This window comes from Somniosus microcephalus, chromosome 7 (assembly GCF_052327205.1).
Source record: "Somniosus microcephalus isolate GS21.2 chromosome 7, FLI_Smic_1.0, whole genome shotgun sequence".
Classification (NCBI taxonomy): domain Eukaryota; kingdom Metazoa; phylum Chordata; class Chondrichthyes; order Squaliformes; family Somniosidae; genus Somniosus; species Somniosus microcephalus.
This window is the reverse complement of record NC_140993.1, coordinates 78,274,400-78,346,488: the sequence shown is the minus strand read 5'-3', so window position 1 is coordinate 78,346,488 and position 72,089 is coordinate 78,274,400. Positions and strand designations below refer to the sequence as shown.

The 72,089-nt window shown below is 44.7% G+C and overlaps 2 protein-coding genes across 2 annotated transcripts; both read right to left on the bottom strand.

The window, feature by feature from the left end:
- Positions 1–17,889: 17,889 nt before the first annotated feature.
- Positions 17,890–21,198, bottom strand: LOC147114752 (uncharacterized). The gene is made up of 2 exons (XM_085992653.1): positions 20,363–21,198; positions 17,890–18,528 (listed from the first exon to the last, which is right to left on the bottom strand). Exons 1-2 carry the CDS (start codon positions 21,049–21,051, stop codon positions 17,976–17,978), a joined length of 1,242 nt encoding a protein of 413 aa, XP_085848779.1. The 5' UTR covers positions 21,052–21,198; the 3' UTR covers positions 17,890–17,975.
- Positions 21,199–41,021: 19,823 nt separating this feature from the next.
- Positions 41,022–65,248, bottom strand: fsbp (fibrinogen silencer binding protein). The gene is made up of 2 exons (XM_085992654.1): positions 64,697–65,248; positions 41,022–41,639 (listed from the first exon to the last, which is right to left on the bottom strand). Exons 1-2 carry the CDS (start codon positions 65,095–65,097, stop codon positions 41,066–41,068), a joined length of 975 nt encoding a protein of 324 aa, XP_085848780.1. The 5' UTR covers positions 65,098–65,248; the 3' UTR covers positions 41,022–41,065.
- Positions 65,249–72,089: the final 6,841 nt, after the last annotated feature.

Genomic DNA, 72,089 nt, shown 5'->3' with positions numbered 1-72,089 from the left:
GGTGGTGGTGTTCCCATGTGCCTGCTGCCCTTGTCCTTCTAGATGGAAGAGGTCACGGGTTTGGGAGGTGCTGCCGAAGAAGCCTTGGCGACTTGCTGCAGTGCATCTTGTAGATGGTACACACTACAGCCACTGTACACCGGTGGTGGAGGGAGTGAATGTTTAAGGTGGCGGATGGGGTGCCAATCAAGCGGGCTGCTTTGTCCTGGATGGTGTCTAACTTCTTGAGTGTTGTTGGAGCTGCCCTCACCCAGGCAAGTGGAGAGTATTCCATCATACTCCTGACTTGTGCCTTGTAGATGGTAGGAAGGCTTTGGGGAGTCAGGAGGTGAGACACTCACCACAGAATACCTAGCTTCTGACCTGCTCTTGTTGCCACAGTATTTATGTGGCTGGTCCAGTTAAGTTTCTGGTCAATGGTGACCCCCAGGATGTTGATGGTGAGGGATTCGGCGATGGCAATGCCGTTGAATGTCATGGGGCGGTGGTTAGACTCTCGCTTGTTGGAGATAGACATTGCCTGGCATTGTGAGGCGCGAATGTTACCTGCCACTTATCAGCCCAAACCTGAACATCGTCCAGGTCTTGTTGCATGCGGGCATGGACTGCTTCATTATCTGAGGAGTTGTGAAGGGCGCTGAACACTGCAGTCATCAGCGAACATCCCCATTTCTGGCCTTATGGTGGAGGGAAGGTCATTGATGAAGCAGCAGAAGATGGTTGGGCCTAGGACACTGCCCTGAGGAACTCCTGCAGCCATGTCCTGGGGCTGTGATGATTGACCTTCAACCACAACCATCTTCCTTTGTGCTAGGTATGACTCCAGCCAGTGGAGAGTTATCCCCCTGATTCCCATTGACTTCAATTTTACTAGGGCTCCTTGATGCCACACCCAGTCAAATGCTGCCTTGATGTCAAGGGCAGTCACTCTCACCTCACCTCTGGAATTCAGCTCCTTTGTCCAGGTTTGGACCAAGGCTGTAGTGAGGTTGGGAGCCGAGTGGTCTTGGCGGAACCCAAACTGGGCATCAGTGAGCAGGTTATTGGTGACTAAGTGCCGCTTGATAGCACTGTTGATGACACCTTCCATCACTTTGCTGATGATTGAGAGTAGACTGATGGGGCAGTAATTGGCCAGATTGAATTTGTCCTGCTTTTTGTGGACAGGACATACAGGAAACTTTGAGTTATCCGGAGGCGAACCGTCCGGCAAGCTCGAGCCACCGGCAAAAATCAGGAGCCGTTTTTTATTCTATTCGTTTCTTTTCTTTTCTTTTTTTGAACAGTCAAACTCTGCAAGGTCTGTAGCTAAGCAACAGCTTCAGCTAGAGACGCTACAGAGACGCTTGCCAACTGTTTAGAGGCAACAGGATTTGTTGATTCATACGGAGTCATCTCCGTATGTTTCAACATTAACTCTGGAGTGTCCGGCAGTTTTGAGGGAACGACAGCAGCTCGGTCCTGTCGGTGCCGGATAGCACAAAGTTTCCTGTACCTGGGCAGTTTTCCACATTGTCAGATAGATGCCAGTGTTGTAGCTGTACTGGAACAGCTTGGCTAGAGGCGCGGCTAGTTCTGGAGCACAAGCCTTAAGCACGATAGCTGGGATGTTGTCGGGGCCTATAACACATTCTCCAACAACACATTACAAGATCGAGATAATTTCCATCCTGGGCAGGAATTTAACCACATGTACTCTTGTGGAGTATTTGCTTTTTGGGGATTGTAGATGTACACCACCTAAAATTAATAACAAATGTCGGTGGTAACCTCATTGACACTGTTTCTGTGCCCTTCTTAATGGTGTGCCATAAATTATATACATGACTGCAGAACAAAATCTAAAATAAATTGTAGCACAAAATGAGATGCAAATGCATTGTTTTTGCTGTAGTGTAAAATGGAAAGAACTTAATCACCTTTCTCAAAATACTGTCTGGTAATCACACTAAAATAATGCATTAACGAGGGCTAGGTTATCCAGGAAGCATATCTGATAATTGCTGTCCTCTTGGGACATCCATAAACAGCAAAGGTGAAAGTGTATCAGAATGTAACATACGCATTTTTAGAATTAGGAAGTATTTCAGAAGATGCTATTAGGCAGAAGAAGTTTTTTTTACCCCCACACAGCCTCACCTACCTGTTCTCACCAAAACACACAATCTAATTGCATCTCCACAGAAGCACAACAATAAATCAGAATTCTTCAGTAGCAATGCTAGATCTGAATATTAAAAAGGCAGTGAATGAAAGTGGTATATCTATCCCATGCCAGTCTACCATTGTTTTGAAATTAATTCTAAGCCCATTACAGTACCTCAGAGTGGGGAGCTCTAAAGAACTGAAAATATCAAAGGTTTACACATACAGAAACAGGGGGTCACTTAAGTTCAACTTAATCTATCTCTGCCTCTCTTCAGAAATGCATTCAATTATCTTGAACTCATGTATAATGTCTACTTCAACAATCTTCCTAGGTACAATAGCAAAATACTGCGGATGCTGGAAATCTAATTTACTTCACAAGGCTACATAGGCTCGCACTCTTGGTGTGCACTTACATTACAACTGCAGCATCAGTGCAAAGCAGTTTCACTTCACACTAACACTGCACTTAGTATAAGGATGCCCCGAATCAAGAGTCAGGGGCTGATTAAGAGTTTCGCTCTGCTTTACTTCAGAGTTAGTTTGGGCCAAGGTAATCAAGTTATGCTACATGAGGTTAGTGGTGGTGAGAAGTCAAAGCTGCTTTGTGCCAACAACAAACTTGCAGTGTAAAGTCAGCCTTAGAGCAAACGGCAAGTTTTGCATCCCTGAGTAACTAAATATAGAAAATAAATGATCAATTAAGGGATTAGAGTAATATAAAATCAAAAATTATGAACATTTAAATCGAATTGCCTGGAATTTGTGTTTGAAATGACTGCGTAACTGTTGGCGTGCTCCATCATTACTCTAAAACTGACAAGTTCTGGAGTCTGCACATGTGCATTTAAACGTGGATTTCCTGAAGTTGCTGTCAGTGATTCCCCGCTCCTCCACACAAGGTGCATTGTTGAAGTCCTTGCAGAGGGAAATCTTACAAATCACTTAAATTGACATGAACTTCCATGTTTTACCCTCTAATCTGGCTGTAAAAACATCCAAAAAAGTTAAGCTTTGTTGAATGAGGTGTAACTGGGTATTTTACAACGTACTAAGTCATAATTTCTGCTGAACAACTTCTCTGACCCTGAAAAACTAACTTTATATTTGCGGAATGTCAGATTTCTTAACGATAAAAAATTCTTGGATTTTTAAAATAATAAAAATTATATATATTTTTTAAAGGTTGCTTATGACATTTCAGTTTCTATCTTCCTATGTGTATGTCCCAATCTTTATTTCGCTCTCTGTAAAATGATTAAAAAGTGAAGGATAATCAGTGCTTTTTACTTCCTGGTTTGCTGTCTGTGAGAATTCTTCAATGTGGTTGGCTGCTTAGCCTACTTCATGACATCACTGTTGCTAGACGCTGGAGATCCCCTATAGGTGACGCCAGAATGAAATTAACGTTGGAAAGGTGAAATCCACGCCAAAGAAATCACAAAATCTTTGTGGGCAGCTTTCTTTGCTGCTGGACGCAAAATCCGGGCCAATGTTTTTGGTTGTTACCCCACATATTACCATCACAAATTACAAAAGTACATCATAATTTGGTGATGCCACCAAATACACTCTACAGCCATTATCAATATAATTCAGATTCAAAGTTAGTATTTACTAGGCAACGTATCTTACTGGAGCAGCAAAGTTCAATTACCATCTGTTGAGTTTCCATTCTTAGTTGCACTGTTGGAGAAAAGGAAAGTGGGGGGCGGGGGGGAATCAAGAGAGGAATTTAAACCATATCATCATCGCATGCCTCCTCGAGGCTGGTTAAAACAGAATCACAGAAACCCCACAGTGCAGATAGAGGCCATTTCGGCCCATCGAGCCTGCACCGACACATATCCCACCCGATCCCCGTAACCCCTACACCAACACATATCCCACCCTATCCCCGTAACCCCACGTATTTAATCCCCCTAACACTAAGGGTCAATTTATCATAGCCAATCAACCTAACTCGCACATCTTTGGACTGTGGGAGGAAACCGGAGCACCCGGAGGAAACCCACGCAAACACGGGGAGAATGTGCAAACTCCACACAGACAGTCACCCGAGGCCGGATTCGAACCCGGGTCCCTGGCGCTGTGAGGCAACAGTGCTAACCACTATGCCACCGTGCTGCCCTGTAATAGAAGTGTCCTACAAGCAGGTTGCCCTATCCTTTTGAATAAGGAGGAATGTGCCCAAAGGGGATGAGGGCAACAGAGGAAATAGGGGTAAGAAGTGAGCACATTCCTTAACAGATGAGTGGTAGGATCCTAGGAAGTACAGAGGGTCAGAGGGACCTTGGTGTACATGTACATAGATCCCTGAAGGCAGCGGAACAGGTAGATAAGGTGGTTAAAAAGGCATATGGGATACTTGCCTTCATTAGCCGAGGCATAGAATATAAGAGCAGGGAGGTTATGATGGAGCTGTACAAAACGCTGGTGAGGCCACAGCTGGAGTACTGTGTGCAGTTCTGGTCGCCTCACTATAGGAAGGATGTGATTGCTTTGGAGAGGGTGCAGAGAAGATTCACCAGGATGTTACCTGGGATGGAGCGCCTCAGCTATGAAGAGAGGCTGGACAGGCTGGGGTTGTTTTCCTTGGAGCAAAGAAGGCTGAGGGGGGAACCTGATTGAGGTGTACAAAATGATGAGGGGCATAGATAGGGTAGATAAAGAGGAACTTTTCCCCTTAGTAGGGGGGTCAATAACAAGGGGGCATAGATTCAGGGTAAGGGGCAGGAGATTTAGAGGGGATTTGAGGAGGAACTTTTTCACCCAGAGGGTGGTTGGAATGTGGAACTCAATGCCTGAAAGGGTGGTAGAGGCAGGAACCCTCACAACATTCAAGAAGCATTTGGATGAGCACTTGAAATGCCATTGCATACAAGGCTATGGACCAAATGCTGGAAAATGGGATTAGACTGGACAGGGATGGATGGGCGGCGCAGACACGATGGGCCGAAGGGCCTCTTTCTGTGCTGTAAAACTCTATGACTCTATGAGATGGCAGCTGTCCTGAAATTTAAAAAAATTAAAATGGTAACATTTAAATCTAATGAATTCAATGTGACCCAACATGAATATAAACAGAATAGATGTTGAAAAGGGATTGTATCTGCTTTCAGCAGCCCGCAAGATAGAAATTATATCCAATTCGCCTCTATACATGTAATTAGTTGGTAAACAACAGAAACACATTTAAATAAATGAATGATTATCTTTACATTGAAAGTGTAGGATATTTAGAACTCTTGCTCTCCTACTTTAATCACTTTAAAGTATAAAGGAAGTTCTATGATATGATAATAAAAACACTCAATTGTTATTTTGCACTCTCCACCCATTTTCATTCCCTCTCCCAACTTAAAGTCTGTTTCATTCAAGGTACTTTAGGCAGTTGAGTAACCATCAAGCATGCAGATCAAATCCAGTCGTCACACCATGAGAAAGCATCTTTCAGCAACAGTATCAGATCTCCTCAGACAGTTTAAGCCCTCCCCTAACAACCAAATGAAGCCCACCAAACATCCCAGCCCCTCCCCCAAAAATACTTCAATGTAATGGCAGTCAACACACACTTTCCTCTTAAATTGTACTTCAAATTCTAAATACCTGCATTCGTCTACATGATTCACTCTACATCAGAAACATGAATCTGAGTAACAGGTTTTATTGCAGACCACAGTATCTCATATCCAGAAATTACCCTTTCCAGCCCCTGTACAATCCGCTTACTTAACCAGTGATATCTGCATGGTTAATCAACAACCATAAGTTATTATTTCCTTATATTCACAGAAGCACAACAATAAATCAGAATTCTTTAGTACAAATGGTTGAACTGAATGTTAAAAAGGTACTAGAAAGAAAGTGGTAAATCTATCCTGTTTCAATCTGCCACTGTTCTGAGATTAATTCAAAGCCCTTTACGGTACCTCAGCGTGAGGAGCTCTAAAAGTACTGAAAACATTAAAGGTTTATACATACACAAGCAGGAGGTCACTGAAGTTCAACTTAATTTCAAGTTGCCCTTTGCTGTTCCCGTCCACAGACAAGCTACTAAAAACAAAGTGAGTGTGGAAAATGCGGTCTTTCATGGGGCGGTGAAAAATGAGGCCCAAATTGCTATGTAGCCTTGGTGACAAAGCCAGTCTGTAAAGTTCCATGGTTTTCAAGCCGTAGTGATTAACAAAATTTTACTTGAAAAGAACCAAAAGTTTCTGGAGAGGGACAGGATTGACAAGCCCCTGTGTAAAAATCCTACGGTTTACAAACTTTTTGCAAAGTGGTTAAAACTGATGCAGACTTTGCTTCAGTTTTTGACATTAGACACCAGGAAATGTAGACAGACAAACTCGAATCGTTCTAAATGCAGGCTAGTGTCTTAAGAGCAGTCCTAAGTTAACTATTTACATCATAAACCAACCTGCATCAGTAAACATTCCATTAACTCGATTTATCCAGGTGACCTACTGATGACCCAAGTATCAGGGAGATAAGGAGAAAAATGTAAACAAGATGATGTCAAGGTTCAGGCAATAAATAGGTCAAAGGTTAGTAAAATTATAAGGCAAAGACTTGCAAATGCACGGTATCCTGTGCAGATCTTTACAGTAAAGAAGCAAAAAAGGGTTTCTCATAGCTACTGTAGAATATAGAAATACAACTTCTTAAAATTCAGAACTAGAGTATCTGTGTGCTCAGCGTGGTTCACAAATAATCAAAGTTAAGGAACTTAAAAGTTAATCTGAATGAATCAGGTTCACTCCCTCCACCGTGTCTGTAGTATGTCTGCAGCAACTCGCCAAGGCTTCTCCGACAGCACTTTTCAAACCGACGACCTCTGCCACCTAGAAGGACAAGGGCAGCAGGCGCATGGGAACACCATCACCTGCAAGTCCCCCTCCAAGTCACACATCATCCTGACTTGGCAATATCGCCGCTTCGTCATCATCACTGGATTAAAATAGGAACTCCCTACCTAACAGTACTGTGAGAGTACCATCACCTCACGGACTGTAGCGGTTCAAGACGGCGGCTCACCACCACCTTCTCGAAGGCAATTAGGGGTGGGCAATAAATGCTGGCCCTGCCAACGACGTCCACATCCCAGGAAATAATTTTTTAAAACTCCAACAGGCACGTTATAACAGGCACGTTATAGCGAAGGGCAAGCAGCATCCACCCATGTTCTGGAGGGAAGAGAACATTCTCAGCAAGCACTCTGATGAAGTCAAAGTACCGCTCGCAACTGTTGGACCAATAACCTAGCACTAAGTTGTGCTGTGTCTGATAAATTCATGCCAGAATTCCAAACTTTGGTGAAAGAGAAAGACTGCAAAGCTTTGCACTGAATTGTGATAGACGATTGCTAAATAAAAATACAAATGAACTACATTTACCTGCATTGTCCATGAGGTGTTTTTTTCTTACTAAAATTAATGCATCTGGCTAAGACAGTGTTGTCGTAGCCACACTTGTGGCTAGCGGGCGATTTCTATTGGACAACACTGGGCTATACTGCTGGATCTTTCCAGTAAATGGGTTAATCCGATAAAGAAATGATTAGTGTTACATTTTTGGGTCTTTTTAAGCTTCTTACCATAAATTATTTTGGCTCTTGCATCTAAGATCACTCTCACGGGTGAATCCCAAATCCCCATACCTTCAAGAAGCTATCCCTGCATTGAGATCTTGGTGAGCTTTCAGTAACGAGCTTCAGATAACAAAACAGGTTATTGTTTTTAATGACTGAACTTACACCTTCATAATAACTGACTCTGGCCTTCCAAAGTGGTAGTGCATCAAATTAGACCTCATTTTAAGTTTAGAATATTAAGAGAATTTATTCTACAAAAGATGAACAAGTACATAAGTCAGTCATATAATATAGTTATATATTTACAGTGGAAATTATTCCACCTAACTCAAGTAGACAAAATACAAAGATTGCAACACTAAGAACTATGCTAACTCTTTTAAATAATAGTGATTCCCCCCTCCCCACCTTGAATTTCTTATTACTGTGGACCTAATTAATACAGTGCTTCTTGGAAATTCAAACAGATTTTTCACTTTCTCTAGAGCTTCAAACTGATCAGTTCTTTGCAAACTGTCTCCATAAACAGGCTCTTTTATCTTAAATGTGAGAATGACCAACAAGAATTAATTACAAAATAAGAAAATACAACTCTATGCTAATCAAGTCAGGTAACGGTATAAAGGACTTTAAAATACAAAGATGGGAAACCTGCATTGTTTAGCTCTTTTTACTTATGGAAATGTTAAATAACCTAAAATTAATGTTCTGTTCTGTGCCCAGCCCGGGCACCTTAGTGTGTCTAGGTATACATAATTGCAAAACACAATTCAGACATTGGATGCAGTACTTCTGGCCCGCTGCTACGCTCGCTGAGGCTTACTCTAATTAGGAAACCAGAAAATTTTCACACAAGATAGCAACGGCAAGATCGGCACACAAAACAGCAAGATTTACGGCATACCTCGCCGATCTTACCGTTGCAGGAAATTCTGGGCCATTAATGCTAGATAAGGGTCTTTTTAAGAAGACCAAGTTCCACAGTTCAAGAAAACCTTGTCTGCTGACTCAAAATGCTGCCACATTTGATGCTGAAGAAAGTTTGTTCTTTAGCAGATACTGTATCTGCTACTATACATACTTCTGCAATGTTTGCCATTCTTACCCCCAACCCCCAGCTCTCTCTGCTTTTTCAGTCTCTCTCTTCAGAAGGCAGTAACTCTTGGTTTATATATAGGTCTACAGGGATTGGTAGATTGCTGGTACTTCATCATTCTTCACATGTGGGACTAGATAATGACTTTCAGCAGGCTATTCAACTGTAAAATCATCATTGCTGATCTTGTTCGTGGCAGTTTAATTTTCTTTGCCAGCGCAATGTTTAACACGTTTATGTAAAATTCCTTTGCGTGCAACTAAATGCAGATTTTAATTTGCTTAAACTAAAAGGGTTAACTACTGAGTTAACAAAGAACTCTCTAAGTTGATACCAAACTAGGATGGACTTCAACAACAGGGAGATCAAAAAACCTTATCACTTGGGAAGCTGGGCTGACAAGTGGCAGATGTTATTCAATGTGAACAAATGCAAAGTCATGGGAAGGGATAATAAACAGTGGCAATATAAGCTAAATGGCATTATTCTACAGGAGACAACAAAGGAAAGCTATTTTGGGTTACTGATGGCTAGTTCGCTGAAGCTATCAGCCCAGTGTGTGGCAACAGTAATGACAGCAAATAAGATCTTGGGCTTTATCACCAAAGGAATAGAGGAAGTGATTCAGAGTTTTTATGGAGTACTGGTTAGGATTCACCAGGAGTACTGTGTATAATTCTGGTCACAATATTATGAGGAAGAGATCCAGACCTTAGAAAGTGCAGTGAAGGGCAACTAAATTGATAGCTGGGAATAGGCACCCAAGTTGTAAAGAGAGGATACAGAATCTGGGAATGTTTACACTGGAGAGGAGAAGGTGCAGGGGGGTTTTTCAGAACAATTTAAGATCCTAAAAAGGCATAGACAAGATATAAGTAAATGGGGGAGAAATTCAGTATAGCCCTGTTTGGGGCGCTAACTTCGCTGGGGCACTAAAAGTAGCCCTGGAAAAATTAGCGCCCAAGCGCCGGAAATTGATCGGTTGCGTCCCAAAGGGAAGCGGGGCGCTACTGGAGGCACCCTGCCTCCCTCTTGGGGTGCTGCGAGTGAATATTGTGGCGCTACGTGCCGCAGCGGCACATCGCGCTGCGGTATTGCAGGCGTTCCTCCCCTTCTTAAAGGGGAGGGGTCTTGTGCAGCGCGATCTGGGGCCCAGCTGGGCCCCCGGGGATCGGGAGTGCAGGCAAAAGAGCCCGGCACCCAAGAGAAGTGCCGGGCTCTTGGAGCGCAGCCGGCACTCCGCGGGGGGTGGTGGTTCCGGAGGCCGGGGACGGGAGCGCAGGCAGGCGGCCAACAACAAAAATGGCCGCCCCACACCTCGCCTTTAATTTGCGCCTCCCCAGCCACAGGTACGCCACTCTGACCCTGTCGGACATAGCGCCCGGCGGTAAATCAGGGGGCGCTCCCGAAGATCGCGGCCAGGGCGTCAGCGGGGCGCTGCCCACACCGATGACGTCATCGCCAGCGGCGCAGCGCTAACGGTTAGCGCCACCACTAACCTCCCGCTGAATTTCGCGGGAGGCGTGGGCAGTGCCGCGCCCGGGCGCCAGTTGGTTTGCGCCCCACTTAGCGTCCTCTTAAGGAGCTACTGGGTGGCGCAACCAACTGAATTTTTCCCCCTTTGTGTCTTAATGCGAGGAGCATTCGTAATAAGGTGGATGAATTAGCTGCGCAAATAGATGTAAATGGATATGATTGGGATGACCAAGGCTGGGAACTCAACATCCAGGGGTATTCAATATTCAGGAAAGACAGGCAAAACGGAAAAAGGAGGTTGGGTAGCATTGCTGGTTAAAGATGAGGTTAACACAATTGTAAGGAAGGATATTAGCTCTGATGATGTGGAATCTGTATGGATAAAGCTGAGAAATACCATGGGGCAGAAAACATTAGTGGGAGTTGTATACAGGCCCCCAAACAGTAATGCAGAGGTTGGGGATGGCATTAAACGGGAAATTAGAGACGCGTGCAATAAGGGCACAGCAGTTATCATGGGTGACTTTAATCTACATATAGATTGGGCTAACCAAATTAGTAACAATACTGTGGAGGAGGAATTCCTGGAGTGTATACAGGATGGTTTCCTGGACCAATATGTCGAGGAACCAACTTGAGATCAGGCCATCTTAGACTGGGTATTATGTAATGAGAAAGGAATAATTAGCAATTTTGTTATGCGAGGCCCCTTGGGGCGGAGCGATCATAATATGATAGAATTCTTCATTAAGATGGAGAGTGAAGTAGTTGACTCAGAGACTAGGGTCCTGAATTTAAATAAAGGAAAGTACAATGGTATGAGGCGCGAGTTGGGTAAGATTGATTGGGGAATGTTACTTAAAGGGTTGACGGTGGATAGGTAATGGCAAACATTTAAAGGTCGCATGGATGAACTACATAATTTGTTAATCCCTGTTTGGCATAAAAATAAAACAAAAAAGGTGACTCAACCGTGGTTAACAAGGGAAATTAGGGATAGCATAAGCATTATGCGGGATTTTAACTATCATATTAACTGGACAAATCAAATTGGGCAGGGCAGCCTTGAGGATGAGTTCATTGAGTGTATTAGGGATGGGTTTCTTGAGCAGTAGGTAACTAAACCGACCAGGGGGCAAGCAACCTTAGATTTGGCCCTGTGTAATGAGACAGGATTAATTAAAAATGTCCTAGTAAAGGATCCCCTTGGAATGAGTGACCATAACATGGTTGAATTCCATATTCAATTCGAGGGTGAGAAGACTGGATCTCAAACAAGCGTGCTGAGCTTGAATAAAGGAGACTATGAAGGTATGAGAGAGGAATTGATTAGACTGGACTGGGAAAATAGATTAAAGGGTAAGACGGTGCATGATCAGTGGTGTACATTTAAGGAGTTATTTTACAACTTCCAAAAAATATATATTCCACTGAGGAAAAAAGGGTGTAAAAGAAAAGATAGCCATCCGTGGCTAAGTAAAGTAATTAAGGATAGTATCCGACTAAAAACAAAGGCATATAAGGTAGCCAAATCTAGTGGGAGGATAGAAGATTGGGAAGTCTTTAAAAGACAGCAAAAAATAACTAAAAGATTGATTAAGAAAGGGAAGATAGATTATGAAAGTAAATTAGCAAAAAATATAAAAACAGATAGCAAAAGTTTCTATAGTTATATAAAAAGAAAAAGGGTGGCTAAAGTAAATGTTGGTCACTTAGAGGATGAGACCGGGAAATTAATCGTGGGAAACATGGAGATGGCAAAAACGCTGAACAAATATTTTGTATCAGTCTTTACGGTAGAGCATACTAAGAATATCCCAACACTGGATAAACAGGGGGCTCTAGGGGGTGGGGGGAGGAGCTAAATACGATTAAAATCACTAAGGAAGTGGTACTTGGTAAAATAATGGGACTCAAGGCGGATAAATCCCCTGGAACTGATGGCTTACATCCTAGGGTCTTGAGGGAAGTGGCGGTAGGGATTGTGGATGCATTGGTAATAATTTTCCAAAACTCCCTGGACTCAGCAAAGGTCCCGGCAGATTGGAAAACTGCTAATGTAACACCCTTATTTAAAAAGGGTAGTAGGCAGAAGGCTGGAAACTATGGACCTGTTAGCCTAACATCTGTGGTTGGTAAAATTTTAAGAGTCCATTATTAAGGAGACAGTAACGGGACATTCGGATAAACGTAATTTAATAGGACAAACTCAGCATGGTTTCATGAAGGGGAAGTCATGTTTGACAAATTTGCTTGAGTTCTTTGAGGAAGTAACATACAGGGTGGATAAAGGGGAACCAATGGACGTAGTGTATTTAGACTTCCAAAAGGCATTTGACAAGGTGCCACACAAAAGATTATTGCTCAAGATAAAAAATCACGGGATTCGGGGTAATATTCTGGCGTGGGTGGAGGATTGGCTCTCTAACAGAAAGCAGAGAGTTGGGATAAATGGTTCATTCTCAGACTGGCAATCAGTAACTAGTGGTGTTCCGCAGGGGTCAGTGCTGGGTCCCCAACTCTTTACAATCTATATTAACGATTTGGAGGAGGGGACCGAGTGTAACATATCAAAGTTTGCAGATGATACAAAGATGGGAGGGAAAGTAGTGAGTGAGGAGGACATAAAAAACCTGCAAAAGGACATAGACAGGCTAAGTAAGTGGGCAGAGATTTGGCAGATGGAATACAATACTGGAAAGTGTGAGGTTATGCACTTTGGCAGGAAAAATCGTAGAGCAAGTTATTATCTTAATGGCAAGAAACTGGAAAGTACTGAAGTACAAAGGGATCTGGGGGTCCTGGTGCACGAAACTCAAAAGGTTAGTATGCAGGTGCAGCAAGTGATTAAGAAGGCCAATGGAATGTTGGCTTTCATTGCTAGGGGGATAGAATATAAAAACAGGGAGGTATTGCTGCAGTTGTACAAGGTATTGGTGAGACCGCACCTGGAATACTGCATACAGTTTTGGTGTCCATACTTAAGAAAAGACATACTTGCTCTCGAGTCAGTACAAAGAAGGTTCACTCGGTTAATCCCGGGGATGAGGGGATGGACATATGAGGAGAGGTTAAGTAGATTGGGACTCTACTCATTGCAGTTCAGAAGAATGAGAGGCGATCTTATTGAAACGTATAAGATTGTGAAGGGGCTTGATCGGGTGGATGCGGTGAGGATGTTCCCAATGATGGGTGAAACTAGAACTAGGGGGCATAATCTTAGAATAAGGGGCTGCTCCTTCAAAACTGAGATGAGGAGAAACTTCTTCACTCAGAGGGTGGTAGGTTTGTGGAATTTGCTGCCCCAGAAAGCTGTGGAAGCTACATCATTAAATAAATTTAAAACAGAAATAGATAGCTTCCTAGAAGTAAAGGGAATTAAGGGTTATGGGGAGCGGGCAGGAAATTGGACATGAGTCTAGATTCGGAATGGTCGTGGCCCTGTGGGTAGTGGAGCGGGCCCAGGGGCCGTGTAGCCTGGTTCTGCTCCTACTTCTTGTGTTCTAATTCCATTAGATTTCAGGAGATGGTTTTATTGCTGTTCCTGGCTGGGGTGGAGATCGCCTTTACAGAAGGTAAGTACTGTAGAAAATATAGGGACAGAGTGATCTCCTGGACGAGTTTTGATCGCCTAGATGGGTCGGAGAGTAACTTCCCAGATTTTTTCTCCCAAATTAGCCATTGGTTTTTTTTTTTAATCTGGTTTTTCGCCTCTCCCGGGAGATCACATGGGTTCGGGTGGGATGGAGAGTGATAGTATATTTGAGGTTAGGATCAGATCAGCCATGATCTTATTGAATGGTGGAGCAGGCTCGAGGGGCCGATTGGCCTACTCCTGCTCCTATTTCTTATGTTCTTATCCAAGGAGAGGACATATAAATTGGCCAGAAAACACAGAAAACCTGAGGATTGGGAGCAGTTTAGGAATCAGCAAAGGAGGACAAAGGGATTAATTAAGAGGGGGAAAATAGAGTGTGAGAGTAATCTTGCAGGGAACATAAAAACTGACTGTAAAAGCTTCTATAGATATGTGAAGAGAAAAAGATTGGTGAAGTCAAGCGTAGGTCCTTTGCAGTCAGAATCAGGGGAATTTATAATGGGGAACAAAGAAATGGCAGGCCAATTAAATACATAGTCTGGTTCTGTCTTCACATAGGAGGACACAAATAACCTCGCAGAGATGTCGGGGAACATGGGGTCTAATGAGAGGGAGGAACTGAATGAAATCAGTATTTATAGGGAAATGGTGTTAGGGAAATTGATGGGATTGAAGGGCGATAAATCCCCAGGGCCTGATACTCTACATCCTAGGGTACTTAAGGAAGTGGCCCTAGAAATAGTAGATGCATTGCTGGTCATCTTCCAAAATTCTATAGACTCTGGAACAGTTCCCATGGATTGGACGGTAGCTAATGTTAACCCACTATTCAAAAAAGGTGGTAGAGAGAAAACGGGGAATTTTAGACCAGTAAGCCGGACATCGGTAGTGGGGAAAATGCTAGAGTCCATTATAAAAGATGTAATAGCAAAGCACTTGGAAAACAGTGACAGCATCGGACAAAGTCAACATGGATTTACAAAAGGTAAATCATGCTTGACTAATCTACTGGAATTTTTTGAGGATGTAACTGGTAGAATAGATAAGGGAGAACCAGTGGATGTGGTGTATTTGGACTTTTAGAAGGCTTTAGATAAGGTCCCGCATAAGAGATTAGCGTGTAAAGTTAAGGCACATGGGATTGGGGCAAGGTACTGACCTGGATAGAGAGCTGGTTGGCAGACAGGAAGCAAAGAGTTGGAATAAACGGGTCTTTTTCCGAGTGGCAGGCAGTGACTAGTGAGGTACCGCAGGGATCGGTCCTAGGACCCCAGCTATTCACAATATATATTAATGATCTAGACGAGGGAACTAGATGTAATATCTCCAAGTTTGCAGACGACACAATGCTGGGTGGGCGTGTGTGCTGTGAGGAGGATGCCGAGAAACTCCAGTATGATTTGGACAGGTTGGGTGATTGGGCAGATGCAGTATAATGTGGATAAATGCGAGGTTATCCACTTTGGTGGCAAAAGCAGGAAGGCAGATTATTATCTGAACGGCAATAGATTGGGAGAAGGGGAAGTGCAACGAGACCTGGGTGTCCTTGTGCACCAGTCGCTGAAGGTAAGCATGCAGGTGTAGCAGGCGGTAAAGAAGGCAAATGGTATGTAGGCCTTCGTAGCGAGAGGGTTTGAGTACAGGAACAAGGATGTCTTGCTGCAGTTGTACAGGGCCTTGGTGAGACCACACCTTGAGTATTGTGTGCAGTTTTGGTCGCCTTATCTGAGGAAGGATGTTCTTGCCATGGAGGGAGTGCAGCGAAGATTCACCAGACTGATACCTGGGATGGCAGGAATGACGTATAAGGAGAGATTGGGTCGATTGGGTTTATACTCGCTGGAGTTTAGAAGAATGAGAGGGGATCTCATTGAAACTTATAAAATTCTAACAGGACTAGACAGACTAGATGCAGGAAGGATGTTCCCAACGGCGGGGGAGTCCAGACCCAGGGGTCACAGTCTAAGGATAAGGGGTAAGCCATTTAGGACAGAGATGAGGAGGAATTTCTTCACCCAGAAAGTGGTGAACCTGTGGAATTCTCTACCACAGAAGGCAGTTGAGGCCAATTCATTAAATATATTCAAGAAGGAGTTAGATATATTTCTTAAGGCTAAAAGGATCAAGGGATATGGGGAGAAGGCAGCGACAGGGTACTGAGTTTGGATGATCAGCCATGATCTCATTGAATGGCGGAGTAGGCTCAAGGGGCCGAATGGCGTACTCCTGCTCCTATCTTCTATGTTTCTATTTCCTATACACCAGCCGATAGACTATAATGGTCTTTTACTAACCTGCATTATGTTTAGAATAGGAATTTTATTAAAATGTGTTCAACTACCAGAGTTAATTAAACACCTAAAGTAAAAACAGGAAACACTGCAGTTACTCAGCAGGTCAGGCAGCATCTGTGAAAAGAGAAACAGTTAACGTTTCAGGTCGATGACCTTTCGTCAGAACTGGAAAATAGCAGGAAATGAAACGCATTTTTAAGCAAGTGTAGGAGCTGGGAAAGGGGGGGGAAGGGATGAAAGAACAAAAGGGAAGGTCTGTGGTAGGATAGAAGGCAAGAGAGGTTAAGAGACATTAAGAGATATTCAAGGCACAAGGAGATGGTAATGGGACAGGTTAAGAAACAAAAGATGGCTCTAGATGAAGTGTGAAATGCGCTGGCAGAATGAAAGACAGCTGCCATGTGGGAGAGAAAAAAAGAAAACACAAACAAAAAAAGTGTGGGAAAAAAATATATATGATAGGGGCCGATGTTATGATCTGAAATTGTTGAACTCGATGTTGAATCCAGAAGGCTGTAAAGTGCCTAATCGAAAGATGAGGTGCTGTTCCTCGAGCTTATGTTGAGCTTCATCCCCTCCCCCCTTTCCCAGCTCCTACACTTGCTTAAAAATCAGTTTCATTTCCTGCTATTTTCCAGTTCTGACGAAAGGTCATCGACCTGAAACGTTAACTGTTTCTCTCTTCACAGATGCTGCCTGACCTGCTGAGTAACTCCAGCATTTTCTGTTTTTAGTTTAGGTGTTTAATTAACTCTGGTAGTTGAACACATTTTAATAAAATTCCTATTCTAACTCTTAGAAACATAATGTAGGATAGTAAAAGACCATTATAATCTGTCGGCTGGTGTCTAGGAAATATCATATCCTATGATACCTGCAGTAACCACTCTCTAATTTTTTGATACAATCAGCCCCCACTGCCTGCCTTGACAGTCCATTCCATACATTCACCATCCTCTTGTGTAAAGTAGTAACATTTAAACTGTCTTTTCACCTTACTGCTTATGCCCTCTTGTAGAATTTATGACTGTGTCAAACATATTGACTGAGTGGGAGTGGAGCGGAGAATTAAAGTGACAGGCGACCAGAAGCTCGGGGTTCCCCTTACGGGCTGAACGGAGGTGTTCCACAAAGCGGTCACTCAATCTGCGTTTGGTCTCCCCAATGTAGAGGAGACTGCATCGTGAGCAATGAATACAGTATACTAAATTGCAAGAAGTACAAGTAAATCACTGTTTCGCCTGGAAGGGGTGTTTGGGGCCCTGGAAGGGGGGAGGTATAAGGGTAACACCTAATGTCCACACAAGTGGTTTCTAGCAGAGTGACTATATGGTGGTCATGAAAGGGAACCGTAGTCAATTTTTTCCCCTCCCAAGCCCAAGGACATTGCCTCCACAACTTACATCAATTAACTCAGCGCAGACAGAGATCAAACTTGGGACAGTCCATCTGTTTGGCTCAGTATTACATACCATGCTGCATTTATCCACTGAACCATCGGCAGAGCCCAGTTCCTAAATTTAGATTCAATGTTACTCTCATATACCCCTCTGTGTACAATCGTAGTAAAATGTCTTGATAAACAATTTGGGGATGAATTTCCACAGGGGTTTCCGCAGCTCTTCCGGTGAAGTGACAGCAGACAAACGGGAGAACCGCTGTGGAAATTCATGCTCTTTGTATCAATAATGCCCCTTTAGTGATGGTAAAAAGCCACTGTGGGGATCAAACACTGAACTCAATTGGAAAACATTAATGGTTCTACACTTAGGGGTCCTTAAACACGGACAATCCTCGTAGTCGTAATGCTTTTAACTGTTCAACTTCGATTTTTGCCCTGAGCAGTTCTTCCTCCAGTGCGTGTAATCTTTTTAGGCTTTCCCTTTTCTCATCAAGATATAACCCAAACTTTCTTTGGTTTTCCAGGATAAGCTCTTGCTCTTCTGAGGAGACTGCTGGTATTTCCTTCTCATGCCTGGTCCCATAGCGTGGGATGCCCGCCTGGTGCTGCTGCAGAAATAAAAGGTCATCCCTTGTAACAGGTCTAGGAGATGGTGTGGAGGGTATTCTAGCACAAGGTGGAGAAAGAGACACATCTGTAATTTGATGAGTCTCTGCCTTGTCCAGTCCTTCAAAGCTGTTACTCGCCTGTGGCTGAGCAGTTAACTGAGATTTCCCTTCATGCTTTCGTCCTACCTCTGGGGCTACCCACCTAGGAAATGCATAGGACTGGTAGCCTGAGGTTCCAGGCTGTGAATAAGAACTGCTAGGCATTTCCACACAGATCTCTCTTCTTGAAGCAGGACTCCTCCCATAGGACCTGTATAAAAATAACATTTTAAAAGTTAAACGAAGTAAATAATCAGTTCCATAATTTCCCCAACCTTTTATTGCAAAAAATTAGTGTTCAAAAATATGAATGTTCTGACATAACTTCAGCATCCCTCCTGGTTAAGATTAGGAATTCACCATGTGTAAAACCACAGCCAATGTTTCGCTGTTTATAAACAAGTGTGCTCACCATTTTTTTAACATTGCAACTGTATAGCTGCTTTTGATTACAAGCAGACAAAATGGTTTTTCCGATGGCTATTCAAATTTAAGCAGCAAATAGTGGAGCCATACTAAACAGGGAAGTTCAATTCCCCAACTTTATCTGAATTATTTTATCCAGGGCCAAGGTAAGCAAGTTACAACGGACTTCAATGCCCAGAGAGGAAATAATCACTGAGATTTGCACTCCTGATTGCCGCTAACGACCCCTGCTGGACGCGCATCCAGGATGTCAATAAGGCCCGGATTGGGCTTGACTTTTGTGGTTAAGTAGCCTACGAACATTTACCGTCAAGGCTCAAAATCGTCACTTGGAAAATATACCAGAGGGTGACTGGCACCCATGGAACCATTCCCAAGCAAGGCAGTTGCACCCTCAGGAGAGGTGGCGAGGAGAAAAAAAAATGGAGGCAAAATTCTATAAAAGGAAAGAACAAGACATAATCTTGCTTATGTGTAATGGAGTCTCAGCTTGGCTCTTGCATCGGAGTCAGTTAAGTGTGTGTTCATCCGCCTTCCATGACTTGAGCGCATGACACAGACTATCACTTCAATACAATAATGCGGGAGTTGTAAGTGTTGTAATCCATTGTTATAAGTGCCATCTTTCAAATGGGATGCTAAACTGAGGCCCTGTCTCCATCAGGTGGATTTTGGCATTACTTGATGGAATGGAGCTCTCTTGGTGTCTTGGCCAACATTCCTCTTTCAACCAGCATCACCAAAAACAGATTACCTGATCATTCATCTATTTGCTGTTTGTGGGATCTTGCTGTGCACAAAATGGCTACCACATTTGCCTACATAATAAGTCAGTGTTCGTCAATTTAATTCATGGCATGTGATATTTCTTAGTGATGTGATGAGGTGCTATATTACAATTGGCTTCAGTGTCCTTGAACTAGGAGAAAGAAAGAATAAGAATTCAAAGTTCTGACTCTTGATGGTGTGTTGCTGAAGGGAAGAAAGAAGAAATAATTTACAACTACATAGTACCTTATCACACTCAATGTCCCAAAGCATTTCACAGCTAGCTGGTTACTTTTGAAGTATTATGACAGTTGTGATGTAGGCAAACATGGCAGCCAATTTCCACACGGCAAGATTTCAGAAACAGCAAATGAATGAGCAGATAATCTGTTTTTGGTGGTGTTGGCTGAGAGAGGATTGCTGATCAGGATAGCAGGGGAGATTTCCTACTTACTTACAAATAGTGCCATTGGAACTTTTACATCCATCTGAGAAGACAGACAGGGCCTCAATTTAATGGTTCATCCAGAAGATGGCATTTTTAACAATGCAGCACTCCTTCAGTATTGCATGAAGTGCTAGCCCAGATTATGCACTTAAATCAGCAGGATTTGAATCTGCAACCTTCTCAGAGGCAAGCGTGCAATCAACTGAGCCAAGCTGACAATACATCTTTAAACCTAAATCTCAGCAGCAACCAGGTATAATGAACAGTTTAATTCTCATGAGAACCAAAAAAGGAAAACCTGTAATTTAATACAAAGTCTCTGTTTGAACAACGTTTTCCTTAATTTTCAGTGAATTAATTAAAAGTAGTCTATTAAAAAAAAGTGAAAAGTGGTTAAACTTACATGTTATATTGGTTCGATGAAGATGCTAGTTGGCCATTACTTCCTCTTGCCATCTTAAAAACAGGCATAGATTTCTCTTCCTCAACATCAATATCTTCTGACTTTGTAATCGCTTTCATGTTGTTTCCTGGTTCTTGATCAGCTATATCCCAAACACATACCTTAATAGCAGCTTGCTCCACATACTGGTGAAATTCCTCTTCAGTCATTCCTTCCGGTGGCACAACCTCTTGTGGTGCACTGCCCACTGACTGACCTGTGCCATCGCTTTCTCCATGCGCTTGTTGCAAAAAGGCACTGTGACGAGCTTTCCACCTGTTGATCCAGCCAACAGTTGGAACAAAATTCCTGATCTGCATAGCATCCGCTATGCCCTTGGCCTTCGCAGCCAAGACTTCATCTGAGACGAGTACATGTTGTGCTCTGGCAATCTGGAACCACTGTAAGAGGGCTGTATCCACGTCAGTATCCCTCCCTTCCCTTTTGCGTTTGCGATCTGGATTGCTGTTATTGTGCCATTCCATCAGGACTTTTTCCTTGTTCTTGATTAGTCTGGAGATGACGGGCTGTGTAACCCCAAAACGTTTTGCAAGTTCCATTTGGGAGATCTTTTGCCTCTGAAGCAATTCAAGAACTTGAATCTTCTCAGATAAAGTAAGTTCCTTCTGTTTTTTTCTTGTGGATTCCATGGTGTAACTGAACTGTTCAGTTACTAAACTTTGCACTGAATAATCTAGAGCTCTGACTTGCTCTTTTAAATCAGACTACCTCCAAAGGCCAGCCCCCACTTCAGAAACACACCCAAAACCTGCTTTCTTAGGTAATGATGTGCAAAAGGGCCCATTCAGCTTGAATATTCAGAGTAATGAGGTGCTGAATGTCTCTATTGTGTAGTATAAAACCCTGAGTCTTGCATAATGCTAAACCAGGGGTCAAGGAAGGTCAGACTAATCCCTCAATGACTGTGTAAGAAACGCCCAGCTAATCCATTGAAGCTGTTAAGTGTATAATGGCAAGCTGTCAATGGCCATTATTATTCTACATATCTAAGTATAAACTTATTTCCTATAAACTTAGTTGATCTGAAATGTATGCAGCTGCAGAGCAATATTTGAGTTTTGAAAATTTTTATGCTGAAATAAAATATACACTTAAACTGCAGACCCACATATCCCTTTTCTATTTTTAAAGCTCTTTAACATTGCCTACTTACCAAATATGCTGCAAAACCAGATCAATTATAGAGATTTTTGAAAAAAATTTCTTACACATCAAACCCTGCCATCACGTGTTTTGTATACAAATAGCACTGACCTCTACTCTTCACCCCTAGTTCCTGCCAACCACCGAGACAGGAACTAGGCTGCAAGGGGGAGGGGAGAGAGATTACTATATAGTGCAATACAAAACATGAAGTTGGTGTTTAATGCAGACAAGGAAAATTATTTACAAAGTCCTTAAAGCTGAACTGGGTTAACAACAGAAATTCTTTCAACATTCAAAACAGAATTGCATCTCCTCCCTCTCTAATTATGATCCTGAAGGCACCGACTCAAGCTCGGGTATATTTACACATGTGCCTGCTGCCCTACAGCACCCTTGCTCAAGTAGCCATTCTTCACGTGTGAGGTTCGTCTGGGGCAAATGCAGTTGAATGTCTTCTCACCCCATGCTTACACACAGGCACTTTCCAAAGCGGTCACTGCAATCACGATTGGGATGATATTCACCCCACTCTGCTCAGGGAAGCTAAAGCCACTTCAACACTGAACTCTGGTCGAGATCTGCCAACTAAGCGCAGAAACTGAAACTGGGTTTTTACTAGCTTGTATAACTCAGTACCACACCAGGCAGTCCATTTATGTATGGGGCAAATCTGGGAAGCCTAGGTCACTGTTGTTTTATGTGCAATAACCAGATATGACCACTTTGTCTTGTGCAACACTAATACCCTGTTTAATAATAGGGAAAGTGGTCGGTTATATGAACTAGTTTTAGCTACCGAATTTGCCCTGCTTATAATATGAAGCGGATTCAGAAACATCGGAATTGGGCGTGCATAGTTGCTACAAAGTCGTATTCATGATTATCATTCTGGCTATAGATTATTGTTATTATCAGGGGGTGGCCTGCAAAGAGGCAGGCTGAGCTCTCAGCCTATCCGGGCCTGGATCTATCCATTGCCCAATGGCAACCGTGATTGCTATTTATCTCTTTACTGCCATTGGCACTTTGCCTCCAGGGGCAAGTTGAGAAACCTTTTCCTTCAGGTGATTCCCCTGGAAGCACATGAACCATGCCATTTACACAATAAAAGTGCCTCTGATAGTGCAGTTGTAATTGGAGGCAAGCCTTAAAGGTGAAAGGGGAATAAAAGTAGCATCACTACTTGAAAGGGCAAGACAAGACACTTTGTTTGTTTATAAATGCAAAAGGAAAATGCAGCATCATGTCACCTGCATAATATTTTAGTAAAGCAAATTAAGTATTTCATTTAAAAACATGAAAAAAACGACATTGAAACAGTTTCTGCTGGCATAGCATCTCTTGCAATGTGCACCATTTGTGTGTAGCAGCAGCAGGATTAATTTTTGGAGTATCTGAAAGCTCCCAAGTAAAGTGACACCATACAGCGACCTTTAACTGTTTTAATAATCAGGGAGCCAAAGTACAGTAACAGTCACGCAATGTCACCCTTTTGCTGCAGTGCCTCAAACAGTGAAAATAAATCACTGAATAATCAAAAACAAACCCACAGTCTTATCAAGTACAACTAGAGAGCTATGCATAAAATTTGCACAGTACACAGTGTTCTGTGAATTCAATTCCTTTTCTTTATCTGGTACACACGCAGAAACATTGAATGCTTTAAGTCACGGGATAATGAATTTGCATCTTAACGATATACACAATCTACACAGTACTACTGTATTTACAAAGCATGTCATTGCTATTCCGTACACATCCACTTCAGAAATCCAGCCAGGATGATTCCCCGCAGTTTCCCTGCAGAAAACCATTGAGTGTCACAAAGAAAGGATCACCACTTCGTACTGCTATGCTTGTCAGTTAATTAGTGAGAATTCCACAAGAATACACTTTAACTGCAACACTGTCTGCCGTAATGGAACACAGCACTCAAAGGAATCTGGCTTGCTAACCTTTAAACCTTTTGATTTTACTGTCAATAAATCATTCAATTTGTGAAATTAGGAATCAACAAACATTCTTACACGTATGATATTTAATAACTAACTGCGACACCTAGTAGGCCAAGCAAGCAAATAAAATCTAGTCTATAGGACCTCTTAATGCAGCATGACATTTGTTGAAATGATGTTTATAATTATAAATCCAAGAGACAAATTTTTGACTGACGTTTACATTTTTTGCTAGGTTAAATTTTTTACATATTACTTAATCTGCACAACAAAGAATGTTTGAAACAAAAATGTTAATTTCTGTTTGAACATGGAAAAGGAGCGGGACTTTCTCAAAGTGATGATAGCACAGTCCCAAGCTCTCCTTTCAATTTGTTTCAGCTCCTGGTGGTCTGGAGTCCAGCAAATTTACACTGCATCACATTTCAGAGCACTAGCCCAACACAAAAACAACTGCACATTCATAGCCATTTAAATGTTGCAGTTGGCATTTCAGTTTTCTGGTCATGGATCTGATGTTGGAGGAAGCACTGCACAGGTCAGCAATGATAAAAAACAGATGGTGACCCACGGCTGGTAATATTTGCTGCTGGCAAAACCAGTGAAAAAGACACCTCCTGTGATGGGTTGCCATGTTACCATATATTACAGCACTGCTGCTAGTGCAGCGTCTGCCTCAGTTGGCAGTGACGTAATATAAATCCAGTATTAAGGAAGGTAAATAGGCCATGTATATAAAGAGCTATGTTCCAATCTGCTGATCATAGCCACATCCATTCACGCAAAATGCTGTTGAGATTCTATCACCTTACTTTCTGAATTCTTCTTTGAAGCACCACATCAACCCCCTCCAGCTCCCCACCAATTAATGTAGCAACACTAATTTGTATTAGTATGGCTCCTTTATCAGAGAAACATATCCCAATTTACTTCACAGAGGCAAGAGGAAAAAAAACAGCAAGCCTAAGGAGTAGAAATTAGAATAAGGGATCTAAAGCTTAGTCAAAGAGGTGGGTTTTAAGGACGATCTTAAAAGGAGCAGAGGGAGGTGCAGAGGCAGAGGTGTTTAGGTAGGCAATTCCTGAGAGTGGGCCCTTGACGACTGAAGGCGCAGCTACCAATGGTGAGAGGCCGGAGTAGGAGGAATGGGGAGTTTGAGGGACCAGGGTTTGTGGGGCTGGAGGAAGTTACTGAGATAGAGAGGGGCAAAGCCATGTTGGGATTTAAACACAAGGATGTGAATTTTAAATTTAAGGCATTGGAGGACCAAGACCTAATGTAGGTCAGCAAGGATGTTTGTGATGGGCAAGCGGGACTTGGTGCAGGATAGGATATGGACAGCAATGTTTTGGATGAGCTGAAGTTTGTGGAGGATGGACGATGGAGGAAGGCCAGGAGAACACTGGAATAATCCAGCCTGGAGGCTTCATGTCCAGACCACAAATCTGCTAAAAACATAAAAAGAAAATGGAGGAACACTCTCAAGAAGGCTAAAATAAAGTTATGGGTTATTTATTGAAAAATGGTTTTCACTTTTTTTTTTTTAATTTGAGCCTCTTTTTCCCCAATCTTTGCTCTATATCCACACCCATGCCAACACATAAAAGTTTCTGTGCACATCTGTGGAGTGCGAAAACAATTGAAAATAATGCAAGAAGACGTAGGGGTACTGGATAAGTAATCCATGCTCTTCAAACACTATTGCAGAGTTGAGTATTAACTTAAAATAATTTTTATTTTAACAATGTGCTTCTGTTTATATCTTGACAGTGTATTCCTTTAAATATGTTTTTAATGGGTCAGATTTTGCTGTAGAAATAACAGTGAAGCTAACCATGCTCACTGTTATTTACATGGAAATCAAACAGCAACTTCCGGTGACCGTACATGCGCAGTTAAATGCGGAAATCCGGAAGTCGCTGTCCGAGAGGTCTTGCTCCTCCAAAAGCTGCGCTATAATGGCATCTCACCAACTGGCTCACCATTCAAATACACTGGACGGTGTGAAGTTCCTGTACTTAACTCAGAGATAGGAACTAAGCTCACCAGAAAATGTGAGGACTTGCCCATTCCAGTGTAAATGCCCTTTTAACGGTGTGGTAAGTCTTAATTACTGCCAAAACAGCCACTGGCACTGAAAATGAACTTTTACATGTTTGGAGTCTCATTCCTTCAGATTTTAAATACTGTTGGAGATTTTTTTTTAAATTTAAATTAATTTTTTTTTTCCCCTCTTATCTCACTCTCTTTCCCTTTCTGTAGCTAATTTGATGTTGAATTTGAAATATTTTATACTTCGTGGTTCAGACTCTGCGCTGCTCATTAACAGTTCTTCAATCTGATTGGTTATGGAAATACACAGTTGCTTGCCCTGTTCACACAGATCCCAGATCCCCTGTAGAGGGCACCGTGCCATTTTGGCTTTCTAATTTACAGTATGTTCCAGTACAAAAATCCATAGAAAGTCTGTGGGCAAGTGCAAGTTTAATGAACAACTCGCGCCATTCGTTCGCCGTCGAGAGCAAAATCTGGCCCAATATATTAGTGGATCTCCCATAGCACTGCTCACCAACTCAGAAAATATGATGTTTTAGAAGGACTGAAGCCTTATACTATGTAACACACGATTATTCTGTTGCTAAGAGGGAGTCATGTGTAACTGACTTACTTTAAGGACACAAAATCTAATTGCTGCAAGTAGGTACATATACTCAGGTGAATTAGAAGGCATTTTCTGTAGTAAGGCAGGCTTCTCTGAAACCTGTTTTTCTTTATTTAAATACTTTTTAAATTGCGACAATTTTTAAAATAAAATAGCTTATCATTTGACATAACACGATACATCAATGGGAGATTTGATTGTAAATTTTAATGTATTTATTTACTACCAAGAAATTTGACGCGTTCAAAACGGACCCAAAGTCAGTGGAGCAAAGACTCCTTTACATGCTGGCCTGAGGCTGAAGCCACATTTGGCTAGGGACCTCATTTAAATGCCGCCAGGCAAGCTGCAGGTGCGAAATGAGCAGCCTGGAGCAGTCCCCTTAAGGAGCGCATGTTAGCCCGCTCAAAGGCTGGCACAATTAGCGCAAGCTCCGCCTATTTGTACCTAAATTTCATATATGGGGTCCTACAATCAATTTGTTTATTTAAGAAGCTTAACGCCCGTTTCAGATGGGTGTTCTGGATGACTAAAAGTCACCCACGCCAATATGGCCTCCTGTGCAATTTCGGCATAGTTCGGGCATGGCAGATCATACCATAAATTTTTGTTATTCATTCACGGGATGTGGGCATCGCTGGCAAGGCCAACATTTATTGCCCATCCCTAAATGCCCTTGAGAAGGTGGCGGTGAGCCGCTTTCTTGAACCGCTGCAGTCCGTGTGGTGAAGGTAGGGAGTTCCAGGATTTTGACCCAGCGATGATGAAGGATCGGCGATATATTTCCAAGTCAGGATGGTATGTGACTTGGAGGGGAACTTGAAGTGGTGGCATTCCCATGCGCCTGCTGCCCTTGTCCTTCTAGGTGGTAGAGGTCGCGGGTTTGGGAGGAGATGCTGCTTTAGAGGTCTAATGCCAATTTTATGCTGGAAAAATGCGCAATCGTGATTTGAATTTCTTCCCCTATATTTTGAGGGAAAAAACTGAGTAAATTTATCTACAACTTTAGCTCCAACAATTTTCTGACCCTCTTTCATCACCATCACAACATGCCCAGCTGGGCTTCAACATCCTGGGCTCCTTCCCCATACTTTACAATTGCCACCCATACAATTTACTCTTCATGTTCACAATCAAAGTACTTCAGGGAAGCCACAATAGGCAGTGCACAGCTCGACTTGGTAATTGCAAGTGATGCAAACAACTTATAGGAAATGGAAGTTATGGCATCCATGGTGTTGTGGCGAAAATAAAATTAATTAAATCCGCACACTAGCCTGTAAATGGTGACAAGTCGAGCAGTTTATTTAAAACACAAAATTGTTCAACAGTACAATTTAAAACACAAAATTGTTTAACAGTACAATACAAACAGTCCGCGGAGATATCTAACGGTTGATCAGGGAGAACATCTAGAGCTCCGGTAGCTCGCCCCTGGCTGTCTCTCTGAATGCTTACAAATCTCAGTATTTATGACTCCAAACCACAATGATTCATACTTTCGCATGACCTTTCTTCAAATTACATCAAAGTTTATACAATGGAGCCACCAGGTGCTCATCTTGTCATACTTTCGCATGACCTTTCTTTAAATTACATCAAAGTTTATACAATGGAGCCACCAGGTGCTCATCTTGTGACTTCCCTTATCTCCTAACGGCCAGTATCAATCAAGTGAGCCCTTTGACCTGTTATTGTTCAATCATCTGTGAAACCGCAGAGGTCACATGTCACCACTTCCACATAATTCAATCATCGGACCTTTTTGCAGTTGTTTTTCTTAAGCACAGCAATTTCGCACTGACCCTGTTAACCCCCTTCACATGGGAATAGCAACCACAGAATGATCAAGTTCAACATAATCTGGGATTTAGAAATACCAAGTACCAGAAGCCAAGTATATAATTTTAGAAAAGCTAACTTCAAAAGGAAATTACGGAAAAGCTCAAGCAAACTGATTTGTTCAACCAGACTTCAGTAGAGAACAAGTTGAACACCTTTAAATGCTAATTTAAAGGCATAATGCTAAAACATGAATCATAGAATGGTTACAGCACGGAAGGTGGTCATTCGGCCCGTCAAGCCCATGCCGGCTCTCTGCAAGAGCAATTCAAGCTAGTCCCACTCCCCCACCCTATCCCTGTAGCCCTGCAAAAATTTTTCCTTCAGATACTTATCCAACTCCCTTTTGAAAGCCATGATCTTCTGGCCTTCCTCCCATACAGCAGGGCGGGTATCACTGCTGCTCTGTAGACCATGAGTTTAGTGCCGGGTTTGAGGTCCTGGTCTTCACTCTCTTCCTCAGGCGACCGAAGGCTGCACTGGCACATTGAAGGCGGTGTTGGACTTAGTCATCGACATCTGCCCTTGTTGACAGTAGGCTGGACTACGTCATCCTCCGAGCGAGGGACCGCAAGGACGTCCACATCTCCTGCGCTATGACAGGAGCCGACGACTGCTGGACAGACCACCGCCTAATCCGCTCTGTCATCTCCATCAATGTAGCCCCAAAACAGCGGCAGCAACAGAAACAATGCCGCAGGAAAATCAACGCTGGAGTGCTCCTTCCAGCGGGCACTGGCTGCCTCTCTGTCCTTGAAGAGAACCTCTCCGTTCTTGGTCCGCAGTGGGATAGAACCTTGGGTGCTTGGGCCGTAGATGGTCTTGACTGCGCAAAAGAATCCACACACGTCGTGGTTGTCAGCTAGCTGCTGGATCACCTGCGCTCTCTCAGAAGTATATTCAACATGCTTAATAAAGACAAGGAGAATCACATGGTGGTACAGTGACGAGGCTTCTCTGTTCAATGGTACGATAGCAAAATACTGCAGATGCTGGAAATCCGAAACAACAACAGAAAATGCTGGAAAAACTGAGCAGGCCAGGCAGCATCCGTGGAGAGAAATTAGAGTTGACGTTTCGGGTCGAAACCCTTTTTCAAAACTGGAAAGGAAATAAAATAGATCGAAGGCAGGGCTGCGATAGAGCAAAAGAAGTAAAAGAGGCATTAAGAGGTATTCAAAACCAGACGAGATGGTAATAGGACAAGTGGAGACAAGAGACGGCTGAGGTTAGGTGTGAAGTGTACCGGCAGGATGAGACAGAGCTGCCATGTGGGAGAGAGAGAGAAAAAAAAGGGGGGGGGGGGGAGGGAAGACCCAAAACAAAGGGGTGGGAAAAAAATAAGTAAAAATGTAATAGGGGCCGAGGTTATGATCTGAAATTGTTGAACTCGATATTGAGTCCGGAAGGCTGCAAAGTGCCTAATCGGAGGATGAGGTGCTGTTCCTCGAGTTTACGTTGAGCTTCCGTGGAACAATGCAAGAGGCCAAGGACGGTGAGGTCCGAGTGGGAATGGAGCGGTGAATTAAAATGACAGGCGACCGGAAGCTCAGGGTCACCCTTACGGACTGAACGCAGACCAAACGCAGATTGGGTGACCGCTTTGCGGAACACCTCCGTTCAGTCCGTAAGGGTGACCCCGAGCTTCCAGTCGCCTGTCATTTTAATTCACCGCTCCATTCCCACTCGGACCTCACCGTCCTTGGCCTCTGGCATTGTTCCACGGAAGCTCAACGTAAACTCGAGGAACAGCACCTCATCTTCCGATTAGGCACTTTGCAGCCTTCCGGACTCAATATCGAGTTCAACAATTTCAGATCATAACCTCGGCCCCTATTACATTTTTACTTATATTTTTCCCACCCCTTTGTTTTGGGTCTTCCCTTTCCACCCCCCCCCCCTTCCTTTTTTACCTCTCTCTCCCACATGGCAGCTCTGCCTCATCCTGCCGGTACACTTCACACCTAACCTCAGCCGTCTTTTGTCTCCACTTGTCCTATTACCACCTCGTCTGGTTTTGAATACCTCTTAATGTCTCTTTTACTTCTTTTGCTCTATCGCAGCCCTGCCTTCGATCTATTTTATTTCCTTTCCAGTTTTGAAAAAGGGTTTCAACCCAAAACGTCAACTCTAATTTCTCTCCACGGATGTTGCCTGGCCTGCTCAGCTTTTCCAGCATTTTCTGTTGTTACTTCTCTGTTCAATCCCTGGTTCTTGCTATTGTTTACTTTGATATCAGGCAAGTAAAAGATCATAGGGGACGCAGTGTCTGTTTACGATTGGTTGGCGAATCAGAACCCAAGTAAAATAGCTAGCCTTAAACCTAAAAATGTAACAGGTGTGGTCTACCTAGACTTTCAAACAGCAATTCATAAAGTTCTGCCAGAAAGACTACTTCGTTACACTCAAAGCAGTAGGGATTCATGGTAGAGTTAGATAAGAAATTGGCTGAAGGGTAGAAAACAGCGCAGCTTATTAGAGGAATTATGTCAGGGTGGGGGTATCTATTCGTCATTTTTCATTTACTGACCAAAAATGTAATTAGCCACACCTGGATTTCCAATCAGACACGTAGCTAGTGGTTAATATTGGACAATGCTGTACTAGCAGAACATGGTGTTATTCATGGTGTCTTGAAGATATTCTGTTTTATGCTACACAGTATATATTTTCAGGATCACAGATTTTTATGATTGTAATAAAATGAAGTTTTACCTATTCAAAGTATTATAGGGGATTCTGCAGTATTTTCAGGTTCAACTGATGTGATTATGTCCATATCTTCATGGAAATTGTAAATCAGTCACCACTACTTACAGTGTCCACGCTCATCGTGGGCAGCCACCTATATCTGACAAATAGCACGAACCAGTTTCCAATGTCAATTACAGAGGTGACGTTTAAAACATATTTAACATGCCGGCAACGTCTCATCCAAAAGACAGCACCTCCGACAGTGCAACACTCCCTCAGTACTGCACTGGTTATCAGCCTAGAGTTTTGTGCCCAAGTCTCTGGAGTGGGACTTGAACCCACAACTTTCTGACTCAGAGGCAAGGGTGCTACCAACTGAGCCACAGCTGACAAGACATGAATAATGAATTGGAGATTGGTTTTACCATCCACTGCTTCTAGTGGGTAAATAGTGTCAACACCAACACGCCCGCTATAAGCGGTGGAGACTATCAGTTTCTATAAAATTAAAGAAAAATAACACAGATCTCTGCTGTAGTTTTACTTTGGTCCTGGTTAGAATCGTAGAAGCAGTACTCCTCCTGTTGTAAACAGGAGCTCCTCTTTACTATTTACAACCACATAACCCACTCACTTAAACTTGAATAGCTGCACTGTTAATCAATAACCGAAGAAGTAATCTTCATTTCCACAGAAAGAAGGCAATCAGTGCTTGGCAAGAGTAAATTGAAAATGGAAAGTGCTGAAACAATCTATTATTTTTCTGAGTTTTGAAAGATATGGCTATTTACATCTGAAGGACAGGAATTTTGAAGTATTGCAGTTCTAACATCAGTGGTTCTGTCAACCTTGCTCAGATAATGGTTTTGAAAAGAATCAAGCCAGACAACAATACTGTGTCAATATGAAGACTGGGAAGCTTAGATTGCAGTGCTTATAATGAGCATTGGTGCATGGATGATTGAAATCTTATTCCAATTGGGTAACCAGCCATCATTAATTCCTATGTGCCTCTCATCCTGTGATTTAATTAGTTCTCTGTCTCCTATTTCAGCATCAAACTGGCTGGATCAGTCACGATTGCATCCATTACTATAAGGTTCAGAAGACTGCATCATAATATTCTGATATTGGATATGTTCCTTGCACAATATTAGTGCTAACAATGCCTAATTAGCATAAAAAGCCTATAAAATAAACATTTCACAAGCCATGAATCTGTTTATTTGGGGGGGGGTGTAGGGAGGGAGAGAATATAAACACAAGACAGAATAATGCACACAGGAAGCCAAGCACCAGCAGAGACAAATGAATTAGAGACAAAGGAAGCTACTGAACCAAAGCAATTGGTATTAGAGGTGGGGTGTGGGGGCTGGGGGTGAGGAGGATGAGAGAGCAAGAGAGAACCAGCTAAAAAAGACAAGCAATTTTAGGAGGAGAATAACAACCAAAATTCCACATAAAGTCAAATACACAGATCAATTATTTTCATACAGGCAACAGATATACAGCTAAAGAACTACACGGCATAACATTGAACAAAGATTTTCAGTCACTTCATTTTTTTTGTTATAAGCTTGTCTTCCCCAGATCACTCATTAAGAATGTCAATGAGCAGTGAGCCAAAAAAACCAAGAAAGTCCCAGGATTGATTTCTGGTCTGTGGTGAATGAGCTGATCTCAGTCAAGGCAACAGTAAGGTGCTACCGATCCGCTACACTGATTGTGGACTTAATCCGATCCTCATTGCCAACCACATGCTTTTCCGATTCCAAATATTTACTGACCGTCCAGCGTTCCAGGCTCTTTCTCCTCCAACAACTTACATTGATACGCTTCACAAAGAGAAACAGACAGGGAAATGAATGCCAAGCTGGGCAGTGGCTTGGCATCCATTTTGTCTGATTATGCCTCTGAAGCAGCGTATGTATTTTTCTACCTTAAAAGGTGCTACAGTATATAAATGCAAGTTGCTGTTGCGATCATCTGTTCTCTCTACAGATGCCGCCTGACCTGATGAGTGTTTCCACAATTTTCTGGGTTTGGTTTTAGATTTCCAGTATCTCTTTTTTTTGCTTTGTCATCGTTCTCTCCCTACAGTTACAAGCACAGAAATCACCCAGCTGCAATTAAAACAACTAGTTTTATTAAGCCACCGATGTGATTTTAGCAAAGTTAGCCTATCACCACCAGCTACAAGATCAAATTGGCAATAAAGTAATTGACAATAAAATTTACATTTGTCTGACTTATATTACATAACAACAACAACTTGTATTTATATAGCACCTGTAACATAGTAAAACGTCCCAAGGCGCTGCACAGGAGTATTTTAAGACAAAAAATCGTGACACTGAGCCACATAAGGATAAATTCGGGCAGGTGACCAACAGCTTGGTACAAGAGGTAGGTTTTAAGGAGCGTCTTAAAGGAGGAAAGAGAGGTAGCGAGGCGGAGAGGTTTAGGCAGGGAATTCCAGACCTTAGGGCCTAGGCAACAGAAGGCACGGCCACCAATGGTTGAGCGATTATAATCAGGAATGCTCAAAAGGGCAGAAGTAGAGGAGCGCAGATATCTTGGGGAGTTGTGGGGCTGAAGGAGATTACAGAGATACTGAGGGGCGAGGCCATGGAGGGATTTGAAAAAAAGGATGAGAAACTGAAACTGAAACTAGCCAGGTTACTGCTCCATGTTTTAGCCAGTTTTATAAACAAGCTCTAAACATTAATGGCCCGTATATTCCGATCCCTATGGGTGGGCACGTGCTGTGCACCCACCCGTATGGACATCGGAAATGCCGGTTTCAGGCATGCACAGCGCATACGCTGAAAACCAGCATTTCCGATCTGTCTAGAATGGTCTTGATAGATCCTCTAGCTGCCCTGGAGAAGGGCCTCTGCGGGCAGATAGTTCCGCTTTTTGGAGACCCTCCGCCCGTAGAAAACCCTTATAATTCTTACACCCGGTAAAAGCAGGCATAAGGCCTGCTTTTACCAGGATAAGAGTTCAAAAAAGTGGGGAAAAATATTTTTTTCTTTTAAAAAAAATGTAGGTTTATTTTTAGCCCTGTAAAATACTTTAATTATTTTTTTCAAATAATTAAATTTTTGTTTAAAATACTTAATTTATTGTATTTTCAAGTCATTTTAAAAATGTGATTTAAAAAAATTTTTATTTAAAGTTTTACTATGTTTTTTCATTGATCTCCATTCATATATTTCACAGGTCTTCCTGTCAAATGTATGAAGGGAGATTTCCTTCTGTGATTGGCTCCCCATGGCCCACGTGATCCCAGGAACACTGCAAACTACATGCTCCTCTGGGATATGTGGACCCTGCACACTTGGAGTTTGGAGAGGCCCAGCAGCGGAAGTGTGTGTGTCCCGGGAGCCCTCAGGTAAGGGCGCAGATTTTTCCAGATCGCAGGCCTCCGCCCGCGGGAGGCCTGCGATCGGAAAATACGGGCCAATGTTTTACCTATGTTTCCTTCATTGGAAGTAGAAAATGCAAAAAGTGCAATAAAAAATAGGAACCAATGAAATTGCTCCAAATATTTTTTGAAAATCTTTTCAGCCTTTCTAGTTAAACTGGGAAAATTATAAATAAGATATGTAACATAATAAAGATATTAAAAATCAAAGTATACAAGAAAATTATTAAACTTACATTTTAAACATAGAAAATGCTACTACAAAAGTAATGGGTGGGGTGAGCAAGACGGGAAGGAGGTGGGTCACATTATCCACCAGCATGTCCGTTAGGTGGAAAGGTCACCGAGAGAGGAGGATGGGGCAGTTGGGGTTACTGCTTGTAAGGAGGAAGTGACAGGTGCCTAGATGGGCCCTTTGGAGAATGCCGAGAAAGGCACAGAGGGTAGCTGTGGGCTTATCCAAGGGGTATTCAAGTAGGGATTAGGGTAGCAAAATACCGGATAGGGGAGAAAGGTGGCATGACAGGAAGGGGAGGATGCTGGAGTTGAGCACCTAAGAGGGGCCAAGAGGGAAAAAAAGGGAGATAAAATAATAAGCTTCGGTCTGGAGAAGAAACAAAATATGCACGCAAATGGTCACAGGGAATTATCTCCTTTGTCTGAGAACAATATATTGCATACCGGTGGAGTTCTCCCAGTTTATATCAATGTTTGAACTGGGTACAAAGTTATTGATTCGGCAGAAGAGTTATAACTAGTCAAAGGAATTTTTGATGGACATGAGCATCGGTTTGTCTATTTGTTGGTTTACCACATAAGAATTTCTGGGTGGTTAGATAGGTTTTGTAGCAGAGTTGGCATTTACCTGGAGGACTGAGAATGTGGATTTTGAAATGAGAGGCAGTCTGGATCATCAAACAGGAATTGGTGATTAAATGCATAGCTTTTCCTCTTCTTTATCAGCTTCAGGGAGATAAACTTGCTCTTGTACTTTGAGTAGGGTTAAGAGTGCATTGCCCTAAGCAAGTGCTCAATCTGCCTAAGAGAGAGATTAGGGACTGGTGTTGTTAATGTAAAAAGCCAGAGGGCAAGGAAGGCCACAAAATACTTACTTGGGAAGTAAGGGATATCGATGAAGGGTGGGGAAATAGTGCCTTATCATTATATCTCTTATCATAATTAACAAAATAGCAGAACGGGCTTGATGTGCTTTTTGGTCTGCTCTTGTTTCTTTATACCCAACACTGCCATTGTGATGGCAATAAATTGTCTAGACAGTGGATCGTTGCCAGTAGGATTCATGATGGGATTTGAAATCCCATTTGATGACTGTCAAATCCCTCTTTTAGGTTGCCCAGGAAACAATCTTGTACCTAAATCTGATGCTGCAAATGAGTACCTGTGGAGCAATAGCTTTTCCTCATTTAAGCAAAGCAACCTAGGTTGTTCCTGAATCTGGGGTTGCACGAGTGCCTGTGCATCTGGAGCTTCCAAGACTATAGGATGGCTGCCCTGTGCCATTGCCAATGGTAAGTACCAGTCAAAAATGGAAGTCTCCTCAAGTTATTCAGTCTTCGATTCACATCTATGTTCCTGGTTTGGTGCTGCATCAGTGGTTGCTATCCAGGAGGATAATCTGAAATCTGATCCCAATGCCAAGCCCTCCATGGGAGTTATATTCTGAGCTTTGTCCCCATGGGAGAATGAATGGTGCTTGAAAAAGAGGCTGCCTTGTGTTCTTTGTCTTTTTTGTCTGTCCTTTGCGAGCTTTCAGTAGAGGTTGAAGGAGGTCACAGAGTTTCTGGAGTCTGCTTTTCTTTGTCCTTTCAAAAAACGTATTGACAAATTTTGCAGGCTACAGAATTGTGGTTTAACATAAGACACCACAGGCACCTTTCAGAAATATTAGTTGAAAGAAGAAACTTTCTGCATTCTGTGCAGGGCTCAAAATGTGAAAAATACATTAAACTGAGGAAAATGCCTCTAAATCTAATTAGCATTTTGTTTTATTTTCACTTAATAGTCTCATTACAAAAGAAGAAAAGTAACTAATGCAAATGTATAAAGGAGATGGGCTCAGAGACACAGTATGGCACCACCTAAAAGCATCTTAAAGAAGCATGCTTTCAATATTCCTGATTGCATTCTTGCCTTAGCTATATTATATGATGAAGTATTATAAAATGTCAAATGAGTTACTTAGATACATTTAATGCGAACAAGCTGCAAAACCATCATCATATATGCCAACTGTCAGTTTTAAAAGCTGATGTCAGCTTTTCAATTCATGTTTCAGCTTGTCAGTATTCTATGAGGAAAAAGTACCTTTCTTCACTCGCATTGGAGGTTGCCAATATCGAGCAACAAATCATTTCGAAGGTGGAACTGCAGCCTGTCAGGTTGCAGTGTAGGATTGGAACTCATTAGACATTACTTCTTCCCATTGTTTGTTGCAAACATGAGACAGAAAAAACATAAAATGAGCTGCTGATTTCTGGGAGTCATAAGTGTGTTTATTTAGTATTTGCTCCCAGTTATATACAACAAATAAAGTGCTAAAATGCAGCTTCTAAAAGCGTTAATATTTTCCCCCCAAAAGTAACTTTCTGGGGCATGCATGGGCTGTTACCTTATGTGAAGTTTTATTTTCTTCAATACTGGTCGCAGCTGCTTTTTTTTTTAAATGAGGAGGGTGTGAATGCACGAACTGGATTTATTAGAGTACTCCTGTTCACCAACATGGGGAATTGCCAAGGTTTAGGAATAAAATGTAAAGTGAGGTTGGAATTATGATGTAACTGAAACTTTAATTTAAAATGTAAAAAATATATAGAAATTCATATTCAGAATTATCCTCCAAAGGTGCTGGTTGAGAACATTCTGGAAGTTACACCAAACAAAACCTGAAAAATGTAATTTAACAATGTAGCTCTATCAAACTTAGGTTTTGGTGGGTTCCGTTCCACCAGAGCTTTTTTCATAAATTAGCCTATGGTTTTTTGGCCTCTTCCATGCTGGGACGGGAAAGGTTTGATGTGGCAGCCTGTCTTTTTCATATGTTTGCATAAATGGGAAAACTCGAGAGGCTAGCAAGCAGAGCCCCAGAGTAATCAAGTTTGGATAGACGGAGGTGGATAAAAGCCTCACTAAGGATGAGGTAGGGGCAGAGGCAGAGAGAATCAAAAATAGTGACTAAAAGGTAATGTAGACGAGAAAAAGGGGAGCAAGGATGCAACCTTCGGCACACCAGATAGGACTGTACAGAGGGAAGATGAAAAATCATTACAAGGGATGCACTGACTGTGTTGGGGTAGATAGCAGTGGAAGCATGTTAGGCAGTGCCATGGAGGTGACTGCAGTAAAGCATGGAGCGATCAACTGTGTTGAACATTGCGGAAATGTCAAGAAGGACTAGATGAGATAGTGGACCACTGTCACAGAGGAGATCTGTGTGACTCTGCTGAGGGCAGTCTCAGTGCTGTGGGTAGGTACTGCAGTAATTCAAAGAAGGAGAAATGGGAAAGGAGGTATGCAAGTAGGTGGCATCAACAAGCTCCAGCACCAGGGATTTCCCTGGTGGGAGGAGGGGTCTTTTGATCGGCCACCTAACTTTGGCAGAAAGCCCAGGTAAATGGCATATCTCTCGCTGAAGTTATGATGGCTGATCGAAAAAAAACCTCAGAGGAAATTCCTAGCAAAGGACAGGAAGTTTGGACATAGGACAGCAATTGGAGAGGGCAGAGTGATCATGGGAGGGTTTTTGAAGTGAGGAGTGGTGATGGCAATCTTGAAAGGTGGAGGAGGTACAGTGCCTGAAAAGAAACAGCCACTGACAATATCAAAGTGCATTGAGCAAAAAGGAGCTAACAAGCAGCATCTGTAGATACAGCTTATCATTTTTTGAGGCTTGATATTGGACTTTAAAATCAGCCTCAAATTCTTTCGATAACAGAGATGTGAAAAATATAGTTGCGTATAATATAGACTCATAAATATTGGCTGTGATCTCAACAAGTAAAAAGTAAAGTGAAAAACCTTTATTGTCTTATTCTCACAAACCCTGGATTAATTTCATAAATTTACCTGGTAGGAACTAGTGAGTTGTGCAAGCATCATTATTAACGAGGCTATTCTGCCTCAGCTATTCAAGAAAACAAATTCTAAATGAGACTGGGGGGAAAGGGCATTCTAAGCCATTGCATTCTAAAGTTATAACGAGCTACCACCACATATATATTACAGCAACACTCCCTTGAAGGCTCAGATCAAACCTGGCCCCATAATGCACCATAGTTCATGGTACAAGGACTAGGGGACACAGATTTAAGGTTTTGGGCAAGAGGTACAGGGGGGACCGTGAGGTAAACTCTTTTACAGTGAGTGGCGAGGACCTGGAACTCGATGCCGACGGAAGTGGTGGAAGCGGAGACACTCAGGGGTCAATTTTCTGGCCGCCGTCGGGCAGCTTTTCATGCGGCCGGGGGCCGAAAATCGCCGAAAAAGCAGGTCGGGACCCTCCCCACCTGATTCCCCGCCCGTCCAATTTTCGGACCGCCGTTTCTACGCGACCCGCTTCAGTCCCGGCCGCCGCTGGCGGGACTGGTCGTCGGAGCACTAATAAGCAATTATCAGCTTGTTGAGGTAGTTTTTCCGGGGCCGTTGCAACTTTGGGGCTTTCCCCACATCAAACCCGCCTGCGGGGAACCCCGCTGCTGAGACCTGGCGTGAAGCTTGCCGGCTTGCTTGCTGTCAGCTGCAGGTCAATCGGAGAAGCTGCGATTTAAAGGGACAGCACTTGTATGTTGAAGGACCTTGTTGTTGCAGGTTTGGGGCTACTTCTTCAAGGCTTAGGCACAGCTGTGGAAGGTTGCAGCCTCCCACACTTCTCCAATGCGATCTCCTGGGAAGCCCCTCTCGCCACCCTCACTCAGTGCTTCCTCAGCGGAGGCATCTACGAGAAGCATGGGACGCCTTTTTTTCCTTCCCTTCTTGCCATTAGAGGATCTCCAGCAGCAGAGGCGGCAGCAGCAGAACCAGGAACAGCAGGATCAGCAACAGGAGCACCAGGCTGCTGTTCACTCACCTGAAGCTGCACAGGCCAGAAGGGGCCAGCGCTTAGAAGTGGCTTGAGAGCACCTTGCTGCGCTTTAGGGGGCCATGGGGACCCGTTTCTGCACTGGCAGTCCTACTCAGAAGGACTTCCATGAAGATCTGGTTTCTCTGTTCAACAGATGGCCAACGCTCCTCAAGAGATGTCATTCTCTTATGAGCACTCACCATGTTTTCCGTACCCTGGTGAGTTATCTCCTCCATGGAGGTTGCCAACCTTTCCATGGTGATGAGTTCATGCGCCAATGACTCTACAAAGGCTCTGCTCATGGTCGCTATGGACTCCTCCATTTGCTGCACACTCGTAGCGACTCTGGAGACAAAACCTGCCAGAGACTCCTGCATCTGTGCCTGGAGATCCATCACCTCTTCTCTTGCGGATGGACCCAGAGGCAGAGGGTCGACATGCAGCGCAGCTGAGCTGAGCTGGCAGAGTCCTGCGCCCTCCGACGAGGACTCTCCACTGCTGTCCCTGTCTCCAGAATCTGCTGAGGCTCACTTGTGAGCTGTGAAACACCAGGTGACAACACTACTCTATGTCCTGAAGGTCCCCCCGAGGTGTGAGTGTCTGCGCTGGTGCTGGGTGCGCTTACGTCTGCTGACGCTGCGCCCTCCGAGGTTGGAGCTTCCTCTGAGGAGTCTGGCTGCACAGCCTCTTCCTCCTCCACAGTGAGGACGGGGGCTCTGGATGGTACTGTGGGGGAGTAAAGGAAGGAGTTAGAGATGTAATGCCAAGGTTCTTCTGGTGACTCCCAGCGAGTTGGCATCTGCTGACACCTGCATCCATGCAGCATTGGTCTCAGTGGGAGGCCTCTTCTTCCCTGACCTAGGGAAGAGGACCTCCCTGTGGGCCCTAACCCCATCCAATAATGCCTGCAGTGAAGCCTCGTCAAATTTGGAGGCAGCTCGGGGTCTGGTACTGGCCACAGCTGCTGCAGGCTCCTCTGCCATCCTGTATGGTTCGTTTGGAAGCCTTCAGAGGATGCAGTGCTTGCTATGGACCTTGAAAGCACCACGAATGATGACATCATACTGTGGGGATTTCTGACTGGAATTGGACAATTAGCAAGGCTTCCCACATGCTGGGAATTAATTGGCCACTTGAGGGAAAATTGCGTGGAGCTGGCTGACACTTTATGTGTGTCAGAAACCCCACATTCGGGGAAACCCGACCATTTCCCACACAAGCCGAAAATCGGGGCCTCAATGTTTTTAAGGGGAGACTGGATAGGCACTTGAGGGAATTAAACTTGCGGGAAATAAACTTGCAGGGCTACGGGGATAGAGCGGGGGAATGGGACTGACTGGATTGCTCTACAGAGAGCCAGCATGGACTCGATGGACCAAATGGCCTCCTTGTGTGTCATTCTAACTCTATATGGCTCAGCTCCCATTTCAAGCAGACACGATGGGCCAAATGTCCTCCTTCTGTGATTCTATGATTCACACTGCATTCACCAACTCAGCCAAGTGGAGCTATGCTCATTTTCCGAGAAACCCTTACTTTTGATAAGGGTGTAAGATTTCTGAAGTTTGGTTAGAATATGACAAATTATATTGAAATAGTTCCTCATTTGTGTGAGCAGATACAGACAGTTCAAAGTATTTCCATTTTTAAATAGGATCTATTATTGGACAATTATTAAATTTGGTGAAAATCTGGTAAAGCATTTAAAAATTACTGCGATAACAACTTACTGTTCATTGGCAGACTATGGCATTAAAAAAAAATCCTTGGAATTAAAATCCACAGCACATAAGTAATGTTTTTAGTTGACTTTAATGGGGACAAATATCTACAAATATTAGGCATCTTGGAGAGCTGGCAACCCTTGTTGTAGTCTTGCTGCCTTTAATTCTTCCACTCTGATTTTTGCCCTTAACAGGTCTTCCTCTAATACTTGTTTTCTTTTAAGGCTTTCTCTTTTTTCATCAAGATACAGTCCAAACTTTCTCTGATTTTCCATAATTATCTCATGTTCCTCTGCTGACATCAACTGCATTTCTCCATTATCATGACTGGTCATATGGTGTAGGGCACCCCTGTGGTGCTGGTGGTGACTGAACAAAACATCTTCCCTTCTCGCAGGCCTAGGAGATGGTGTTAAGGATACTCTCGCCCCACAAGATGAAAAAGGTGAGGCAGAGCCATTTGTGGCCTGCTGAGTCTCTGTTTTCTTCTGTTGCTCCAAGCTTTCACTTGGCTGTGAGAGTATAGTTAATATCGGAGGAGGTTTCTCTTCATGTTCGGTTTCTGACTCTGGTGTTATCCAATCAGGACAGGAATGGGACTGGTAGCCTGATGTTCCAGGTTGTGGATACAAGCTAGCAGGCTGTTCCACACAGGAATCTTGTTCAGAAGCAGAACTTCCACCAGGTCTGAAGAAAAAAATTAGAGAAAAATTCATGCAATAGATTAGAAGCCATGAGAAATATTTCATAAATTAGAAATAGAAAAATAATTACAGTAAAGCTGAACACCAAATGATCCAAATACAGTAAAACATATTAATTGTCCAATGAACACCAACAATAGTCTTAAAACAAAAATGTTTCCCTTTGTCATCTATCCTTCCTAAAAAATAAAGTTGTACATTCTGCTACTACTACACTTAATTATCCTTTTAAGCCTATTCCATTTAGCTGCAGCTCAGCCCTCTCTTTTAGCCCTGCCCTATTCTCCTTTTAAGTTCAATGGTCTAATATTACCATTGTTCTTCTTCCCTTTTATTTCATTATCTTGAATATTATAACCTATGATCACTATTCCCCAGTTGCTCCCCTACCACTATAAAGTCCCTGTTGTTGATCAAAATTATGTCAACTTGATTGAGTTTTTTGATGAGGTAACAGAGAGGGTTGATGAGGGCAATGTGGTTGACATGGTTTACGTGGACTTCCAAAACGCGTTTGATAAGATGCCGCATAATAGGCTTGCCAGCAAAGCTGAAGCCCATGGAATAAAAGGGATAGTGGTGGCATGGATACGAAATTGGCTTAGTGACAGGAAACAGAGAGTAGTGGTGAACAGTTGTTTATCGGACTGGAGGAAGGTACACAGTGGTGTTCCCCAGAGCTTGGTACTAGGACCACTACTTTTCTTGATATATATTAATGACTTAGACTTTGGTGTGCAGGGTACAATTTCAAAATTTGCAGATGACATAAAACTTGGAAGTATAGTGAACAGTGAGGAGGATAGTGATAGACTTCAAGAGGACATAGACAGGCTGGTGGAATGAGCGGACACGTGGCAGATGAAATTAAATGCAGAAAAGTGCAAAGTGATACATTTTGGTATGAAGAATGAAGAGAGGAAATATAACTAAAGGGTACAATTCTAAAAGGGGGTGCATGAACAGAGGGACCTGGGGGTATATGTGCACAAATCGTTGAAGGTGGCAGGGCAGGTTGAGAAAGCAGTTAAAAAAAAGCATATGGGATCCTGGGCTTTATAAATAGAGGCATAGAGTACAAAAGCAAGGAAATTATGAGGGACCTTTACAAAACACTGTTTTGGCCTCAACAGGAGCATTATGTCCAATTCTGGGACCACACTTTAGGAAGGATGTGAAGGCCTTGGAGAGGGTGCAGAAAAGATTTACAAGACTGGTTCCAGGGATGAGGGACTTCAGTTACGTGGATAGACTGGAGAAGCTGAGGTTGTTCTCCTTAGAGCAGAGAAGGTTCAGAGGAGATTTGGTAGAGCTGTTCAAAGTCATGAGGGGTCGAGGACCAGAGGACACAGATTTAAGGTGATTGGCATAAGAACCAAAGGTGACATGAGGAAATACGTTTTTACGGAGCGACTGGTTAGGATCTGGAATTACATCGGATATATGGCACAGAAACAGGCCATTCGGCCCAACCAGTCTATGCTGGCGTTTATGCTCCACTCGAGCCTCCTCCCATCTTTCCTCATCGAACTATCAGCATAACCCTCTATTCCCTTCTCCCTCATATGCTTGTCTAGCCTCCCCTTAAATGCATCTATACTATTCGCTGCAACCACTCCCTGTGGTACCGAGTTCTACATTCCCACCACTCTTTGGGTAAGGAAGTTTCTTCTGAATTCCCTATTGTATTTCTTGGTGACTCTATCTTATATTGATGGCCTCTAGTTAGACTCTTCCCCACAAATGGCAACATTCTCTCTGTATGCACTCTATCAAAACCTTTCATAATTTTAAAGACCTCAATTAGGTCATCCCTCAGTTCCCCCCCCCCCACCACCCCCACCCCCAAGAGAAAAGAGACCCAGCCTGTTCATCCTTTCCTGCTATGTATACCCTCACATTTCTGGTATCATCCTTGTAAATCTTCTCTGCACCCTCTCCAGTGCCTCTATATCCTTTCTTTAATATGGCGACCAGAACTGTATGCAGGGGCTCTGACACAAATTTTCAAAACCTCTCTGGCCACAGGGGAGGAGAACAGCTGACGTAGTACCATTGTTCAAGAAGGGTAGTAGGGATAAACCAGGGAATTACAGGCCAGTGAGCCGAACATCAGTGGTAGGGAAATTATTGGAAAAAATTCTGAGGGACAGAATTAGTCTGCACTTGGAGAGGCAAGGATTAATCAAGGATGGTCAGCATGGCTTGGTCAGGGGGAGATCATGTCTAACCAATTTGATTGAATTTTTCGAGGGGGTGACTAGGTGTGTGGATGAGGGTAGTGCAGTTGACGTAGTCTACATGGACTTCAGTAAGGCTTTCGACAAAGTCCCACATGGGAGACTGGTCAAGAAGTTAAGAGCCCATGGGATCCAGGGCAATTTGGCACATTGGATCCAAAATTGGCTTAGTGGCAGGAGGCAGAGGGTGACGGTCGAAGGTTGTTTTTGTGACTGGAAGCCTGTGTCCAGTGGTGTACCGCAGGGATCGGTGCTGGGTCCTTTGCTGTTTGTAGTGTACATTAATGATTTAGATATGAATGTAGGCGGTATGATCAGTAAGTTTGCAGATAACATGAAAATTGGTGGAGTGGTAAATAGCAAGGAGGAAAGCCTCAGGCTACAGGACGATATAGACGGGTTGGTCAGATGGGCAGAACAGTGGCAAATGGAATTTAACCCTGAAAAGTGTGAGGTGATGTATGTTAGGAGGACAAACAAGGCAAGGGAATACACAATGAATGGTAGGATCCTTGGAAGGACAGAGGATCAGAGGGACCTTGGTGTGCATGTACATAGATCCCTGAAGGCAGCAGGACAGGTAGAGAAGGTGGTTAAAAAGGCATATGGGATACTTGCCTTCATTAGCCGAGGCATAGAATATAAGACTAGGGAGGTTATGATGGAGCTGTACAAAACGCTAGTTAGGCCACAGCTGGAATACTGTGTGCAGTTCTGGTCACCACACTATAGGAGGGATGTGATTGCATTGGAGAGGGTGCAGAGGAGATTCACCAGGATGTTACCTGGGCTGGAGCGCTTCAGCTATGAAGAGAGACTGGACAGGCTGGGGTTGTTTTCCTTAGAGCAGAGAAGGCTGAGGGGGGGCTTGATTGAGGTGTACAAAATTATATGGGGCATAGATAGGGTAGATAGAAAAGAACTTTTTCCCTTAGTAGAGGGGTCAATAACCAGGGGGCATAGCTTCAAGGTAAGGGGCAGGAGGTTTAGAGGGGATTTGAGGAAAAAAAATTTCACCCAGAGGGTGGTTGGAATCTGGAACTCACTGCCTGAAAGGGTGGTAGAGGCAGGAACCCTCACAACATTCAAGAAGCATTTAGATGAGCACTTGAAACGCCATAGCATACAAGGCTACAGACCAAGTGCTGGAAAATGGGATTAGAATAGACAGGGCTTGATGGCAGGCACGGACACGATGGGCCAAAGGGCCTCTTTCTGTGCTGTATAACTCTGATTATGACTCTACTCGAAGTGTGGTCTAACCAAGGTTCGATACAGGTTTATCATAACTTCCCTACTTTTCAATTCTATCCCTCTAGAAATAAACCCTAGTGCTTGGTTTGCTTTTTTATGGCCTTGCTAACCTGTGTCACAACTTTTAGGGATTTGTGTATTTGTACTCAGAGATCCCTTTGTTCTTCTACCCCATCTAGACTCGCATCCTTCAAGTAATAAGTGACCTCCCTATCCTTCCTACCAAAATGTAATAAGTTCAACACAGATAAATGTGAAGTAATTGCCAATTATATGTCCATTCTGCAAGTTTATTAAAATCCTCCTGTAATTTGTTGCAGTCCTCCTCAGTATTGACTATCTCCCCCCAATTTGGACTCATCCGCAAATTTAGAAATTGTGTTTTTGATTCCAAAGTCTAAACCATTAATGTAAATTGTGAACAGCAGTGGTCCCAGCACTGATCCTTGTGGAACACCACTACCCACCTTCTGCCACCTTCCTTTACCCGTACTCTCTGCTTTCTGTCTTGAAGGCAGCTACCTATCCATTCTGCTACTTGTCCCCTGACTCCGCATTCTCTGACCTTGTTCATCAGTCTATTATGGGGTACCTTATCGAAGGCCTTTTGAAAATCTAGATACAGGAAACTTTGGTTTATCCGGAGGTTGTATGTCCAGAAACCTCGGTCTACCGACAGAAATCAGGAGCCGTTTTGTTAGGTTTTTTTTCTTCTCGTGGCTTTGTTTTCAACAGTCGGGCTCTGGAAAGTCGCTCTGAAGCTGTTGTTAAGCTACAGAGACGCTTCCAAGGTACGGGCTTACTGTTTACAAGCTGTTGCTAAGCAACAGTGTTTGTTGTCAGATACGGAGATGAAAACCTCCGTATGCTTCAACATTAACTTTGTATGCCCGACAGTTTTGATAGATCGGCAACAACTCGGTCCCGTCGGTGCCGGATATAACAAAGTTTCCTGTAAATTACATCTGCTAGAACAAGTATTTATATAGTGCCTTTAACATAGTAAAACGTCCCAAGGCGTTGCACAGGAGTATTTTAAGACAAAAAATTTGACACCGATCCACGTAAGGATAAATTAGGGCAGGTGACCAAAAGCTTGGTCAAAGAGGCAGGTTTTAAGGAGTGACTTAAGAGGAGGAAAGAGAGGTAGCGAGGCAGACAGGTTTAGGCAAGGAATTCCAGAGCTTAAGGCCTAGGCAACAGAGAACACAGCCACCAAAGGTTGAGCGATTATAATCAGGGATCCTCAAGAGGGCAGAATTAGAGGAGCGTAGATATCTTGGGGGCGGGGGGGGGGGGTTGTGGGGGCTGAAGGAGATTAGAGATAGGAAGGGGCAAGGCCATGGAGGGATTTGAAAACAAGGATGAGAATTTTGAAATTGTTCCCTTCTGGCTTTATTCATCCATGGAGTCTCATTAGTGTTTAGTTTGTTCTTTCCTTTTAGCAGAATATATTGTTCCTGCATTCTGTTGAACACCGTTTTAAATGTTTCCCATTGCTGTTCTACATCGTTGTTTGCCAATATTGTTGCCCATTTTATTTTCCCCCAAGTTCTATTCTCAACCCCTCAAAATCAGCTTTTCTCCAATCTATTAACCTGATTTTCATCATACTTATTCCTTCTCAATTATCATCTTAAAGCATATTATATTATGGTCATTATTGCCTAGATGGTCCCCTACTTTTACTTCTCTTATCTGCTCTGGTTCATTCCCCATTACTAGATCCAATAGCGAATCCTCCCTTGTTGGGCTTTTTACATATTGGGTTAGAAAGGAGTCCTGTACACATTGTAGGAACTCCATTCCCTTATCCCCTTTACCTACCTCTTCTGTCCAATTAATATCAGGGTAGTTGAAATCCCCCATGATTACTATTCTATGGTTTTTACTTATTTCCCTAATTTGTCTGCATATTTCTTCCTCCACCTCCCTTCCACTATTAGGTGGTCTGTAGACTACCCCTATTAGTGTAATTGATCCTTTATTATCTTTTATCTCTATCCATATGGATTCTATTTTTGTCTTGCTGATAGCTGCGTCACTTTTGTCTACTGCCATTGTTATCCCCAATAAGTACAGCTACTCCACCTCCCATTTTACCCTATATCTTTTCTAAATATGCTATACCCTGTAATGTTTAATTCCCAGTCTTGATTTTTCTGTAACCATGTCTCAGTAATCCCCATTATGTCTGGTTCCTCGCAACGCACGATTGCCTCCAGCTCCCGGGTTTTATTACGGACACTGTGTGTATTGCTGTACAGACAGTTTAACTAATTTTTTAAATAGGATTTCCTCTCACTATGTTTAACCATCTTTTCAGACTCCTGTTCTATAGCTCTATTTATTCCCTTGCTATCAGTGTCCTCCCTTACTTTATTCTTTCCTATGTTCTCTTTTCCTGTTTTGTTTAGATTTAGCATGTTACATTTCTTGTAGATCCCTCCCCCCATCTTACTAGTTAAATGCGCGGCTGGAGAGATGACTTTAGATTTCTCGGGCACTGGGGGAGGTGGGACCAGTACAGGCTTGACGGGTTACACCTCAACAGGGCCGGTACCAATATTCTTGCGGGAAGGTTTGCTAGTGCTGTTGGGGAGGGTTTAAACTAACTTGGCAGGGGGATGGGCACCAAGATGTAACATTAGAAAGGGGAAATAAAGTGCTCAAAGGATTGGGAGAGGCAGAGAGCACTAAAGTAATAAATAGTAAGGTATTAGGAATGTCAAACTAAGAGAAAATACAGAGAATATGATGTTGTGGCAATAACTGAGATCTGGCTCACAAAAGGGCAAGATTGGGTATTCAATATTCCTGGTTATAAGGTGTTCAGAAAAGATAGGGAAGGAAAGATAGGAGATGGTGTGGCAGTATTGGTTAAGGAGAATGTTACAGTGCTGGAGAGGGAGGATGTCCTGGAGGGGTCAAGGACAGAATCTATATGGCTAGATTTAAGAAATAATAGAGGAGCCATTACACTACTAGGTGTATTCTATAGGCCACCAAATAGTGGGAAAGATATGGAGGAGCAAGTTTGCAGAAAAATTACAGAGACGTGCAAGAAATATAGAATAGTAATGATGGGGGACTTCAACTATCCTAATATAGACAGGGATCATAATAGTGTAAAGGGCAGAAAAGGGGAAACATTTCTGAAATGTGTTCAGGAGAACTTTCTGTTTCCGGCCCGATGAGGAGGAGCCATTGCTGGATCTTCTGGGGAGTGAGGTAGGTCAAGTGGAGCAAGTGTCAGTAGGTGAACATTTAGGGAACAGTGATCATAGTATCATAAGGTTTAGATTAGCTATGGAAAAGGACAGGAAGCAATCTAGAGCAAGAATGTTTAACTGGGGGAAGGCCAATTTCAGTGGGAGGAGAATGTATCTGGCTCAGGTAAACTAGACTCAAAGACTGGTAGGAAAAACTGTAATGGAACAATGGGCTGCCTTTAAAGTGGAAATAGTTCAGGTACAGTTGAGGTACATTCCCACATGGGGGAAAGGCAGGGAAACTAAAGTCAGGGCACCCTGGATGACGAAAGAGAGAGAGAGAATATGATAAGCAGAAAAAGAACAAGTATGGCAGATGTCAGGTTGCAAATACATCCGAGAATCAGGCAACATATAGAAAAGTCAGCGGAGAAGTGAAAAAGAAAATAAGTGGGGCAAAGAGAGGGTATGAGAATAGAATGGCAGCCAACATAAAAGGTAATCCAAAAGTCTTCTCTAGGCATACAAATAGTAAAAGGCTAGCGAGAGGAGGGGTACGGCCAATTAGGGCCAAAAAGGAGACCTATGCATGGAGGCAGAGGGTATGGCTGAGGTACGGCTGAGGTACTAAACGAGTACTTTACATCTGTCCTCACCAGGGAAGAGATACTGCCATAGACAGTGAAGGAAGAGGTAGTGGAGATACTTGATAGAATAAAAATCGATAAAGAGGAGGTATTAGAAAGGCTGGCTGTACTTAAAGTCGATAAGTCACCAAGAGCAGATGGGATGCATCCTAGGATGCTGAGGGAATTGAGGGAGGAAATCGCGGAGGTACTGGCCATAATATTCCAATCCTCCTTAGATACGGGGGTGGTGCCAGGGGACTGGAGAATTGCAAATGTTATGCCATTGTTCAAAAAAGGGTGTAAAGATAAACCGAGCAACTGCAGGCCAGTCAGTGGTAGTGGGGAAGCTTTTAGATACAGTAATTGAATACAGGAATAGGAGGATAGAACAGAGGAATACGTGGTTGGACAGATGGTGCAGGAGGGAGGGCTTTAGATTCCTGAGGCATTGAGACCATTTCTGGGGAAGGTGGGACCTGTACATGCCGGACGGGTTACACTTCAACAGAGCCGGAACCAATATTCTCACGGGGAGGTTTGCTAGTGCCGTTGGGAGGGTTTAAGCTAGCTTGGCAGGAGGATGGGCACCAGCATATAGGAGTGGAAGAGGAAGGTGCATAAAGGAATGAGTGTGCTGGATAGTGCTAAAGAAGAAAGTAGTACTAGAGACAGAAGTAGTACCACATTAGATAGGAGAAGAGTAAGAAAGACTACGAAAAATTCAGAAATGGGATTAGAATGCATATACGTAAATGCACAAAGTGTGGTGAATAAGGTTGGTGATCTACAAGCACAATTAACTGTGTGGCAATAGGATGTTGTGGCAATAACGGAAACGTGGCTTAAAAAGGTGAGGACTGGGCACTTAATATTCAAGGGTACAAGGTGTTCAGAAAAGATAGGGAAGGAAAAAAGGGAGATGGGGTGGCAGTGCTGATTAAGGAAGACATTGTAGTGTTGGAAAGAGAGGATGTTCTTGAGGGGACAAGGACAGAATCCATTTGGTTAGAGTTGAGCAGAAAGGGTATGATCACGCTATTGGGGGGTATTCTATAGGCCTCCAAACAGTGAGAGGAAGATAGAGGAGCAAATCTGCAGGGAAATCGCAGAGATATGCAAGAGCTATAGAGTGGTGATATTGGGGGACTTTAACTACCCAAATATCGATTGGGATGCTAGGGTAAAAGGGAAAGGAGGGGGAGGAATTTCTGAAATGTGTTCAGGAGAATTTCCTTGACCAGTATGTTCTTGGCCCAACTAGGAAGGAGGCATTGGTGGATCTGGTGCTGGGGAATGAGGTGGGCCAGGTCGACCAAGTGTCTGTGGGAAAATACTTGGGTACAAGTGATCATCGTATCATAAGATTTAGATTAGCAATGGAGAGGAGCAAGGAACAATCTAGAGTGGAACTTCTATACTGGAATAGGGCTAACTTCAATGGGATGCAAAAGGATCTAGCCAGGGTAAAATGGAACCAAAGACTGACAGGGAAAACTGTAACGGAGCAATGGGTGATCTTTAAGGAGGAGATGTTCCAAGTACAGGCTAGGTACATTCCAACAAGAGGGAAGGGTAAGGGAACCAAAGCAAGGACTCCTTGGATGACGAGGGAGATAGAGAAGATGATGAAACAAAAAAAGTGTACGATGCATGTCAGGTGAATTCTTCAAGGGAGAACCAGACCAAATACAATAAGTTGAGAGGGGATGTGAAGATGAAAATAAGATTGGCAAAGAGAGAATGAGTAGAATGATGGTTAGCATAAAAGGGAAACCAAAAATCTTCTACAGGCATGTAAACAGTAAGCGGGTAGTAAGAGGCAGGGTGGGGCCTATTAGGGACAAAGAAGGTGATATATGCTTAGAGACACAGGGTAAGGCTAGAATACTCAATGAGTACTTTGTATCGGTGTTTACTAAGGAGGTGGATGCTGACAAAATATCGGTAGAAGTGGAAAAGGTAGAAGCAATGGAAGGGGTGAAAATTGATAGACAGGATGTACTGGAAAGGCTGGATATGCTTAGAGTGGACAAGTCGCCTGGTCCAGAAGGCTTGCATTCCAGATTGTTAAGGGAATTGGGGGAGGAGATAGTGAAAGGGCTTGCCATAATTTTCCAATCTTCCCTAGATGCGGGGGAGGTGCCTGAGGATTGGAAAGTGGCAAATGTGACACCATTGTTCAAGAAAGGGTGTAAAGACAATCCTAGTAACTACAGGCCGGTCAGTTTAACATCAGTGGTGGGTAAAGTTTTAGAAACAATAATCAAGGAAAAAATTAATGGGCACTTGGAGAGGTTTAAGCTAATTAAGGAGAGCCAACATAGATTTGTAAAAGGCAGATGGTGTTTGACTAATCCAATTGAATTTTTTGATGAGGTAACAGAGAGGATTGATGAAGGGAGTGCAATGGATGTTGTCTACATGGATTTTTGGAAGGCGTTTGACAAAGTACCACATAGAAGGCTGGTTAACAAAAATGTGGTTCATAGAATAGGTGGGTCAGTGGCAGCTTGAGGTGAAGTGTGAGGTGATGCATTTTGGCAGAAGGAACAGGGAGCGGCAATATACACTTAATGGCACAGTTTGAAAGGGACCTGGGAGTTAATGTCCCTGAAGGTGGCAGGACATATTGAGAGAGTGGTTAACAAAGCATATGGGATCTTGGGCTTCATAAATAGAGGTATTGAGTACAAAAGTAGAGAAGTTATGCTGAACCTTTATAAAGCGCTGATTAGGCCACAACTGGAGAATTGCGTCCAGTTCTGGTCACCACACTTTAGGAAGGATGTGAAGGCCCTTGAGAGGGTGCAGAGGAGATTTACCAGAATGGTTCCGGGGATGGGGGATCTTTGCTCTAATGAAAACAAATCCAGCTTCTCCAACCTGTCCTTGTAGCCAAGGAGGTTGACGGGTGATTTGATAGAGGTGTACAAGATTATGACGGGTTTGGATAGGCTAGACGGAGAAAGGCTGTTCCCACTAGTTGATGGTACATGAACTCAGGGACACAGATTTAAGGTTTTGGGCAAGAGATACAGGGGGGATGTGAGGAAAAATCTTTTTATGCCCCTCATGATTTTGAACACCTCTATCAAATCTCGTCTTAATTTTCTCTGCTCCAAGGGAGAACAACCCCAGCTTCTCCAGTCTATCAACGTAACTGAGGTCCCTCATTCCTGGAATCATTCTCGTAAATCTTTTCTGCACCCTCTCTAAGGCCTTCACATCCTTCCTAAAGTGTGGTGCCCAGAATTGGACACAGTACTCCAGTTGTGGCTGAACCAGTGTTTTATAAAGGTTCATCATAATTTCCACACTTTTGTACTCTATACCCCTATTTATGAAGCCCAAGCCCATAGGCCTAGAAATTCAGTATAGCCACTTTTGGGGCGTTAAAGTCGGGCGGGCGCTAAAGTTAGCGCCCACCGGAAAGTGGAGGCCACTTCGCCGATATTCAGTAGCTTTGGCCAAGGAGTTTGGCCGAGCGCTGAAACTGGCGTTGCACCCCTATCTTTAGGCGCTAAGCCGGCGGTGCAGAGTGATAATGCCGAGGCCGGGCGCAGCGCAGGTGCGGTCATGTTTTGATTGACAGCAGACACCCTGACGCCGGCCAGCTCTTAAAGGGGGAAGGGTCGACTTGGTCTGCTGCCACGCCCTGGATACTGCAGCCCTCCAGCTAGGCCTGAACACTGCTGCTGGACCCAAATAGCGCCTGAAGCCATGCAGAAGGCCCGTGAACGAGCGCAGCGCTTCTCAGAGCATGCTTTGAGGGTGCTGCTTAGGGGTTTGGAGAAGAAAAGAGATATCTTGTGCCCAGACAGTGGCAAGAAGGCTCCCAAGAGGCTGTACAGGAGAGCCTGGAGGGAAATCGCCCAGAGGGTCACAGCCAACAGCGATGTCCCCAGGACTGGTGACCAATGCCGCAAGAAGTTCAACGACCTCACTCGGTTGGTCAAGGTGAGTACCCTTTCCAGTGTCCTCCTCATCCTTGCATGTGCACCTCACATTATGGGCAAAGGGACCTCAAAGGCCTAATGGCCAGCCCTCCTCCAGCAGCTATGGCACTGGCATGATTATCAGTAGCACTTTCTGCACTTGACACACTGGCCAAGCTATTCGACCATGGGAGGCAGTGCACACAACAACAGGGCACCACACTGTACTTAGAGGCCGTCCTTTCTCTTGCAGGCCAAGCTGGCGCAGAATCTGAAGAGCCGGACTGTCACCGGGGGAGGCCGTGTCCAGTTCCAGGAGCTCAGTGGCCTGGAGGAGCGCGTGGCTCGACTCATGCGTGCCCGGGTGATTGGCCCCGTTGCTATTGGAGATGCCGACCCTGTGCTGGGCCCCAATGGTAAGGACATGACCGTTTGGACCTCTCTCGTTCCCCTTGCGCTTCAGATCTACATCCTTTGCCACTGTCCCACCAATGCGCATAATGCCACCACTCATGCCTCCCTCGCTGACGCCCTGTCCTCACTCTAAAGCTACTCTTGCGCCTTCCTGCTTTCAGCTGGTGAGGAGGAGGTCCCTGAAGCCGCGAGTGTCAGTCCCTCGGAAGAGGAGGACGACGAGGACCAAGAGGAAGGCGGCACATCGGGGGAACCCTCATCCGCGCCAGGGGATGGCAATGGAGGGGACACGTCTTGCCTGGAGGAGAGCCAGGGGGGAAGTGTTGCAGGGGGGTGTAGCTCCTGTGCCCAGTGGCGTCCAGCCACGCAGGAAGGGTCGGGCAGCACGGCTGCCTTCTCCCCAGAGGGGGGGAAGTGTTGCAGGGGAGGGCAGTTGCTGGGCCCAGTGGCGTCCAGCCACGCGGGAAGGGTCGGGCAGCTCGGCGGCCTTCTCCCCAGAGGGAGAGTCCGGCCTCCAGTCCGGAGACGGTCCTCGCCCAGGAGGTGCGCCTCCTTGATCAAATGTCCGCGGATTCGGAGCGGCGCCACACCGAGTTCATGGGGGTTGTGGGACAGTTGCCTCAGGCCATTGAGTCCCTGGCTCATAGTGTGGCCGATTTCGGGGACTCACAGGCCAGGGGTGTCGAACAACTCGCGGCAGCACAGGACGCGAGTCGAGAGTTCATGAGTGGTGCCGTGCAGACACTGGCTGGTCTGATGCGGGCACAGACCAGGGCAGTACGGGCACTCACTTCTGCCACACTCGCTGTGTCACGGACGCATCGCCAGGGCACCCGCCGCGCTGCTGCAGCACAGCGGTCTGGCCTTCACCAGGTTGCTGCGCTTGCTGCAGTGCCAGCCCGGCTGAGTGCCAGTGTCTCTGGCGACCAGCGAGCGCCTGGCATCAGCCAGCTTGCCCCCATTGCTGCAGCCGCCACTGCCACTCCCCCAGCAAAGCTGCGACGAGCTGCTGGAGAGACTGATGCTGCCCAGCCACAGCTGCAGCAGTCAGCAGCCGGCCCCTCCAGGGCCGGACCTCGTCTAGGCCGACCCCCAAGGGCATCTGCCGTCACGCTTTGTGCCCCTCAGGAGCCTTCCCCCAGCCTTGCAACACCCACAGGGCCCAGGTTGAGGCGGAGCAGCAGGTCGGGTAGGGGCCGGAGAAGCCTGCACAAGGACTCGCCCTCTCGGCACACCAAGTAGAGTGTGTTGCCAAATGTTTTTTTATATGGGGGTGTTTGTGTTCTGTATGGGGGGGGTTTATTTTGGTAAGGCCGAAGACGATGGCAAATGTTTTTTTAGATGGGGGTGTTTGTGTTCTGTATGGGGGGGTTTGTCTTGGTAAGGCCGAGGATGAAGGCCAATTGGATGGACAAGTTTTGTTATTCCTCCCCAGGTTGTGGGAGTGAGATATGTTTTTGACTGTTTTTTGGGGGTCTTGTCTGTTTTTGTGTTTCATGTGGGAAGGGCCCTGAGTTTGTTAAATAAAGCTTTTTATTTATTCAGCTTGTCCAGGTGTCATGTTTCAAGTGGTTGTTGCGTTAACCGGCTGAGGGCTTGCGGAGCGGCTGCATTCAGGTGCGTTCATTGCCACAAGCCATTCCCTGACAGGGGGCCTAGAAGTGTCGTTCAATAAGCCGCCGGCGGACGGCCCTTGGACCTTGTGGCTCCCTCCTGGGCTGGTACTCCTCCTCCTCCTCATGGTCCTCCTGCTTGTCCTCCTGAGGTGGTGGTCCAACGTGAGGTGGCAGTGCCCGAGTCCTGCGGATAGCCAGGTTGTGCAGCATGCAGCAAACGACGACGAACTGGGAGACTCTATCTGGCGAATACTGTAGAGATCCGCCGGAACGATCCAAGCAGCGGAACCGTTGCTTGAGGACGCCAATCGTTTGCTCTATGATGTTCCTTGTGGCTTGATGGCTTTCGTTGTATGCCTCCTCAGCAGGGGTCCTGGGCGCGCGGAGCGGGGTCATGAGCCATGTACACAAAGGGTAGCCCTTGTCCCCGATAAGCCATCCCCTTGGGGGAGGCTGTGCCTGGAACATGTCAGCCACAGTAGTCTGGCGCAGGATAAATGCATCGTGGCTGCTTCCTGGAAAGCGGGCATTGACAGCTAGGATGCGCTGCCTGTGGTCACACACCAGCTGTACATTGAGGGAATGGTAGCCCTTCCGGTTGCGGTAATCCTCGGCATTGTCGATAGGTGCCCGCATAGCCACATGCGTGCAGTCAATGGCGCCCTGCACCATGGGGAAGTCGGCGATCCTGGCAAATCCGACTGCACGCTGCTCCTGCCTCTCTAGGGTCATGGGGAAGGAGATGAATTGGTGTCTCCTTGCGAAAAGGGCATCGGTGACCTGCCGGATGCAGCGATGCACGGCGAACTGGGAGATGTTCGCTATGTCCCCAGCAGCGGCTTGGAAGGAGCCGCTTGCATAAAAGTTCAGAGCCACCGACAGAGACGTCCTGCACATCAGCTGTGGACGCAGATCTCTGTGAAGCAGCTGGCAGATCTCTGCAACCACCTCCCTTCTGAAGCGCAGCCTCTTCACACAATGCGTGGCAATCATGGTGAGATAGCACACCTGCTGCCGGTATTCCCTGAGTGGGTAAGGCCTACGTTGCCGACGCCTGATGGCCCCTCTGCGTCTAGGCATGGCTGCCCCTCTCACACAGTGTCTGCGAGCCCTTCGCACATAATGCTGGAACTGAGGGTTGGAACCCCATGCAGCCCCCATAATATACTTGCAAACAGTCAAATCACAATGAGTCAAATTTCCAAGCTCTGGCCAGAAGCCAAAAATACCTCTCCTATGTTGTCCCAAATCAGTAAGGTCTGTTCCTTGGTCTCTGTCCAGAAATCCAAAGCACTAAAGTCATTGCAGCAAAATGGCTGGCCTTTATACCTCAGTCTAAGTTCCCTTTAATTCGCGCTCCCCGAGGCCCGCAGGGCCTCTGCTGCGTTCCACTTCACAGTTCTTAACAGCGCCACGCCCACATTGGGCGGGCGCCACTGAAGTTCCGGTTTGGGGCGCACAAACGGCGTTGCACGACGAAATGACGTCATAAGGTGCGCGCGCAGCTGAGCGCGCGCAAACACTTTGCGCCGGCGCAAAATGTCAACTGAAGTTGGGCGTAGGCGCAGATCGCTCTGTGCCCGGGCGCAAAGTGCCTAGCGCTCGAAATCTACTCCTCTTATGGCGCTAACGGCTGGCGAACACAACTGAATTTCTAGGCCATAGTCTTTTAAACTGCTTTCTCAACCTGCCTGCTACCTTCAACGATTTGTGCACATATACCCCCAGGTCTCTCTATTTGTGCACCCCCATTAGGATTGTGTCATTTAGTTCATACGTCCTCTCCTCAATCTTTCTACCAAAATGTATCACATCACACATTTCTGTGTTAAATTTCAGCTGCCAGGTGTTCGCCCATTTCACCAGCCTGTTTATGTCTTCCTGAAGTCTATCACTATCCTCCTCACTGTTCACTATACTTACAAGTTTTGTGTCATCTGCAAATATTGAAATTGTGCCTGTACACCCACGTCCAAGTCATTAATATATATCAAGAAAAGCAGTGGTCCTAGTACCGACCCCTGGGGAACACTACTGTATACGTTCCTCCAGTCCGAAAAACAACCGTTCACCACTACTCTGTTTCCTGTCACTTAGCCAATTTTGCATCCATGCTGCCACTGTCCCTTTTATTCCAGGGGCTTCAACTTTGCTGGCGAGCCTATTATGTGGCACTTTGTCAAACGCCTTTTGGAAATCCATGTACACCACATCAACTGCATTGCTCTCATCAACCCTCTCTGTTACCTCATCAAGAAACTCGATCAAGTTGGTTAAACACGATTTGCCTTTAACAAATCCGTGCTGGCTTTCCTTAAATAATCCATAACTATACAAGTGACTGGTAGCTTTGTCCCTGATTACTGTTTTTAAAAACTTCCCTACTACCGGGGTTAAACTGACTGGCCTGCAGTTGCTAAGTTTATCTTTACACCCTTTTTTGAACAATGGTGTAACATTTGCAATTCTCCAGTCCTCTGGCACCACCCAGGATTGGAATATTATGGTCAGTACCTCCGCGATTTCAGCTCTCAATTCCCTCAGCATTCTAGGATGCACCCCATCCGCTCCTGGTGACTTATCTACTTTAAGTACAGGCAGCCTTTCTAATACCTATTCATGAATTTTTATCCTATTAAGTGTCTCCACTACCTCCTCCTTCACTATGTCTATGGCAGCATCCTCTTCCTTGGTGAAGACAGATGCAAAGTTCTCATTTCGTACCTCAGCCATACCCTCTGCCTCCATGCATAGGTCTCCTTTTCGGTCCCTAATCGGCTCCACCCCTCCTCTTACTATTTATATGCCTATAGAAGGCTTTTGGATTACCTTTTATGTTGGCTGCCATTCTATTCTCATACCCTCTCTTTGCCCCACTTATTTTCTTTTTCACTTCTCCGCTGACTTTTCTATATATTGCCTGATTCTCAGATGTATTTGCAAGCTAACATCTGTCATACGCACTCTTTTTCTGCTTCATCATATTGGCTATCTGTTTTGTCATCCAGGGAGCTCTGACTTTAATGACCCTACCTTTCCCCATTGTGGATATGTACCTCGACTGCACCAGAACTATTTCCTCTTTAAAGGCAGCCCATTGTTCCACTACAGTTTTGCCTGTCAATCTTTGATTCCAGTTTACCGGAGCCAGATCCATTCTCATCCCACTGAAATTGGCCTTCCCCCAGTTAAACATTCTTGCTCTAGATTGCTCCCTGTCCTTTTCCATAGTTAATCTAAACCTTATGATACTATGATCACTGTTCCCTAAATGTTCACTGCTGACACCTGCTCCACTTGACCTACCTCATTCCCCAGCACCAGATCTAGCAATGCCTCCTCCGTCGTCAGGCCGGAAACATACTGATCAAGAAAGTTCTCCTGAACGCACTTCAGAAATTCTTCCCCCTCTCTGCCCTTTACACTATTCCAATCCCAGTCTATATTAGGATAGTTGAAGTCCCCCATTACGACTACTCTATATTTCTTGCATGTCTCTGTAATTGCTCTGCAAAGTTGCTCCTCCATATCTATCCCACTGTTTGATGGTCTATAGAATACACCTAGTGTCATTGTACCTCTATTATTTCTTAACTCTAGCCATATAGATTCTGTCCTTGATCCCTCCAGGACATCCTCCCTCTCCAGCACTAACATTCTCCTTAACCAATACTGCCACACCATCTCCTATCTTTCCTTCCCTATCTTTCCTGAACACCTTATAACCAGGAATATTTAATACCCAATCCTGCCCTTTTTTGAGCCAGGTCTCAGTTATTGCCACAACATCATATTCCCATGTAAAGGGGTAGTCAAAGAAAGGGTGGGTCTGACTAGAGAGCAAAAAGGAGATATTGTTGTGGAGGCAGAGGGCATGGCTGAGGTACTGAATGTGTACTTTGCATCTCTCTTCACTAAATAGGATTCTACCAATGCAGTACTAAAAGGAGGAGACAGTAGCAATGTTGGATAGGATAAAAATAGATAAAGAGGACGTACTTAAAAGGTTGGCAGTCCTCAAAGTAGAAAAGTCACCTGGTCCGGATTGGGTACATCCTAGCTTACTGAGGGAAGTAAGGGTGGAAATTGCAGAGGCTCTGGCCACAATCTTCCAATCCTCCTTGGGTATGGGGTGGTGCCAGAGGACTGGAGGATTACAAAATATTAAACCCCTGTTGAAGAGCAGTGGAATAAGCCAGGCAGCCTAACATTGGTGGTGAGGAAACTTTTGGAGACAACATCTGGGACAAAATTAATTGGCATTTAGAAACATAGAAGATAGGAGTAGGCCATTCGGCCCCTCGAGCCTGCTCCGCCATTCAATGCGATCATGGCTGATCATCCAAGTTCAGTACCCAGTACCTGCTTTCTCCCCATACCTTGATCCCTTTAGCCTTAAGAAATATATCCAACTCCTTCTTGAATATATTTAATGAATTGGCCTCTACTACCTTCTGTGGTAGAGAATTCCACAGGTTCACCACTCTCTGGGTGAAGAAATTCCTCCTCATTTCTGTCCTAAAAGGCCTACCCCTTATCCTTAACACTGTGACCCCTGGTTCTGGATTCCCCGACCATCAGGAACATCCTCCCTGCATCTAGTCTGTCCAGTCCTGCCAGAATTTTATAAGTTTCAATGAGATCCCCTCTCTTTCTTCTAAACTCCAGCGAGTACAAGCCCAATCGACCCAATCTCTCCTCATACGTCATTCCTGCCATCTCAGGTATCAGTCTGGTGAATCTTCGCTGCACTCCCTCCATGGCAAGAATATCCTTCCTCAGATAAGGCGACCAAAACTGCACACAATACTCAAGATGTGGTCTCACCAAGGCCCTGTACAACTGTAGCAAGACATCATTGTTCCTGTATTCAAACCCTCTCGCTATGAAGGCCAACATACCATTTGCCTTCTAAACCGCCTGCTGCACCTGCATGCTTACCTTCAGCGACTGGTGCACAAGGACACCCAGGTCTCGTTGCACTTCCCCTTCTCCCAATCTATTGCCATTCAGATAATAATCTGCCTTCCTGTTTTTGACACCAAAGTGGATAACCTCGCATTTATCCACGTTATATTGCATCTGCCATGCTTCTGCCCAATCACCCAACCTGTCCAAATCATCCTGTAGTTTTTTAGCATCCTCCTCACAGCACACACGTCCACCCAGCTTTGTGTCATCTGCAAATTTGGAGATATTACATCTAGTTCCCTTGTCTAGATCATTAATATATACAGTATTATGAATAGCTGGGGTCCAAGGACCGATCCCTGCGGTACCTCACTAGTCACTGCCTGCCACTCGGAAAAAGACCCGTTTATTCCAACTCTTTGCTTTCTATCTGCCAACCAGTTCTCTATCCAAGTCAATAACTTGCCCCCAGCCCCATGTGCCTTAACTTTACACGCTAATCTCTTATGTGGGACCTTATCGAAAGCCTTCTGAAAGTCCAAATACACCACATCCACTGGTTCTCCCTTATCTATTTTACTAGTTACATCCTCAAAAAATTCCAGTAGATTAGTCAAGCACGATTTACCTTTTGTAAATCCATGTTGACTTTGTCCGATCCTGTCACTGTTTTCCAAGTGATCTGCTATTACATCTTTTATAATGGACTCTAGCATTTTCCCCACTACCGATGTCAGGCTTACCGGTCTGTAATTCCCCGTTTTCTCTCTACCGCCTTTTTTGAATAGTGGGGTAACATTAGCTACCCTCCAATCCATGGGTACTGTTCCAGATTCCATCGAATGTTGGATGATGATCAGCAATGCATCTACTATTTCTAGGGCCACTTCCTTAAGTACCCTAGGATGTAGATTATCAGGCCCTGGGGATTTATCGGCCTTCAATCCCATCAATTTCCCTAACAATACTGATTTCATTCAGTTCCTCCCTTTCATCAGACCCTATGTTCCCCGACATTTCTGGGAGGTTATTTGTGTCCTCCTTTGTGAAGACAGAACCAAAATATGTATTTAATTGGTCTTCCATTTCTTTGTTCCCCATTATAAATTCCCCTGATTCTGACTGCAAGGGACCTACGCTTGACTTCACCAAACTTTTTCTCTTCACATATCTATAAAAGCTTTTACAGTCAGTTTTTATGTTCCCTGCAAGATTACTCTCATTCTATTTTCCCCTTCTTAATTAATCCCTTTGTCCTCCTTTGTTGAATCCTAAACTGCTCCCAATCCTCTGGATTACTGCTTTTTCTGGCCAATTTATATGTCCTCTCCTTGGATCTTATGCTATCCCTAATTTCCCTTGTTAGCCACGGTTGAGTCACCTTTTTTGTTTTATTTTTATGCCAAACTGGGATGAACAAAATCTGTAGTTCATCCATGCGGTCTTTGAATGTTTGCCATTGCCAATCCACCGTTAACCCTTTGAGTGACATTCCCCAATCAATCCTACCTAATTCGCGCCTCAGACCATCATAGTTTCCTTTATTTAAATTCAGGACCCTAGTCTCTGAGTCAACTACTTCATTCTCCATCTTAATGAAGAATTCGATCATATTATGATCGCTCCGACCCAAGGGGTCTCGTACAACAAGATTGCTAATTAATCCTTATTCGTTACAGAATACCCAGTCTAAGATGGCCTGATCTCTGGTTGGTTCCTCGACATATTGGTCCAGGAAAAAGTATGGGCTAATAAATGAAAGTCAGCATGGATTTGTTCAAGACAAATCGTGTTTCACTAACTTGTTTGAGTTCTTTGATGAAGTAATGGAGAGGGTTGATGAGGGTAGTGTGGTGATGGTGAGTATATGGACTTTCAAAAGGTGCTCGTCAAAGTACCACATAATAGACTCGTTAGCAAAATGAAAGCCCATGAGATTAAAGGGACAGTGGCAACACAGGTACAAAATTGGCTAAGGGGCAGAAAGCAGAGAGAGTAGTGGTGAATGACACACACACAGAAAGGAGAGAGAAAGAAAGAAAAGAGAGAGAGAGAAAAAGAAAGAATTGCATTTATATAGTGCCTTTCACGACCACCGGACATCTCAAAGCACTTTACAGCCAATTAAGTACTTTTGGAGTGTAGTCACTGTTGTAATGACCTGCACTTGGGTCTACAGGGCATAATTTAAAAGTTTGCAGATGATACGAAACTCGGAAATGTAGTAAACAATGAGGAGGATAGTAACAGACTTCAGAGGACATAGATAGACCGGTAAAATGGGCAGACACATGGCAGCTTAAATTTAACCGAGAAGTATATGAAGAATGAGGAGAGGCAATATGAATTAAATAATGCAATTTTAAATAGGGTGCAGGAACAGAGAGACCTGGGGTGTATGTAGACAAATCTTTGAAGGTGGCAGGACAAGTGAGAAGGCTGTTAAAAAAGCATATGGGATGACTGGCTTCATTAATAGAGGAAGAGTACAAAAGCAAGGAAGTTACACTGAACCTTTATAAAACACTGGTTAGGCCTCAGTTGGAGTATTCGGTTCTTGGAGAGGATGCAGAAGAGATTGACTAGAATGGTGCCAGGGATGAGAGACTTCAGTGATGTGGAGAAACTGGGGTTGTTCTCCTTAGAGCAGAGAGACTGGAGAAACTGGGGTTGTTCTCCTTAGAGCAGAGTAGGTTAAGAGGAGATTTGATAGAGGTGTTCAAAATCATGAATGGTTTTGACAGAGTAAACAAGGAGAAACTGTTTCCAGTGGCAGAAGGGTCAGTGACCAGAGGACACAGATTTAAAGTGACTGGCAAAAGAACTAGAGGTGATATGAGGAAGCTTTTTTTTAAAAAAACACAGCAAGTTGTCGTGATCTGGAATGCACGACCTGAAAGAGTGGTGGAAGCAGATTTAATAGCAACATTCGAAAGAGAATTGGATAAATACTTGGAAGGGAAAAAATCTACAAGGCTATGGGGAAAGAGCAGGAGAGTGGGATTATTTGGATAGCTCTACCAAGAGCTAGTACAGGCACAATGGGCCAAATGGCCTCCTTCAGTGCTGAATCATTCTATGATATCTTCCCATCTAAAAATTGTATCGTTCATTATAATTACTTTGGTTCTCTTCTGATAAACTGCCCCTCTGGCAGCTACTGGAATCTCCTTGATGCTCAAAGATTTTGTGGCCTACACCCAAGGTCTGTGTCGCTCTGCTCATCACTCCCTCACCTCTGCCTTGGATACCCTTGTCCCCAGTAAAACTCTTGCTCGCTTCCATCCTGGTTGTTTTCTGGTATCATTGCTCCTTCAAGTCCAAGGGGAGCAGACTAGGAACATACATGGTTTAGCCAGATCTGGCTGGACCACATCAAGCAGTATCGGGCCCCATTCTCTTCTGAAAAATCTGCTCACTACTCCAGGGTCATCCTGGAATGCAAATAAACCCCCCCGGCTTCTTTTCTCCAGTACCAACCGTCTCCTTAAACCCCTCTCCCTTACCTCCAACAAGTGTGGGGAGCTCATGGACTTCTTTATCACCAAGATTGATACAATCTGTTGAACTGCCTCTGCCACAAGCCAGCTTTCCCCTTGCCCACCAAGCCATGTTTCCCCCAAAGCTTCCTCCTGCCATAGCCCCAAACCCACATCATTCTCCAGTTTCTCTCCTATCTCCCCATATGCACTCTCCTAACTCATCTTGTAAACGAGACCCACCTCCTTGATCCTATTCCCACTAAAATACTGACCACCCAACGTCTCTTCCTGGCCGCCATGCTACCTCAGTTCCCTCTCCCTTTCAAACCTGCTGTCATCACCCTTCCTCAAACATTCCACCCTTGAGCCCTCTGTCCTTGCAAAGTACCGCCCCATCTCCAATCTCCCTTTCCGCTCCAATGTCCATGAATGTGTTGTCGCCTCCCAAATCCACGCCGATCTTTCCAGCAACTCCATGTTTGAACCTCTCCAATCAGGTTTACACCCCTGCCAGAACCCTGAAATGGCCCTGACATCTTCTGTGACTGCAACCGCAGTGCACAATCCTTCTGTTCATTCTTGACCTCTCTGCAGCCTTTGACACTGTTGATCATGCCATCCTCCTTCAGCGCCTCTCCTCCATTGCCCAACTGAGTGGGACTGCCCTTGCCTGGTTCTACTCTTACCTATCCAGTCGTAGCCACAAAATCTCCTGCAATGGCTTCTCTTCCCATCCGATCACCGCTATCTCTGGAATACCCCAAGGATCTCCCCGGCCTCCTATTTCTCATATGCATGCTGCCCCTCGGCGACATGATCCGAAGGCATGACATTAAATTCCATATGTATGTTGACGACTCCCAGCTCTTCCTCACCACCACCTCTATTGACCCCTTCACTGCCGTTGTGTTGTCACAATTTCCTCCAATTAAACATTGGAAAGATCAATGCATTGAAACAGGCTATTCAGCACAACTGATCTATGCCAGTGTTTATACTCTACATGGGCCTCCTCCTACTCTAATAACCCCTTCCCACCTTTCCCTCATGTATACATCAAGCCTTTCATTAAATGCTTCAGTGCTATCTGCTTCAACCATTCCACGTGGCAGCGAGTTCCACATGCTCACCACTTGACTAACTGAAATCAAAGGCCTGAAATTAGAACTTGAATCATTTCCTCATGTTGGTCATCTCACCAAAACGTCAGTCATGTGTGATCATATCTTCCCAGTTTCAGAAGCATGGATGAAGTGGCCATTGTAATAATGAGTTCTGTATACAAGCCTCATGTAAAGGGCCTATTTAAAACATATTTTTTTATAGTCAGTAAAATGAGAATCTTACCGTTGTAAGTTGTCGCTGTCTATCACCTTCAAAAGTGGTTGGAAAATGTGAGGAATCATTTCTAGAATTCTTCTGGTTGGCTCAGAGACGTTTCCTTTATAGTCTGGATGCAGCTGCTCCCTCCTGGCTATCTCTTGTTTAGCACTTTCTTTAATGCGTTTATATAGTGTTCGCAAAGCCTGTGCGCTACGAGGCGGACGATCCACTCCAACTGCATTGTACTGCTGTGCTATAGTTTCCCAGCAACGATTTTTTTCAACTATTATAGCCTGATTATTCTTATGAACCTCCAGGACTTTGATGTGAGGCCGTACAAGTTTCAACAAATCAATCTTTTCATATATGGTAAAATTTGAAGATCGGTTTGATTTTTTCCCCAACATATTTTGTACAGAGCACATCACACAAACTTCAGACTGACTGCAAAGCCTACACTCGCACTATAAGCTGAAGCTTAACTAGGCCAGCCTTTTTAGGCCTACGCCTATCAGGAAGGGTTCATTGAAATTCCTTTCAGCTTGACTTCATCCAGAGATCATCTGCAGCTGATCATCTGCAGGCTGGCTAAGCTAGGCCTGACCTACTTAAGGCTCCAGACTAAAATGAGACTGTGCAAGCCCCTGATGCTGAGACCAATCAAATGCTGGGCTGTGTTGTTATCTGATCTGTTTTTCTGGTTTTGAAAGCGTTAGCAACAGAATCCCTGTGCAAAGGTACAGGTGTTCTAAAGCTATCATTTTGCTGTATTGCACACAAACCTACATAACCAAAATTAGCCTGATATTTAATGTCATAGCGTAGCTGTTAAAAACTACAGCTTCAACCTTAAGAGACAAACTTGGTCCTAATTTTATGTTTGAAACAGAAAAATTTACATCAAACTATGAACAAAGAATTATTGTTGTTGTGAAACAACAGTATGCACGAGTATTCTGCAGTCCGCACGCTGATCCCCGACAGGGCCCCAGTAATCCTGCTGTGGAGCTTTTAGTGTTGTTTGCATTCCCCATGCTAGTTCTGATGTCAATCAAGGAACTTCACTTCCTCGATCATGCTTGCTTGTGCTGTGCTCAATAAGTAGTCGCATTACAGCCTGCACCAAATTACTGATTAACTTTTTTTTTAAATAAATCAAGTCACTTCGTCAAAGTTACTTTTTTAATTCCAAATTTTCGATGCAACAGTAAGATCTTTTGGCAACAAAAAAAAACCAGCCTGAAATCTGAAACCATAAATACATAAAACCCACACAACAGCTTATAAAAATAGTCAGACCCATTCTACTAAAAATGTTCTTTTCTTTAGGATTTGAATTCAAATACCACAGCATATTTTATGCAGCTATAAGATTGGCTTGCTAGAGCACAGTGCAACCTTTAAGCATATTTCAATTAATATGTAAAGTTCCACCAATACTCAGGAGGAGATTGTGAAAGATTAATTTATAAACCCAATCTATATAGGGTAACAGTCAGAATACTGATAGAGTTAGAGATGTCACCATATTGCCATCTGCTGACACTTCAATAGATAAAATCCATGATAATTGCATCCTTGTAATAATTATAGACCATGACACTCAAATAGTGGATGAACAGAAATGTTAATGTACTTAACAAAGCTTTTAAAAATGTGGGTAACAATAGTTTTTTTTGGAGGAAGGCATAAAAATGGCATTTAAAATACATTTAAATGTACTTATAATATATACAATTGGATCATTTAAAAGAGACTCAAGAAAAAATGTTCACTAAATATTCCTTCCTTTGTTCATAGATACACAACAAAAACCTAAATTCCATAAGGCATTATTGTGGCGGAACCACCAGAGGATTACGGACAATATTATATAATTCCTTTTACAGCAATGTAGTACAGCTGGGGGCTGCGCCTTTACTGTATCTGTTAACTGTACTAGGGCTTCTTTCCTGTACTCCGCGTGATGACGTCATGCCATCTGTCACGTGATCTCTCAACGGCGGGAAGAACGTGATGACGTCAGAGCTCGGAACCTTCTAGCAGTAGAGCTTGGAACCTTCTAGCAGTTGAGCTCGGAACCTGCTAGCAGTTGAGCTTGGAACCTTCTAGCAGTTGAGCTCGGAACCTGCTAGCGGTTTCCAGAGAGGCTTTCAAGCAGACCAGACCTATTTGCATTGTATCCTACAGTTTCCGGTACAGCTTCGTTTGTTCATTAAATTTTATTGTTTTTGATTTTCTGAGTCGATCTCAATTCTTCAGCTAGGAACCCCAGTTCCTACATTGGTGACCCCGATTTCTTCGAACAATTTTCGTTGAAGTTACATCATGGACACGAACGCAGTCACCCTCAAACTGCCGCAATTTTGGGAGCAACAACCGGCCGCGTGGTTTTTCCAGGCGGAAGCCCAATTTGCAATCCGGGGAGTAGCAGCGGATTCAACCAGTTATTATTACGTGGTCTCCGCCCTCGACAGCGCCACGGCCTCGCGGGTTGTCAACCTCCTCGAGAGTCCACCGAATGATGGCAAGTACGAAGCTTTAAAAGCACGTTTACTGCAGATTTTCGGTCTGTCCAAGTCGGCGCGCGCTCGCAGACTTATCTCCATGCCCGGCCTCAGGGATTCAAAACCCTAAGAGCTCATGAGCCAAATACTCATGCTTTTGGGCTCGGAATCGCAATGTTTTCTGTTCCGCGAGCTGTTTCTCTGTCAACTACCAGAGCCAGTACAGACGGCCTTGGCCAATTCCGCGATCACGGATTGTGCTGAACTCGCCGCAGAAGCGGATAAAATATTCACCATCTCAACAATCTTGTGCAACCACGAGGCACCCATCCCCCACAAGAGCGAATCCTCCTCCTGCAGGCTGGTGTGCATACCACGCTCGTTTCGGCGCGAAGGCCAGAAATTGCCGTCCGCCCTGCAGTTTCTCACCAAAAAAAAAACCTACCTCAAACCAGCGGTTTCTGAGAAGATCAATAAGGCCTAAGGGACGCGCCGGAGTTGCAATGGTCGTCGGGTCCGCAGGAAAACTCCTATACATTACAGGCTCCCTGTCAGGGCGACGTTTTCTCTGTGATACTGGCTCCCAGTGCAGTATCCTACCAGCGTCGAAGCTAGATCTTCAATCCAGCGGTCAAGGTCCCCCCCTCGAGGCAGCCAATGGTGCGGCCATTCGCACGTTCGGAAAGCGTAGGGTCCAGTTGAGTTTTGGCGGCCAACGTTTTGTTTGGGAGTTCATCACGGCGAAAGTCTCTCAGGCCATCCTGGGGGCAGATTTCTTCTGCACAAACGGGTTTCTCGTCGACGTCCGACACTGCCGGCTAACCAGTGCCTCCACTTTTCACTCGGTCCCCTGCCACCGAAGCACCGCGATGTCGTGGTCAGTTGCCTGTGCAGTCCCATCTCCAAATGAGTTCTCTCGTCTTCTCAGTGAGTTCCCTGAGCTCACCAGGCCCACATTTTCTTCTTCAGTCACGAGGCACGGTGTGGCGCACCACATTACCACGACAGGATCCCCAGTTTATGCGAGAGCTCGAAAGCTGGAACTTGGTAAACTCGCAGCCGCCAAGGCGGAGTTCCATACAATGGAACGCCTGGGTATTATTCAACGTTCGAATAGTCCTTGGTCCTCGCCATTACACATTGTTCCTAAGCCGGGCGGCGGATGGCGACCATGCGGCGACTACAGACGCCTGAATGAGGCTACCACACCGGATCGGTACCCAATTCCTCACATTCAGGATTTTTCGGCCCATCTGGCAGGGAATTCCATCTTTTCCAAAGAAGACCTCGTCCAAGGCTATCATCAAGTGCCCGTGCATCCTCAGGACGTCCCCAAAACTGCCGTCATCACACCTTTCGGGCTCCGAGTTCCTTCGTATGCCGTTTGGGCTGAAGAATGCAGCACAAGCCTTCCAACGTCTCATGGATTCCGTGTTGCGCGATCTGCCGTTCATCTTCGTCTACCTAGACAACATCCTTATTGCCAGTAACAGCACGAAAGAACACATTACGCACCCTTTTTTCTCGTCTCAGCCAACATGGCCTTATTATCAACCCGGCCAAGTGCCAGTTTGGGTTGCACAGCATTGATTTTCTGGGACACAATCACCTCAGAAGGCACCGTCCCGCTGGCCACAAAGGTGGAAGCAGTCATCTCGTTCCCTCTTCCTCAGACCGTCCGGGCCCTCCAGGAATTTCTGGGAATGGTCAATTTTTATCATCGGTTCATCCCCAAGGCAGCATTGTTGATGCAACCTTTGTACGAGGCCCTCAGAGGTAAATCGGGCAAAGACCCGATCGATTGGACACCCCAGATGGACCAGGTTTCCCTCGACACTAAGAACGCTTTGGCTGCTGCGACCATGTTGGCACATCCCCTTCCGGGCGCAACCATTGCCCTTACTACCGACACATCTGATTATGCCATCGGGGCAGTACAGGAGCAGTGGGTCGACGGCACATGGTAACCACTGGCTTTCTTCATCCGCCAATTGCGGAAGAACGAACGCAAGTATAGTACTTTTGATAGGGAGTTGTTGGCATTGTTTCTGGCCACCCGCCATTTTCGCTTCCTACTGGAAGGACGCCCATTCTCGGCTTTTGTAGACCACAAGCCACTTACTTTTGCGATGGCCAAGCCAGCGGAACCATGGTCGGCACGGCAACAACGTCATTTTACGTACATATCTGAATTTACAACCGACATACATGTCTCGGGCAAAGACAACCTGGTGGCGAATTGTCTCTCCCGCGCCCAGTTCCACGCAGTACACCTGGGAGTCGACTATGTTGGTTTGGCAAAAGAACAGAAGGCAGACCCTGAAGTGCAGGCATACCGGACCGCACCTTCCAGCTTACAAGTGGCTGATGTCAGTTTCCAGGCCGCAGGGACCACACTCCTGTGTGACATCTCGATGGGCGTCCCACGTCCAATCGTTCCAGTCGAATGGCGCAGGAGAATTTTCGACACTATCCACAGGTTGTCACACCCTGGCATGAGAGCGTCACAACAACTCATGGCAAAGAAATTCATCTGGAAGGGCATGCATCTCGACGTCCGTGACTGGACCAATACCTGCGTGAGTTGCCAGAAGTCCAAGATACAACGCCATGTTAAGGCCCCAGTCGCCACTTTTCCGGTTCCGGAGCGTCGATTCGACCATGTGCACGTGGACCTGGTTGATCCTCTCCCTTCCTCTCGTGGGTACACTCACCTCCTCACCGTGGTAGACCGCACCACCAGGTGGCCAGAGGCAATTCCTTTGGTTGCCACCACAGCGGCAGGCGTCTCCAGAGCCTTCATCTCGTCATGGGTAGCTCGGTTCGGGGTACCGGCTGACAGCTCCTCCGACCGGGGGCCTCAATTTACCTCAGCTTTGGAACGCCGTAGCTCAAGGTTTGGGCACCAAGCTTCATCGTACCACCGCCTACCATCCACAAGCGAACGGTCTGCGTGAAAGATTCCACAGGTCCCTTAAAGCCGCACTGCGTGCTAGTCTCCGCGGGCCTAGTTGGGTGGACAGGCTCCCTTGGGTGCTGCTAGGTCTTCGCACGGCGCCTAAGGACGACCTGCATTCTTCTTCAGCAGAGCTGGTTTACGGCCAACCACTCGGAGTGCCTGGCGATTTTCTTCCTCCTCACACGGAACCCTGGTCCCCAGCTCAGCAGCTCGTCAGCCACCAGGAAGCGGCTAGGAATTTCATCCCAGTGCCTACGTCGCATCATGACCTGCAGCGCTCCCATGTCCCAGTGGATATTAAGAGCGCAGAATACGTGTTCATTCGGCAGGATGCTCGCAAAAACCCGCTCAAACCGCCTTACACAGGTCCGTTCCGCGTCATCTCGTCAGGTGACAAGTCCTTCACAGTCGACGTCGGCGGTAAGCCTGACCACATCTCCATCGACCGGTTGAAAGCGGCGCATCTGGATCTGAGCGAACCAGTCGTCACCGCTCAGCCGCCTCGTCGTGGTCGTCCACCGTCGACTGCCAGTCCAGTACAGCCACAGTCATCCACCAAGTCGCCAGTGCCCGCCTCACCGGGTCGACCACAGCCGGCCTCCTCTTCTCCTCCGCCTGCGGCATCATCCCAACCACAGCCTACGGCCAGTTCATCTTCTAGCGCTCCGTTCCAGCTGCCGGGGTATCGCAGTCGGTCGGACAGACTCGTCAGACCCCCTTCTCGCCTTAGCTTCTCTGTTAAAAGCAATTCTGGGGGGGCGCATGTGGCGGAACCACCAGAGGATTACGGACAATATTATATAATTCCTTTTACAGCAATGTAGTACAGCTGGGGGCTGCACCTTTAATGTATCTGTTAACTGTACTAGGGCTTCTTTCTTGTACTCCGCGTGATGACGTCATGCCGTCCGTCACGTGATCTCTCAACGGCGGGAAGAACGTGATGACGTCATAGCTCGGAACCTTCTAGCAGTAGAGCTCGGAACCTTCTAGCAGTTGAGCTCGGAACCTGCTAGCAGTTGAGCTCGGAACCTGCTAGCAGTTTCCAGAGAGGCTTTCAAGCAGACCAGACCGATTTGCATTGTATCCTACAGTTTCCTGTACAGCTTTCGTTTGTTCATTAAATTTTATTGTTTTTGATTTTCTGAGTCGATCTCAATTCTTCGGCTAGGAACCCCAGTTCCTACATTATCATCAAAACAGTTATGAGTGAGGCTACTGTGACAAATATTACAAATGGCTGTTCTCTTTTTGTTTACTTCAGCTTGGCTCATTTGGTAGCACTCTCACTTCTAGGTCAGAAGGTTGTGGGTTTGAGTCTCAAACCAGAAGAGTAAGCTGGTAACTTAAACTGCCAGTCCAAGGCAGTACTGACTGCTGTATTATTAAAAGTGCTGTTCTTTGGATCACACATTAACAAGCAGACAGGTCCTCAGTTTGAGGTGGGCAGTAAAAATCCTTTGGTACTGAAGAAAGTCTTAGTGCTCTGGCCTAATACTGCTCGCTCAGCCAATAGCACCCCAAAAAAATGTTCATTCATTTCATCACTGTTTATGGGATCTTTCTGTGTACCAAATGACTGCTGCTTTGTCTGAACACCAACAATCACCGCACTTCAAAGTAATTCATTAATTGTCAAGATGTTTCTGACAGACATGATAAAGTGGAATATAAATTTAAACCTTCCATATCCAGTCACGTGCGCATTTTGGCTGCTGCTCCGGACCTCAGTCCATTACTTCTATTTCCCCCTTGCAGTAGCCTGAAGGTACCCTGCTGTGCCTCTCTCGACATTCTTTGAAGGGTCCATCGATGAACTGGTTGCTGCCTCCTTACGATCAACAACCCCAACTACCTTATCCTCCTATCTTGCCAACCATTCCGCCCAGTATGGGGGCTAATCTCACCAACATTCTTCTCGTCCCACTTGCCCAACTCACCACTGCTACCT

Excerpts from the sequence above, each read along its gene's own strand:
- LOC147114752 (XM_085992653.1), bottom strand. The coding sequence starts at position 21,051 with ATGGAATCCACAAGAAAAAAACAGAAGGAACTTACTTTATCTGAGAAG. Across the intron at positions 18,529-20,362 it reads TCATCGAACCAATATAACAT|GTCCTATGGGAGGAGTCCTG; the intron begins GTAAGTTTAACC and ends ATTTTTATACAG.
- fsbp (XM_085992654.1), bottom strand. The coding sequence starts at position 65,097 with ATGTGCTCTGTACAAAATATGTTGGGGAAAAAATCAAACCGATCTTCA. Across the intron at positions 41,640-64,696 it reads GACAGCGACAACTTACAACG|ACCTGGTGGAAGTTCTGCTT; the intron begins GTAAGATTCTCA and ends TTTTTTCTTCAG.